The 69,896-nt window shown below is 49.8% G+C and overlaps 5 protein-coding genes and 1 pseudogene across 26 annotated transcripts in view; 4 read left to right on the forward strand and 2 right to left on the reverse strand.

Annotated features, from left to right (window-relative positions):
* Positions 1–859: 859 nt before the first annotated feature.
* On the forward strand, positions 860–5,057 carry LOC112901530 (ankyrin repeat and SAM domain-containing protein 6-like). Its single transcript, XM_025970463.1, has 6 exons — positions 860–1,131; positions 2,435–2,499; positions 2,582–2,853; positions 4,122–4,196; positions 4,283–4,345; positions 4,720–5,057. The coding sequence occupies exons 1-6, from the start codon at positions 1,016–1,018 to the stop codon at positions 4,762–4,764; spliced, it is 636 nt and encodes a 211-aa protein (XP_025826248.1). The 5' UTR covers positions 860–1,015; the 3' UTR covers positions 4,765–5,057.
* A 938-nt stretch (positions 5,058–5,995) lies between these two features.
* Positions 5,996–7,420, forward strand: LOC112900641 (UDP-glycosyltransferase 92A1-like). The gene has a single exon (XM_025969478.1). It carries the CDS (start codon positions 5,996–5,998, stop codon positions 7,418–7,420), a length of 1,425 nt encoding a protein of 474 aa, XP_025825263.1.
* Positions 7,421–9,483: 2,063 nt separating this feature from the next.
* Positions 9,484–12,274, reverse strand: LOC112900983. 14 transcript variants are annotated; one of them, XR_003230224.1, is made up of 3 exons: positions 11,724–12,274; positions 10,379–10,500; positions 9,484–10,267 (listed from the first exon to the last, which is right to left on the reverse strand). XR_003230224.1 is itself a non-coding variant. In XM_025969782.1 (3 exons), the coding sequence occupies exons 1-3, from the start codon at positions 11,968–11,970 to the stop codon at positions 9,604–9,606; spliced, it is 423 nt and encodes a 140-aa protein (XP_025825567.1). In that variant the 5' UTR covers positions 11,971–12,274; the 3' UTR covers positions 9,484–9,603. The 14 variants fall into 14 exon arrangements, 2 of the variants coding, with proteins under 2 accessions (XP_025825567.1, XP_025825568.1); XR_003230220.1 differs by having other exon boundaries at positions 9,484–9,679; positions 10,401–10,500; positions 10,655–12,274; XR_003230218.1 differs by adding an exon at positions 10,655–10,724 and having other exon boundaries at positions 9,484–10,500; positions 11,724–12,273.
* A 2,129-nt stretch (positions 12,275–14,403) lies between these two features.
* LOC112900269 (disease resistance protein RGA2-like) lies at positions 14,404–19,751 on the forward strand. Of its 9 annotated transcripts, none has more exons than XM_025969066.1 (4): positions 14,404–18,484; positions 18,751–18,938; positions 19,025–19,156; positions 19,340–19,751. In XM_025969066.1, exon 1 carries the CDS (start codon positions 14,481–14,483, stop codon positions 18,471–18,473), a length of 3,993 nt encoding a protein of 1,330 aa, XP_025824851.1. In that variant the 5' UTR covers positions 14,404–14,480; the 3' UTR covers positions 18,474–18,484; positions 18,751–18,938; positions 19,025–19,156; positions 19,340–19,751. The 9 variants fall into 9 exon arrangements, with proteins under 9 accessions (XP_025824851.1, XP_025824849.1, XP_025824852.1 ...); XM_025969064.1 differs by having other exon boundaries at positions 19,045–19,156; XM_025969067.1 differs by having other exon boundaries at positions 19,049–19,156.
* A 14,401-nt stretch (positions 19,752–34,152) lies between these two features.
* LOC112900642 lies at positions 34,153–35,318 on the reverse strand (annotated as a pseudogene).
* A 29,363-nt stretch (positions 35,319–64,681) lies between these two features.
* The window catches only part of LOC112899790 (methyltransferase-like protein 13), an 11,323-nt gene continuing 6,108 nt past the window's right edge, over positions 64,682–69,896 (forward strand). Inside the window, exons 1-7 of the mRNA XM_025968397.1 lie at positions 64,682–65,154; positions 66,917–67,018; positions 67,147–67,213; positions 67,597–67,778; positions 67,891–68,151; positions 69,701–69,784; positions 69,884–69,896. The exon at positions 69,884–69,896 is cut by the window's right edge and continues 35 nt beyond it. Of these exons, the coding sequence (XP_025824182.1) occupies positions 64,762–65,154; positions 66,917–67,018; positions 67,147–67,213; positions 67,597–67,778; positions 67,891–68,151; positions 69,701–69,784; positions 69,884–69,896 (1,102 nt within the window). The 5' untranslated portion in view covers positions 64,682–64,761. The remainder of the gene's footprint in view (positions 65,155–66,916; positions 67,019–67,146; positions 67,214–67,596; positions 67,779–67,890; positions 68,152–69,700; positions 69,785–69,883) is intronic.

Below are 69,896 nucleotides of genomic sequence, written 5' to 3' on the forward strand. Positions count from 1 at the left end.
AGAACGTTCCAGGCAAGTTAAAGGGCTGCATTGTGGATGTTAAGGTGGATCACTACTGCCAGCTGGGTTTCAAAAAAATATTAAATAATAATTTTACTGGTCTTTGTTTGCCCTAAGAGTGCAAGAGTAATCCATCCAAAAAAAAGTTTGCTTTTTTGGGAAAAATTATCAACGCGGATGCTCCTGAAAATAACATCTCAAATAAATATTTGTGTATATGTTGTCTTGTGTAGGATGACTGACCATTGACCAACGAACAAGCTAAAGTTGTTTATTTATGTTATGTATAGTTTAGTTTTCACATGCAGAGCACAGGCTCTTGTTAAGTACTGGATTTGAAAAATAAATAAAGCACTAAAGAAAGTATGAATGGAGGGTAATTAAAAGTAGCTGGTTTCTTTCTTTCACATCATATATAGTTCATCCATATCCAAAAGCATCATATATTTTTTTAAGTTTACCATAAGTCAAACTAGCCTAAATTACAAACAAACACTGTTATATACATTATGAATATATTTTCAGATTTTACATCTTCGATGACTAATTTTGCATGTTCTATGATTCTATGATACATACAATTCTCTATTATATATACAATTCTAGTAACTTATTCTTATCTAATAACGCACGGACATACTGCCAGTACAATACAAATATCGCATTTAATTACTATATTTTTTGATGACTCTCTTTTTCCTTACGGTATCTTTACACTATTGGAGTTTGAATACGACCTATACACATTATTGTAAAATAATATTTTTATATACTAACATACCCGCGAAAAAACCACCGAAAATTCGTGCGGTAGTATTACAATTTGCTCCAGACAGGTGGGCCCACGACAAACACATCTCCTCCCTTCCCCACTTCGCCCTTCTGCCTTCTGCCTTCTCCCGTCTCCCGTCTCCACTGCTCCACCCCCGTGCGGCCGTGCCGGCACGAAACCCTAGTTCTTAGACCTGTGCCACTGTCCACCTCCCCTCCTAGAGAGAGAGAGAGAGAGAGAGAGATGTACTCGGACCAGATCTCCACCGGCCGCAAGCGTTCTATCCACGAGCGCCTCGACGGCGACCTCCCCGCCGGCGCGGGCTCCGGCGGCCGTGCCCGCCACATGGCATCCAAGAGGTCAGTACAAGGCGCAGCGCCGTTCCTAATCCTTGCTCCGCTCCTGTCACGCTACGGTCCCCACTTCCCTGATCGCGTTGGTAGCGGGCGTCTCCAGATTGGGAATCTGCCCTATCCCGGGCTTCTCCGTGTGCTTGAGAATTGCAGAGATTAGGTTAGGGCGCGGGTTTTGGCTATTCTGTTCTGAAGAAGGTGACGCCTTTAGCTTGGATGCTTTGTTCGAATCTTCCATGTGTGCTCGTGCTACGTCCATAGGTTATGTTCGGATTAAGTTGGTGGTGTGGATTTGAGTGGTTCATAATTTGTGCTGTTAGCTAAGTTGAACAAAGGGAACTCTTTATTGTTGCAGTGACACCTTGATGATGATATGTTCGCGCCGCAGCTGTCATGTTTAGCTAGTTCATTGCTGATGTTCAAAATGAGAATTAGCGATTTTCCTTTCGAAGCTACTTTGAGCATGGGCTTCCATGTACCTGAGGATTTGTGGATCCCTAACGATACCATGGATTCATGATGGTACGGAGCCACATTGGTTCCTGTTTGTTAGTTATCAGTGGCTGACAGAACTGCCTTTTTTTTTTCGGTTCAGTCATTTACTTTTACATTATGGCACGTCTGTGAACATTGTCATTTAGTGTGTATTTTCGGAGCTGCAGACCTAAACAATTATTCCATGCTGACTAGTGAAAATTTTGGGAAGGAAGTGTTTCATACATGTAGCAGTGAATTATGGGGTTATGTAAACTGTTTAAGAATCAACCACTTATGCTTTTTATGCCTTCTGTTTTTGGTAGGATATGTTTTTCCTTCTCAAAAAGAATCCTTGAAATTTAATATGGCTGTACCATGAGCAATTTGTTGATTCATTTTTTTTCCTCACTTGCTGATCTGTTCATACTGCCATACTGGTACATCTGGCATTAGTTATGGACGTGTTTAAGGCTCATATAAATGGTCTCAGAATAAATATTGGACTATCAGCATTCTCACTTGCTGATGTCTGGGTGGGGAGCAGTTAACTGGGGATTACTAAGTTGTTTGCATCTAATCTTGATCAATCTTTATTTCCTCCATTTTTCATTCAAACTATCAACAAATTCCAGCATGGTTCTAATAGACCAAAATCAGTTCAGAATGGTTCTTTCACCTGAGCTAAGCTCCTTTTACACCAACAAGGGTTATGTCCAGGATTTTAAAACGTAATTGGGACACAATCTTATTTTGTGTTGTTCCTTTGTGCCCACTATATTTAATTGTCTATGTACTGACCTCTACGATCCCTATAAATTTGTTTGCTCTGTAGGCAGCGGCAGATAGACGAAAAATGGAAGCATGATCTGTATCGGGAAGATGATGAACCAGCTTCAAGTATCTTTTTTTGTCATTATATGGCAATCTATTTTATACATAGTTCCCATTTAACAAATCCCTATATGTGCTTTGTCTTAAGGATCAATTGGTCCAAGGGATTTACGATTGAAGCTTCAGATGAGAAGTTCTGAACTAGGCTTTACCAGTGCAAAGAGTTCTGGTGTGCGTGATCTACGCGAGAAGCTGTCTGGAACAATGCACCCGCAACCATCGAATGCTGACCCCCCAAAGCCAAAGCCAGTATCAGAAGTTGTCAAAATTTCAAGGCGTGAAGCAGCTGATGAAATGCCTGCGCGCCAAAGTAAGAAAGCATCAAAACAGCCTTCAGCGAAGAAGACATCTCAACCAAAGGTATGTATGCATACTAACAATATTTGCCATAGATCCATAGTATATAATTTCGATCTTTTCTGCTCTCCACACGCTCTGAATTTCATTTCTTGGCCAAAAGCTGGAAGATATGTATTGCTGTCATTATTCATTTACCAAAGTCCAGCACTAATGTTTGGACCCTTTGGACTATGCTGTAATGTGGTACTATTTTTTGGGTTGTGCTTGCTACATTCTACTACTACTACATATAAAAGAACAGTAACATCTGGTGCATTTACCCCTTATTTTTTTGGTTTCCCTCCAATCCTTTTGCAATGAACTTATGCGTCCCTCCTATCCTCTTGCAACGAATTATGAAATTCAAAGAGTCCACTAGTCATTGCCATTTTGAGCATATGTATCTTTTCTAGTTGGAAACATGAACTTTGGTACCAGAAGGAAAAGATTTGTTTTATGGAGAGCATTAAAATGTTGAACTTTTGTGTATATCATTTTATCTTTACCAATTTTAGAGATAGCTATTGTTTTACTGTTTTAGATGCTTTTAAGGAAGTGGTGAGCATTATTTACACCTTTTTGTTTTTCCTACAATCTTCATTTGTAAATATGAGATTCATAAATGCATCATCGATCAAAGGGTTGTGCTAGGTTTATAAATTGAGAATTTGTAACAAGGACAGTTCAAATGGTTTGTGTAATGCTTCTGTCCTATTAATTGATTATAACTAACTGAGTGTTGCTATCATGGTATTCTGATTAGTTGCTTTGGAGTACAGGTTATGTACCACTATGGACCGATTTGAAATTGTTCAACCTTTGCTTCCACATAGTGTAGAATTAATTAACTGTTCTTATAAACTTAGCGCTAAGGAATTAGCTATGGATAGGAGCGTTTGGAGATTAGCAATTAACGTACCTGAACCGTGACCTTTGTTACTTTGTTTAACCCCTAACTCTTCCTTTGGCTTGTGCCCTTTTTGTGTTTCTTATTCTTGTTTTCTGTGGGTTTCATCTCTAGCCTACCCCAACTTGCTTGGGGCAAAAGACTAAGTTGTTGTTGTTGTTGTTGTTGTATAAACTTAGCGCGCTATGTCTTGGATAGTTGGATTTCGGTTTGGAGTTTCCTTGATGTGGAGCAGTTGAGACTGTACATGATACTACACAGTAGCTGAATTTCAGTATTTGGAGAATGTGCTGCATTCTGCAGGATAACTGTGCACTATTTTTTCAGTGTTGTGCTTTACATTCAGCTCCGACATCTTTTTTTTTTTGGGACTTCATTGCAGGCTGAAAGTCCACTCGACAGTTTCCTGAGTTCACTTGGACTTGAGAAGTATTCAATTACCTTCCAGGCAGAGGAGGTATGACTAAATTTCTGAACTGCCAAAACTTTTCACATTCTCTTTGATGTTTTCTTCTTGGGTTAATATTTGTTCTATCATACAAGGTTGACATGGCAGCCCTTAGGCATATGACTGACAGTGATCTGAAGGCTTTGGGCATTCCAATGGTAAGCACTTTACATTGATCTGTGCTTTCTGTATATGAGTTTGCTTGCTTTATCGGTGAATTATTGGCTCCTCATTTTCCAAATTTAAAGAGTAATGCCAGTCTTTCATCCTAAATAAGAGTAGCTAGGATATGTGAGTGGGGACCATTTTTGCTGATTAATCATATCACCTCGCACATACGCATAAGCTTTGCTGTTTTATTTGGGGAAATGTGTGTTGGCCTATACTGAAGTTATTGGAACCTGCTGTCCATTTTGCATTTATCTGATAACTAATTAACAAAAAACCCCACCGTTAGCAAACCATCAGTTAGTTCTGTTCCATACATCGCCGCAATAATTTTGAGCTGAAGAATTTGAACTCATGTGTTCAGGGTCCTCGGAAGAAGATTATCCTCGCCTTGGAATCCAGAGCATAGGACTCTGGCAAAGGAGCAAATGTAGAAAGGTGGTGGAGATTTGCTAGGCATGCTCGTGTGCAAGTTTGACAAACCTTTGTATGGGTCTTGGAAAGGGTACAACGCATGTCCTGTCCTGTTGAGCATGCTCAGCCAAGTTAGGATGTTAGAAGGAAGGCCATGTCGCCAATGATGTAGCTTATTGGTCACCTGTTAATTAAACGGCGCCATATACATGCAACGAGGCTGTTCGGTTGGTCTTGGAGTGCTGTATTATATGACTGCGTTATGAATTCTTCCATGGGGGTATATCTGAAATTAGGTTGGTTTGGGCCTTTGGGGCTATGCTTTTACAATGCTGCTATGATTTGGTAGAATTCCGCAGCTTTGGTTTGATCCAGAGTAGTTAGAATTAAAAGTCTGTTGGGGGAGAATAAGATGATCAAGACGTGTGCGGCTGGGGCCACACGTCTGTGACCTAACTGCACTCTGCAGATGATCCTTTTCCGATGTTGCCAAGCGATGAAAGAATGTAGGCAAATCAAAATTCACATACGGATGTTTTTTTCTCTCCCCTTTTGGAACGGACTCTGCAGAGGTGCTCATTAGCGCCCACTTTTTTTGTTTCCCGGTGTACCAGAGCTGTCGACCTTTGGCGTTAGGGCTCAAAATTGACGCTCAGGCATGATCAAACTGAGCTGAACAAAATACCCATTCCCGTAACGAGCAGGGAGGGAAGTGGTCTTTTCGTTGGCTGCGGGTCCCGCTCTACACATTCTAAAGAATCATGCTAAAGCGAAACCGATGTTTACGGACTCCGTTCGAGACTAAAGTAGGGTTGTCTTGTGCATCGCGTTCGCACAAGCCACTACAATGCAGGAATGCTGCCAGTCTTGTTCTGCTGGCATTAATGCTCTCTCTACTTTATTGATGCAAGGCATATTTAATAGTTTGTTGGTAATTCCGGCAGTGCCCTACTCTCTGGAATTACCAATTTCCATGCATCCTGCATAAGCTGCAGACTGATCAATTGCAAAACACGTTTAACTCGAGAATTGGTTTTCCGACTCTTTCTCTTTCAGTCCCTAAAATGAAGAGGTAAAACGTGCACGTGAATTGTTTTTGTTTTCCACTCGGAGTCGGATGCTAAACACGTCGACGTGCACAAAAGCAAACGAGCTCGGCCCTTGGTTGATATAGAGAAGAAGAGCTAAACAAAGCCGGCTAGGCGATCACAAGCCCTCGCCTCGCCATGGCGGCCGCCGCGCGCCGCGCGCACGTCGTCCTGTTCCCGTTCATGGCGGAGGGCCACCTCGCGCCGTTCCGCTGCCTGGCGGAGCTGGCCCGCCGCGCGCGCCCCGGCGCCCGCGTCACCGTGGTCGTCACCCCCGGGACGGCCGGGCCCCTCCGCGCCAGCCTCGCCGCGGACGGCCTCGGCGGCGACGTCGGGGTCCACGCGCTGCCGTTCGACCCGGCCGGCCACGGCCTCCCCGCCGGCGCCGGCATCGCCTCCCACCAGCTCATCACCCTCTTCGCCGCCTCCGAGTCCCTCCGCCCGGCGTTCCGGAACCTCGTCGCGGGGCTCAGGGCCGCCGACCCCGGCGCCGACGTCCACGTCATGGCGGACATGTTCCTGGGCTGGACGCTGGACGTCGCCCGCGAGGCCGGCGCGTCGCACTCCGCCGTGCTCACCACCGGCGGCTACGGCGCCGCGGTCTACTTCTCGCTCTGGAACAGCGTGCCGCTCCCGGCGGACGACGCGTTCCCGCTGCCGCCGTTCCCGGACGTCACCGTCTGCCGCTCCCAGCTCACCGACCACCTCGCCGCGGCCGACGGGAAGGACGCCTGGTCCACCTTCGTGAGCAAGCAGATCGCCGCCTTCGCCCACACGGACGCGCTGCTCGTCAACACGACGGAGAACCTCGACCCCAAGGGGCTAGCGATGCTCCGGCAACTCTTCGACGTCCCGATATACCCAGTTGGCCCGCTGCTCCGCGTCACGCCGCCGGCGCCGGCGCTGGGAGCGAAGAACCGCGGCGCCATCTTGGGCTGGCTCGACAAGCAGCCTCCGTGCTCCGTGCTGTACGTATCGTTCGGGTCGCAGTACACGATCAGCGCGTCACAGATGATGGAGCTGGCAGTGGGGCTCGAGCGGAGCGCGCACCGGTTCGTGTGGGTGGTCCGGCCGCCGGCGGGGTCCGACGTCGACGGCGAGTTCCGGCCGGAGTGGCTGCCGGAGGGCTTCAGGGAGAGGGCGGAGGCGGGCGGGCGGGGGCTGGTGGCGCGGTGCTGGGCGCCGCAGGTGGAGATCCTGGCGCACGCGGCGGCGGGCGCGTTCCTGACGCACTGCGGGTGGAACTCGGTGCAGGAGAGCCTCGGCAGCGGCGTGCCGCTGCTCGGGTGGCCGCTCTCGGCGGAGCAGTTCTACAACGCCAAGGTGCTGGCGGAGGAGATGGGGGTGTGCGTGGAGGTGGCGCGCGGGACGCGCGCCGCGCTGAGCGGGGAGAAGCTGGCTGCCGCGGTGGAGGCGGTGCTCGGCGACACCGCGGAGCGCGCCGGGATGAGGCGGAGGGCGGCGGAGATGAGGGAGGTGATCGCGGCGGCGAGGGAGAGCGGAGGCGAAGGGTCGTCACTGAAAGTGATGGAGAGGTTCTTCGCCGACGTCGTGCATTGCTGATGCGATGAAGACTTCCGTCGCAGTTTCTTTTCGTTAGAAAACTCGTTCACAACGTATGGAGTTAATGTAAATTTCTAGTTGCTAATATACTACAAAGTCTTTTGTAATATATAGCATATTTGATTTTTTTTTCCTTTTCAACTTTTGAATTATGTTGAATTTTGTATCGAAATTTGATAGACGATATCATGTCAACAATCCCCATCTTTAATACAACCTATAATTTATAATATAAAATACTGTCAAACCTATTAGTTCAAGGACTAATAAGAATGGAACCTAGAACACTGTAGTATCAAGTAGCAACGAAGGGTGTTTTCCTTTGGTGGAAATGGTAATGAATGTGTTGAAATAAAGCATATTTTCTCCTCTATTTATTTCTTTGGACGAAAGTATATCGTCAAAGTCTTGGACTGGAACTCCAGTGCTCCACGCCTGAGCCCAATTGGACATCAGGACATGGTACCCCCTTGATTACCACTTTTTATTCGCGAGTTTCCTTGACTACCATCTTTGTATTTTTCTTACGAAACACAGTACAGACACAGACGTTTACGTACACGTATGCATAATCACCCCGATAAATACGCATGTGAACTCACCTCTGTGAAAGTATTCGGCAGGGAAGAGTTTTGCCATCTTTCTAAATCCCTATATTTGAGGTTTGGGGCTATGATCAGAAACTCTGTTTTATTTTGAACTTCCTTTTAGCCCTATAGATTGTTGGCCCAACAACGGGCCTAATCTTAGCCTTTGGGCCCAGACGGGATCCCCAGGAAGGTTCACGAGAGCAACAAACAAAACCCTAGCCACCCCACGTCTTCATATAAGCCCACCAGCGCCGCAACTCGCCTGCCCTCCTCTCCGTTTGCCAACCCCAGCAGTCGCAGGTGGTCGGCGGAGAGCCCCCCCGCCGCCGCCGCCGCCGCCGGTCTGGAGCCGTTGTTCTGTTTCGTGCACCTCTTGGATTTCGTCCCCTTTTCTTTTGCTTCTGTGTTTTTTCGTTCTCCCTGCTGCGTTGAGCTTGAGCCGCTGGTGGTTGGCGTTTTTGCTGGGTCAGCGGCGCGGAGCCTGAGCTTGCGAGCATGGCCGAGCGCCTCCTGAGGCCAGCCACACGGATCTCCGGAGTCGATCATCTGACCGAGCGTCTCCTTGCCTTCCACGGATTCGCTCTTGTCAAGATCTGATACATTCCCCAATTCACTTTCGCCGCCGCGGAAATTCCCAGCGAAGAAGCTCGTTTTTCTCTTGGCTTTTCTTTCTGGTTGGTGCGGTCTGAGCTGGTGATGTGGCGCCGGGGACGGCTCCGGTTCCCCGGCCGCCTCCCATACCCAGCGACACCGACGGAGCTCGCCGCTTCCGGGCAGCCATCGTCCACAGCCACGGGCGGTCTCGGCCCCCCGATTCGGGCCCGCCCATGCCCCGGCTGCTACATGCCCAATCGATCGACGAGCTCGTTCACGTGATCAGATTGGTTGCCCTAGCACGCCTTGAGCTGTTGTCCTCTCTCGATTCGAAGGGAAATCTGGGTTATTCTTTTGGGGATTTGGGGGAGATTGATTTCCTGCTTGCGGAATCGAACCCAACCCAGGTGTAAGTCAGGTGGCGGCGCGACACCCTACCCCTCCCGGGGAGGATGAGCCGCCACAGTTACACGCCTGGGAGACGGACCCCCCACCGTGGGGGTGCCCTTTCGTTACGCGCGCCGCGGCAGATCCCAATCGCGGCACGCGTACATCAGGGCTCCACATCTGGCGTAATTCCGCCTCGTCTTTCGAGTGGATTTGGTAACTCAACACGAATCGAAGTTTGCCCTGGAAATCGGAGACCCCGGATTGCTCGTCTCTGATCGAATCCAGCACCGCGAGTGCCGTCCTTCCTCGTAAGGATGTGGCTAACTTACGGCCGGCAGGCCGTAATCTATGCCTACCGTACGGCTACTCCTTTATTGGAAAGGAAAACCCTCCTGCGGGTCATCTTTCCTTTTCTGACAAAAAGCCAGCCGGCACCTGCTGTTTTACTTGCTTCCGGACATTCTATCTGGTAATTTAATTCAACAAATATAATAAAAAGCAACTTTTGGGGACATCGCAAGCAAAGCTTTGAAAAGCTGTAAGCAAATATGAATATATACAAAAGTATTTTTTGCCATCTAAATTCTAAACATTCACAAAAATAAGTCTTCAGTCATCATCCTCCATCACCAAATTTAAAAAGTGGTATCCCTCCATCAAGATTTGTGTGAGCTTGCTATAACACCTAAGCACCAAAGCACCAAACAAAAGAATTGAATCAGTACAAAAATGCTCAACTAGAATACAAAATGCTAGATTAAAAATGAATTTTTGCTTCTGAAATTGTTTAGTTGAGCAAAAATAGCAAAAAACTCACCAAAATATGAAAAAATGCTAACACATAACACATAATTATGAGAAAATGAACATGCAACAATATCAGTTTAAGAATAATCTGAAAAAAATCAAGTTGATGTGGAATTGCAAACCACCTAACAATATTTGCTTTCTCTTTTTTTTTTCAAATAGCTTCCAAGAAATAGATGATAAAGAACAGCACAGTAAGCACCAGCGATAGTAAATAACCAGCCAAAAAAAATAAATAGCTTGTATTCAACTCTCTGACAACTAATCCAATTAAAATGCTTAGAAGTTTATGCCAAAAATTGCCTACCTCTCTGACACAAAAAGCATTCGTGTATTCAACTCAAATAATTCTTCACCCCCACTTTTTACATGCAGGGTTGTCCTTGTACACACCATTTGCATCAATATCAATATCAATTGTCAACTCTACTTCCTCAAGCTACTGGTCTAGCTATCCAACTCTATACTGCAAAAATGCAAATCACAACGAGCAAGAAAAACATTGCTCTGGACTAGGCACATGAAACATTTCAGAGAATCATGCTTATGCCTAATTCAAAATGGTATATTGTTACACCTAGAGAAGACAAATCACCAACATGGGCATGCACTTCTTGCGGTCTTGGGAGCCCTCCAAATTCACCTCCAGTGAGAGCATTATAAACTGCCTGAATAAAGCATGGTGTCTCATGGTGGGCACTGTCAATGAAAATTCTTAAATCAGAACACAAACATTATAAACTAAAATGAATAGTTTGCTAGTTGATTTAGCTTATGTTGACTACAAGATAAAATATCTGGGCTCATCATGGCAAAAAATAGAACAAGAGGAACATAGCATGGAGGTGGGGACCTTAGCTAAAGTGAAGTTCTGATACAAGTAAATCCTCTGGATGGAGCCACATGATTAGTCCCTCTAAACACTAATTGCACAAAAATTAATACGAAGCGAATCAATTTGCCAGTGGATCAAAATCATATCCATAAAAAACAAAGCTTATCTTAGCCTAAACAACACAGGAAGCAACTGCTGCTATATCCAGGAATAATACTTTGCCTACTAAAATAAACTGAAGCACAATATACTTTGCCTAGCTAATAGCAGTACTTTGCCAGACTAAAAACACTACTTTGCCCATCTAAGAATAGAACATTGCTAACTGACAATAGTACTTTGCCTAACTGAGAATAGTACTTTGCTAACAAAGAATAACATTGTTCCTAAATGAGAATATTACTTCTAATTATCACATTTGCTCATGCATAGATCAGACATGAACAAAAAAAGGCCACTCTGAAACATTGTGTAAATGGGTGAAAACCAAATAATCCGAGGGGGCAAGTAGCTTACAGTTTACACTAATGACATGCCAAAAACATAGGTTGGAACCATATAGGATGATGCACATGCAAGATGTCATGCACTCTAATAAGAGTGAATGTCCAAAATATGAAGGAAAGTACACTGATTGCAATTTCTCCATCTTCGTATTGAGTATTGACGGAGCTTTCCACAGAATATACTTTTATAAGCATAGAAAGGTGATGTGCTTAGGTCCCCATAAACAACACCAAAGCTATAAGTAATGAATTCATGAAGTACTGCTTCCGCTGAAAACATGGCAGAACAGCTACCGTTACATACTATTTTTGCAGCAGAGCAGAAACAATGGTGCATACAATTGCAGTGCTCTAAAGTATCAAAAGTCATTCATTAATCATCATGAAACCCAAATATGCATCAGTGATCACTGATTCAAATCGTGAAAGCTGTTATGTTCCTGCTCCACTATCGTCATTGCAACAGAACCAAAATGCCCAATCCAAATATGTAGCGTAGGAAATTTAACAAGAGTCGAAACTAGCCTCTAGATTCAAACCCCGAGGAAGAATGAATAAGAGGAAAAAGGAGAGTGACTGACAGAGGGAGATCTTCCGTAGGCGGCGTGTAATCCCTGATGCCGGCGAGGATCGCGCATCAAATTCCCTAAATCTCACCCCGAAGGCAATCCCAATCGCAAAATCCACACACTGGTTGGGCTCCGTCTGATTCAGGCCCACCCCGACCAGCACCAACAACTGGCAAACGATAGCAGGAAGAACGGATTGAGAGGCGTCTCTTACCGGCAGGCGGAGGACGACGACGACGACGCGGGTCTTGACATCCATCGATTCGAGCGGCGGCGTGAGGCATGCGGCCAGTGGAGGCGCAACTAGCCTCCCCACCTCCGATCTATGGTTCCCACCGCGCGAAATCGCCGGATCCAGGAGCAATTAGGACGAATCGATTGCCGAAGGAACGGGAGGGGAGACTCCATTGGATCTGAGATCTGTGCTAGGAGAGAAGCTAACCCTAGAGAGTGCAGAAGGAGAAACGCGAAATGAACTGGCGCCGACCTCCACAGGAATGCCGACGACTAGTGGGTCCGGGAGGCCGATTCACCCCCACAGTGTGGTGAAGTGGGTGGCAGATGGAGCGGCCGTGCAGACGCACGGTTCTACGGCCGGCTTGTACAAAATCTTTACCAAATTTTAAACTTTATTTTTTGATTTTCTTAAAATCCGCGAATAAAAAATAATGTTTTACTCAAGCTGCTCCTGCCATTTTTTATAAGGACTCAGATTTATATTTCCCAAAGCACAAACAACGACGACTGGTATGAAGAACTAAAAGTGTTGCTATATATTTTCTCACTCCATTATCAATAATATTTTTTTATTTTAAGTAATCAATGCTATAATAGATTATTCAATAGATAGGAGATAGGGTGGTGGGAGGAATCCCAACACTTGAATAGGAGGAAGATGTGTTTTGACGATCATTAAAAATATTTTAGTATTGACGATAAAATTGGTAATATACTCGACCACCTTCTGCTACCAAAAAGATAATATACTTTCTGCTACCAAAAGATAATATTTTACTATTAGGGATTAGGGAGAGTAACGAGTAATCTGCTGGAGATGCTTACCCAGCTCCTAACAAATGCTCTAATATCATCGTATTAGAATTAGTTTTTCACATTCGCTTTTTAAGCAGACGCATCCTCGTATTTGCAACCGCGCTGAAAGCCTGAAATACGGTATCGGTTGCCTACCTAAGACCTGAACCAAGCAGCACCTTGAAAGTGATTTCCCTCGGTGTTCTGCATCCTTGCTATTCTTATGTTTCTCCTCTCCTGTGCTAACTAGCTTTTTCCAGTTTCAATCGCTTGGACTGGGCCCTTTTTGAAAACCGGCGACGAGAGGATCAGCGCGGCCCACTCTCCAGCGCTGGGACTGGCCCGCTACAGCAGGCCAACGTGTTCCCGTGGACAGGCGCAGGCCGGCCCGTAATTTCACGCTTACCAGCTGCCGGCCCACTCTCCACCGCTCTCCAGTCCCAGCGTGTTCGCTCTCGGTGTTCGCCGCCGCCGCCGCCGGCCTTCGCGCGGCCGCGCCCACCACTCACCTCGCCGCGCTCAGTTCTGCCGATGGCCAGTTGGCCACCGACGGTGGAGGAGCCTGTCGCAGCAGGCACAACTCTACCCGTGGATGTACCCAACCGGACAAACGAAGGCGCGGGGACCTGCAAAAATCCCTTTTCGTTTTTTCTTTTCTGAACGATCCGAAGTCAGGAAAGTAGGAGGACGGTGGAGTGCGTGGGCCAATCGTATCATGAGGGGATGAGGAAGCCAGCTGGATTCTGGGATCCACCATTTGCGACTCGCCGACCTCGGCGCTGGCACTGGCATTCCGGTAAGCTATATAAAGCCTTTATACTCTCTGGTCGCCCCTTTAATTTCTACTATATGATGATTGCTCAGAACTCTCTGTAATCTCACTCATAGCAAAGAAATTTATATCATTAGCCAATCCGAAACTGCTCGGTGCCAAGGATAACTGCTTTGGGCTCCTTGATTTGTTGCTAGTACTTTGCGCAGGTCCTTTTCGCTTTGGTTGGAATAAAATGAAGAAAGAAGTTGCTTTGGGACGAAATTGAAAGCAAACATGTATATGAAATTGCATCGCAGAATGGGCAATAGGTGGCTATGCTAATAATTTATTCGAAAATAATAAAATGTGAATTTAGAAAACCGTGTTGTCTTTGGCCATACAAAGGACAGTCATTTTTCTACGGTTTCACACTCTTTCATACCTGTGCGGCTGTGCGCTAGCAGTAAAGAGGCGAAGGACACATTTTTTCTATGGTCTTAGACTGAGAACAGCAGAGGCCATTGAAGTCAATTGATCTTGACAGCAACTGCTACTGTTTTCGGTGGACAATGTATGAACAGGAAAGGAAGAACGGTCAAAGTAAAGAGTAAATATGTTCACATAAGCACCGGAGTGTTGGTTTATTTCTATTAATCCCTTTAAGTAATTAATTATAGTGCTTGCATGAATTTGCTTTCGACAATGGTCGATGAGCATTTAAAATAGCTGGAGCCCAGTCCATGAAAGATATATTTTTGGAATATGCAGCCAGAATTTGGTTACTTTCCACAATTATACAGCATAAGGGACCACATTTCTTTTTCGGGTCGCTTTTGCTGGTCAGCCTGATGACTCCTGAACACAAGTGGTCATTAGTTCAAAACTCCACTTGCGTTACACCTTCCTAGATTTTGGAGTCTTTCCATTGCAAGGCAGCTCTTATAACCCCCAATTCTGTCAGCCTCCTCACCTTCTCTCTAACAATGGCTTTGGCTTTTGCTGGCAAAGCTGTGGCTGCCTCAGCCATCTCTGCAATAGTCCGCAAGTCTTTCGACTATCTGGATAGGTGTATGAAGATGGAGGGGATGAGATCGGTGAAGGAGAGGCTGGAAAGAACTCTCCCACAAGTTCAATTAATCTTTGATGCTATTGATATGGAGCGGATCAGGGACCAGAGCGAGGCGCTTGATGCGTGGCTTTGGCAGCTCAGGGATGCTGTCGAGGAGGCTGAGGATGTGCTTGATGAAGTGGAGTACTACAAACTTGAGAAGAAGGTGAAATCTCGAGGCAACAAGGTGTGCAGCTCTCTGTACAACTGTAAGAGTCTGTTTATCCAACAGTTCAATACTACTTTCAATGGTGGTACTTTTAAAAGGATGGCTGATGCCATGAAGAAACTTGATGAGGTTGCTGCTGGTGTGGAGCGTTTCATCCTACTTGTGGATCACCTTGATTCTAGTAGTTTGAGGAACATATGCCATCAGAAGGATGTTGTTAATCCTCGTGAGACTAGCTCCTTTATGATTGAGGAAACTATAATTGGCCGTGATACCGAGAGGGATCAGATAGTTGAGTGGTTAATCGAGCAAGGGGGTGATAATCAAAATCAAGAGTTTTGCAATGTCACTCTTTTTGCTTTAGTGGGTATAGGTGGCATGGGCAAGACCACTCTTGCGCAAGCAGCCTACAATGACCAAAGAGTGAAGCAGTGCTTTGATTCTGCTATGTGGGTTTGTGTGTCCAATGACTTTGATGTTCCAGCTCTGACAAGAAAGATAATACAAGAAATTACTGGACGAGGTACTGATGTCATTTGTCTAAATACTCTTCAAGAGATCCTTAGAGGGAAGCTGAGCTCAAAGAAATTTTTGCTTGTACTTGACGATGTATGGAACGATGAGAGGAGACCTGACTGGGAGAAATTAGTAGCTCCATTAAAGTCAGGTCAGAAGGGAAGCAAAATCTTATTGACAACTCGTATGCAATCAGTGGTAGACATCGCTGAGAGAGTATTAGGAGGGATGACCAAGTCTATGAGATTGCAGGGGCTGCAGGAGAATGATCTTTTGGCACTTTTCAACAAGCATGCCTTTTTTGGGGTAAATCCTAGCAATCATTTTAACTTGCAAGAAGTTAGCAAACAAATTATTAAGAAGTTGAGTGGGAGCCCATTGGCAGCAAAAGTCATGGGTGGGTTGCTGAACAATTCTATGGATTGCACATATTGGAATAGAATATTGAGAGAAAATATCTCTAGTATTGAGCATGGCAATGAAGGTGTTATGAAGGTTTTAAGATTGAGTTATCATCATCTGTCTCCAAAGCTACAAGCATGCTTCCGGTATTGCAGCATGTTCAGAGAAGATTATAGATTCACAAAGAAAGAGCTCGTTGAGTTATGGATGGGTTCAGGGCTGATTCAGCTATCTGTCGATGAAAGCCAGACTCCAGAAGATGTAGGAGACTATTACTTGGGTATACTATCAAAAAAGTCTTTCATTGAACTGAGATCAGATGTGTCGACACATCAGTATGACGGTGGCAGTGAGATTGGTGTGTCCTGTTATGAATACTATGTGCTACATGATCTATTGCATGAGCTAGCACGTGCATTCTCCATGAAAGAATGCATTAGAATTTCTAGCGATGCTTATGGAATTATTCCAGAAACAGTTCGGCATGCAATAATTATAATTAAAAATTATGCTGTGATCACAGATTTTTCTATGTTAAAGAAACTCCGAACTCTCCTCATATCCTTCGATGGAACAATAAATCAAAGAGATCAATGGATTGTGCTTCAAAACGTGATGAATGCAGCGACTAAATTACGGGTGTTTTATGTACACAGATGCTCAGTTCTGAAGCTTCCTGATGCTTTTGGTAACCTTTTGCACCTGCGGTACTTGTCTCATCCGAGTCCATGGATGGAAGGTGGAAAAAAATGCATTTGGTTCCCTTGTTCTATATACAAGCTATATCATCTCCAAATATTACGAAGTACATGTTCATTGGTATCATGGCGGCTGGGAAATTTGGTTAGTCTGAGACATCTAGACAATTCCGTTTCTGTATTTGGATTACCCCCTTACTTAGGACGTTTGACTTCTCTTCAAGAATTAAATCTTCATTATGTTCAATATCGGCATGGTTTGTTCGCAAGTGAGATTAAGAATCTAAAAGATCTCCGTTATTTGGAAGCTTGTGGTCTTGAAAACGTCAATGCAGAAGAAGCTACTTTGATAAAGCTGGGTGAAAAGGAAAGCCTTAATATGTTGTCACTCAGTTGGCATATGGGCCAAAGAGATGCAGGTATAGATGAAAGAGTGCTAGATCACCTTCAGCCTCACACGAGTCTTGCTAAGCTGAAGATTAGTGGATATAGTGGTTCCAGATCACCATGTTGGATGGAAAACCCAATTCTCAACAATGTGACATATATTTCTCTCTCTGATTGTCATCAATTGCAATATCTTCCGCCCGTTGGCAGACTAGCTTCACTCAAGTATCTCTATTTAAGGAATATGAATACAGTGAAAACAATAAATAGTTCCGTTTACGGATGTCAGAACCCTTTTGGCTTCCCATCTCTTAAGTTACTTCATATTGAAGGCCTTCCAGCACTAGATGAGTGGGTTGAACCTGAGACCAGGAATCTGTTTCCCCAGCTTGAGGTACTAATAATCCAACGCTGCAAAGCATTGAGAAATGTACCTGCACTACCATCTACTCTTGCTTATTTTAAACTATCTGATGTTGGTTTAACTACTATTCCTGCAACATATTGTTGTACTGAAACAACTCAACCGCCAAAGTCATCACACTTCAAGTTGATAATCTCTCACTGTCCAAACCTAGTAATGCTGGAGCCAAACTATTGTTTTGAGGGTCTGGAGGAATTACATGTTGAAGATTGTAAAAATTTGATGCATTTGCCAATGGTTCAGTTGCAGAAACTCCCATCTGTCAAAACTTTCTTGCTGGTGAAATGCCCAAATCTGATAGCTCCACAGGCAGAGATCAGTCTACCAACATCTATCAGACATCTTTATATTGGTTCTTGTGGTGGATATGAGACCTCTTTGCTCAAGTCCATTTGCAGTCTAACTTCCCTTACTGCACTGAAGCTAGATAATTGTGTGTTAGTAACTCCACAGAGAGACATCAGTTTGCCATCGTCCATTCAAAATCTTTATATGGGTTCATGTGGTATTGGTGATACTTCTCTGCTCAACTCCTTTTGCAGTCACACTTCCCTTATTTCAATGCAGTTATATGATTGTTTGATGACAGCACTTCCCTCAGCAGAAGTGTTTAAGAATCTTGCAACAATGCAGCATTTGGAAATTGTTAACTGCAGCAAGCTTGCCACTTTAGATGGGATAGAAGAACTGACAAACCTCAGAGAGTTGAACGTCAATGGATGTGACATGCTTGACAAGCAACATACTGAAGGCTCTGATCTTCGCCAAGCTGCTGCTGTCTGTCCTTCACAGCTTACAAAACTAGAGAAACTGAGAATCAGCAGTCCTTCTCTCTTGCAGCATGGGCCGTTGAGAGGAGTCAAGTCAGTTACTCATTTGACTATTGACAAGAGCCATAGATGTTTGCCTGAGGGATGGTTGATGCAAAACCGCAACCATCTTAACTGCCTTGCAGTGCGTAATGCTACTCACTTGGTGTTTCTGCCTTCAATAATGGCAAGTCTTACTTCCCTCAAAACCTTGGAAATTCTCAACGCAGTCCTGCTCCAGTCACTTCCAGATCTGCCTGCCTCCTTAGAGCGTCTATTAATCATTGAATGCCACCCTGTGCTGGGGAGAAGATGCCAAAAAAGAATAGGCTGTGACTGGCACAGGATTGCACGCATCCGGGATGTGAAGATTGACCATAGACCATCAGGATACGGGTCAAGTTCCTACATGGGTTACTACTGGCGTTCTCCTTTATTCCATTGGAACACCTTCAGATTTTAACTCCAGAAGCGGTAAGCAGACATGGTTACTTAATACACTACTGAACTTTTTTCGTGACGGTGCCTGAGCACGTTTTTCATTAAGAAGAAGAAAAGGTAACCAATACAACTCGAGTTTAAGAACAGGGGTCTTAAACTCGCGGGTTCTAAAAGATTTATTACATACACTACTGAACTGAAAAATCATAATCCTATGAAGTTTATGAACTGAGTAAATGCATCCATGTTGATGACATTTATGTTTTCACTAAAATTTCTTTCTTGCTGTCCATTCTCAGAATACCATCATATAAGAGTAGCGTTCTTCGTAACCAGAAATCTAGAATACCTTGAAGTTCGACGTCCACTGGATTTTTTATATCAGTATCTCTCCATAAATGCATTCAATCATCTGATTACATGATTCCCTTATCATGTATGTACATCAATGACGATTAATGAAAGCTAGAAAGCTGAACTTCTCGAGGTAAGACCATATTTCTACATATTTTTTTATGCTCTCATATTTAGTTCGAATTACTATGTTGATAATGTTCCCTCTAAGTATGGCAGGCCGTCCTTTTGCTTTTCAGTTAGGATGTGATTTGGCTGCAAGAAGATATGCCTCGGAGCCTTGCTGAGAGCCTTTCAGACTTCACGGCTGTTTACTACTCTGTACTCTCAACTGCAGAAACCATGTAGCAGGTGAATGATTCCTGCTCTTATCATGGGACTCTGCATACTGACCAAGCTATGCGTGCCTTGAGAGTTGAATATAGATATTTGCATGATTACATGACATCATGATGCTCCTTGTTTTGGTCTGCGCTGTTCTTTTGTTCCGTATTTCAGCTGATTAGCTATCTACCTGTTTTGTCCTCACTGCAGGAATGCATGATCTCACACGCCTGCATAGAACAGATGAAACTACAGAAGTGCCAAATAGCATGCTAATGAAACTATGGAAGTTAGTGGTTCAAGCCCAATAAAGAAAAAAAAGGGGGGAAAGTTTGGGAGGATTGGAAGAGCTGGGTGAGAGATTTACAATGCTGTAACGTGCTCCTTTTGGCTGGTCTGCTTTCTTTCTATTTTCCAGCTGATCGGTCATCCTTTTTTTTTACTGAATTATATGTTTCTAAGATAGCCACATACTCAGCAAGAAGGCAGTGAAATGTTGTTTGAAACTACCCCTTCAATGCGTAATTTCACTGTTGTTTCGTAGACTCCACGTAACATTTAATTTCATAACTCATCAAGAGTTAGTATTCATCGGTTATAGATAAAAAAAAACTGGTTCATTCTCTCTCTTATGAAATCTGATGCCATGTCATCAGAAAATCTGGTAGTACTTTATGGAGTGCAGATTTCATTGGTATGGTCAACTTTGTACATCTGCGTGCTGTTGGCACAAAAAGGAAAACCATGTTTTCTTCGCATTCCAATTCCAAAGGTTCTTGTTCTTGGCCATGGATCCCGAGGCGGCATCCTTGCTCCTGTTCGAAGAAGAGTAGCGAGCAAGATCGACCAGTACGTCACTGTGCACAAAACCTGGGAGGATAATAAAGATATAAATATGTTTAGCTGAGTCTGAGTGGAATTCTGCCCGTGCTGCAAGTTTAGTATCACTGTGAGTTTGTTTACGCAGCATTTCAATCACAAATCTTACAATATACATTCCAGTTCATCAAGGCTTGAATAATACCAGGAAGCAGTGGAAAAGAAAAAACTACACCCCATGTTCCTGTTCAAACCCTATCCGTTGCTATCGCTCGAGAGCAATTCAGGCGATACGAGAAACAGCATGTATGGCTGATGGCTCAGTCTCATAGTAGCTGATAAGAATGTGAAAAGTGTACTGCTGCTACTACAGGTCCAGTCCAGCAGCATTTGAATTTATTTTCCTCAAGTCCTCGTCCTTCTAATTAATGGTCTATATATGGCACCCTGGCCCTGCTGCAATCATATGTAGCAGCGTCACAACAGCCAGTTGGGTTATGCATTATTGACCGCCGATTCCAGAGCCGAACTCCATCGTCGCCTTCCCCACCAGTTGGTTCGGTGCTTTCAGTCTTCTTTGTGACCGAATGAGTCGGTCTCTCCGGTACTTTTAGCCCAGCTGCCCTCTAGTCGCCGATTGATTCGGTGATTCCTTCGAAATGCGTTTGTATTCCTAAGCAACTTTGTTCCCCGCAAATCATCGTGCCACCGATTGATCCGGTGCTTCTTCTGCCCTCACCAAATGGATCGGTCAAATATACACGTTGATGAGGTTCTACGCTACTTGGTTTCTTCGCGGCCCTTTTCTTTCTCGATCCTTACCATCATTTGGATGGCTTAGAATATTCCTAAGCCAGGGAATATAGAAATAAGTCTATGTACTTGGTCTTTGTGGCCAGGATAGTTTTCTCAGCATCTTGGACTGCTTTTAGAGCAGCTAGGATAGCAGTATCTTGACTGTTTTTAGGACAGCAGTTAGCATCTAGCATCTAGCATATTCTTGACTGGCTAACAGCCTATAAGTATGTGTCTTTAACCCCTTGGAGGGTATGGCATTATGGTAGAATTTGAGAAATAAACCCAGAAAATTCCCAACTCCTAGTGTCATCTTCACTCTTAATGAGAGTGAAAATTCTACTACTAACAACTGATATCAGAGCCGTACTATCCTGTAGCCTAAGCATCTCCTGCTCATCCCCTTCCATAGCCTCGCAGCAGCCCCTGCCGGCAGCAGAAGCAGTTCCGGCTGCTCCTGCTCAACTCCCTTCCTCTGTACAGACAAGCAGCAGCTTGTCTGATGGAGGATCCACTCCACGCAGCAGCAGCCGCCCCCCAGCAGGCGTCATGTCCGTAGGACACTCTCGGCACTCGGTCGCCTCGAACGTGCAGCGCCAGCAGGAGGCCGAACTCATTGCAGCGGAGGAGCGCAAGTGGGCAGCGGCAAGGACGTCGAGGCTGGCAGCAGCGGAGCTGGCTGCAGCCAGAGCGGAGGTGGAGGCGGAAGCGGCGGCGGCTGCAGCACGTGCGGCGGCAGCAGAGGCCGATGCTCTGCGCAGCAACGCCAGCAGCTCCGTCTGTGCTGACGACAGCGCCGACGCAGACCTCGAGCTGCTGGCCATGGATGCATCTCGAGAGCGTGCGGCGCGGTGGGCAGCCGAGCACGCCTATAGCGGCGCTCCTGGAGGAGGCCAGCACGGCGGCGGCGCTCCTGGAGGAGGCCAGCGTGCCGGCGGCGCTCCTGGAGGAGGCTTGCATGGCGACGGTGCTCCCGGAGGCGCGCACGGCGGTGGCGCTCCAGGCAGAGGCGCGCACGGCGGCGGCGCTCCTGCCGGAGGCGCGCATGGCGGCGGCGCTCTGGGCGGAGGCACACCTGATGGCCGCACGTTGGAGGCCCAGCGGTTGCGGGAGAGGGTTGCTCAGCTGGAGGCTGAGATGGCCCGTGACCGACGACACGGCAGGCTCGGCGGAGAGCGCGTCCTTCACAGGCGGCGCGACACCCTCTCCCCAGACCGGCTCCAAGGCCATTACAGGGTCCAGGCCGTTGTCAGGGACGGTGGGTGGCCTACCCTCACCAAGACCAACTACGTCGAGTGGGCCGCGATCATGAGGATCAGAATCCAGGTGCAGCACTTGTGGGAGGTGGTCTATTACGGCGATGTCGACTTCGACAAGGATCGACGGGCGATGGACGCCCTCATTGCTGCAGTCCCGCCCGAGATGCAGTTCTCGCTCACACAAAAGGAGACTGCCAAGGAGGCCTGGGACGCCATCGCTGCGGCACGCATCGGCAGCGATCGCGCCCGCAAGTCTACACTGCAGACACTTCGCAAGAAGTGGGAGAACCTAGCATTCAAGCTGGGTGAGGACCTTGATGACTTCGCCCTCCGCCTCAACACCCTGATGCAGAAGCTGGTGCAGTTCGGCGATGCCTCCTACGACGAGGAAAGAGCTATCGAGAAGCTCTTTCGTTGCGCTCCCCCAAAGTACAAGCAGATGGTTCGCTCGGTCGAGTCTCTAGTGGACCTCTCCACGATGTCGATCGAGGAGGCGATTGGTCGCCTCAAGGTCGTCGACGCTGATGAGCCACAGCTTTCCTCGAACCCTGTCACCATTGGCGGCAAGCTCCACTTCGCTGGGAAGCAGTGGGAGGTCTGCCGAGGTGACGGGAAGAAGGGGGAGTCTTCCTCCACGACAGACGGCCGCAAGTGCGGCAAGCCGCGCAAGGCGCAGGGAGGCGCCCAGGCTGGGGCACGAGGATGTGCCGAGGATGGCGCGCGCGGAGGCGCCCAGGGTGGTGCCGTCGGCGAGCGCGAGCCGGCACAGGACGATGTTTGCCGCAACTGTGGCAAGTCTGGCCACTAGGCCAAGGATTGTCGACAGCCACGACGCGGCTAGGCTCACGTTGCACAGGCGGAGGAGGAGGAGCTTGCTCTGCTTCTGGCACACACAAGCATCAAGCTACCTCCAGCAGCACCGGCCGCAGCGGCTCTCCTCCACCTTGATGAGCCGAAGGCACACGCCCTTCTCGGCGATGGCTCCGGTGATGACAAGACCGATGGGTGGTGCCTCGACACCGGTGCCACCCACCACATGACTGGCCGACGAGAGTTCTTCACCGAGCTTGACTCCAGCGTCCGAGGCTCCGTCAGGTTTGGAGATGCCTCCGGCGTGGAGATCAAGGGCGTCGGCTCCGTGGTCTTCACCGCCAAGTCTGGTGAGCACAGGCTGCTTACCGGAGTCTACTACATTCCCGTGTTGAGGAACTCCATCATCAGCGTGGGACAGCTAGATAAGAATGGCTCGCGCGTGATGGTCGAGGATGGAGTCACGAGGATTTGGGATCGCCAGCATCGCCTTATTGCCAAGGTAACCAGGGGCGCAAATCGTCTCTATGTTCTCCATGTGCAGGTGGCACAACCCCTTTGCCTCACTGCTCATCGGCATGACGAGGCGTGGCAGTGGCACGAGCGCTTCGGGCACCTCAACTTCGAGGACCTGAAGCGGCTCAGTGCCAAGGAGATGGTACGAGGCCTGCGGTGCCTCGACCATGTGGAGCAGTTCTGCGACGTCTGCGTGTTGACGAAGCAGTGACAGTTCCCATTTTCCCACCAAGCGAGCTTCCGAGCCAAGGAGCGGCTCGAGCTCATTACGGGGACTTGTGTGGCCCGGTGACTCCGGCCACACCGGGAGGAAGATGCTACTTCCTGCTGCTCGTCGACGACCACTCCCGCTACATGTGGGTGATGGTCCTCGGCAGCAAGGGAGAGGCTGCGGACGCCATCAAGCGCACGCAGGCTACGGCGGAGGTGGAGTGCGCCCGCAAGCTGCGCGTGTTGTGCACCGACAACAGCGGCGAATTCACGGCGGCTGAATTCACGTCGTACTACGCTGAAGAGGGCATTCAGCGCCACTACTCCGCGCCGTACAACTCGCAGCAGAACGGCGTCGTCGAGTGGTGCAACCAGACGGTTGTGGGGATGGCCCGAGCCCTCCTCAAGCAGAGGGGGATGCCGGCTGTCTTCTGGGGAGAGGCCGTGGTGACGGCTGTCTACATCCTCAACCGCTCGCCTACTAAGGCACTCGACGGTAGGACGCCATATGAGGCTTGGCATGGGCGCAAGCCGGCGGTCTCCCACCCGCAAGTCTTTGGCTGCCTCGCGTTCGCCAAGGAGCTTGGCCACGTCAGCAAGCTCGACGACAGGAGCACTCCGGGAGTGTTCATCAGCTACGCGGAGGGCTCGAAGGCCTACCGCATCCTTGACGCGAAGACAATGTGTGCGCACCGCGCGCGACGTTGTGTGCAACGAAGGCCAAGCATGGGCATGGGACAAGGCGGTGGACGACGGCTCGACTCCGACGTACGACGACTTCACTGTCGAGTACTTCCACTTCGAGGGAGCTGGGGGAGTAGGCAGCTCCTCTTCGATGAGCGTGCCTACCCTAGTCCCCGAGCCTTCACCGTCCCCGGTGCCTTCTACCCCAGCAGCACCACGCTCTTTAGCCAGGACTCGGGCTGCGACGAGGTCGTCTTCGCCGACTCCACCACAGCCGGTGACACCACGCTCTCCAGCCACGACTCCAGCTACGACTAGTTCCTCGTCGGCTCCACCTCAGTCGGTGACGCCATGCACTCCAGCACCGACAGCCACTTCTCCGGGCATGTCTACTCCAGCACTAGTTCACGTCAAGCCTAGCCCGGTGGAGTTCGCTACCCCGCTCTCTCACGATGAGGAGCGCATCAACGCATGCTACGACAGCAAGCCGTTGCGGCACCGTACGATGGAGGACCTTCTCGGCGACCAGCCAGTGCCGGGACTAGTGCCTCACGACCTGGAGGGGCAGTTGCATCTTGCGTGCGACGACAGCGAGCCTCGATCTTTCACAGAGGCCGAGAAAGACGCGGCATGGCGTGCCGCGATGAAGGCGGAGATGGATGCGGTTGAGAAGAACCGCACCTGGGAGCTTGCTGATCTCCCTTGTGGTCACCGCGCAATCACCCTTAAGTGGGTGTTCAAGCTGAAGAGGGATGAAGTTGGCGCCATCATCAAGCACAAGGCTCGCTTGGTGGCACGAGGTTTCTTGCAGCGGGAGGGGATCGACTTCGACGATGCCTTCGCTCCCGTGGCACGGATGGAGTCCGTGTGACTCCTCCTTGCGCTGGCTGCCCAGGAGGGCTGGCGTCTCCACCACATGGATGTCAAGTCGGTGTTCCTTAACAGCGACTTGAAGGAGGAGGACTACGTGCACCAGCCACCGGGAGTCGCTATCCCCGGCAAGGAGGGCAAGGTGCTGCGCCTACGCAAGGCCCTCTATGGCTTGCGGAAGGCACCAAGGGCCTTCCAAGTTGGATTCCATGCTCAGGAGGATGGGCTTCGAGCAAAGCCCGCACGAGGCGGCCGTCTACCGGTGGGGCAATGGAGGAAATGTCCTGCTGGTGGGCGTCTACCTCGACAACTTGGTGATCACCGGCACCAAGGATGCGGAGGTGGCGACGTTCAAGGAAGAGATGAAGGCCACCTTCCAGATGAGTGACCTGGGGCCTCTCTCCTTCTACCTGGGCATCAAGGTGCACCAGGACGACTCCAGGATCACACTTCGGCAGACCGCCTATGCCAAGCGCGTCGTTGAGCTAGCTGGGCTCACCGACTGCAACCCAGCTCTCACTCTGATGGAGGAGAGGCTAAAGCTGAGCTGTGATAGCAAGGCAGAGGAGGTGGACGCTGTCAGACCTGGGGCCACGGGACTGTGTACATAACGTAGTTTAGATAGGCTTAAGAGATAAAGCTCGTCTTATCTCTTATTTATCTCATTTATCTCTTATTTATCTCGTATGAATAGGAGATAAAAGCTAGTCGGTATAGAAGAAATCTACTCGAGTTGTATTCGGTTACGATTCCTTATCTAGTATTGAACTAGGATTCTTGTAACCCTGACCTCCTGGATATATAAGGGGGCGGAACCCCCTCAAAACATCTCATTCTACACCCAAAGCAATACAAATCACACAGGACGTAGGGTATTACGCACCTCGCGGCCCGAACCTATCTAAGTTTTGTGTTCCTTGCACCTTCGAGTTCCTGATCTCGGCGTCTCCTCACCTAAACTTACCACCTTGGGCATACCCCTCGGTGAGAGTAAAACACCGACAGCTGGCGCGCCAGATACGGGTGCGCGTCGAAGATCCACCGGCGAACTCGATGGCTTCGTTTAAGTTCATCAGTGTCGTGCTCTCTGAGGGCACGACGCTCATTTTCGGCTCATGGGACTGCATCGCAGCTGGCGCCCACCGTGGGGCCGATCGTCACGATCGTTGGGTGAATTTGAAGGATCTCTTTATCAACATCAATCCACTCAAGGTGGCGGATTGCTACTTCGTACATATGCATCGGCAGATCGATTCATCATCGGATCCTTCAACGAACGGCTACATCGACCTCAACTACTCGGCTCGACTTCACCTCGTGCTGCAACGTCGATGTACCGCGACCGCCGACCTCGACGACCCGGTTCAACTTCGGCTCGTGCCGCAATGTCCGCGTGCAGCAGCAACGAGTTCGACTACTTCAATTTTGCGAGGACGATCGATGGCCCGCCGACGACTACATCAACTACTCGTCTCGACTTGAAAACTAGTCGGAATTGACTCCGACTAGTCGAGCTTCATCAACGAATCATCGCAGCTCCATCAACGAGCTCCACCGTTTCGTCGACATTCGTCCACGAATCAAGCTAAGTGACTTATACCTTTTTTGACTTGTTCTTCACAAGATCGGCTATCTTTTTTGGTACACCTCTCGACGGGCATGAAACCCTCAGGGGCTACGCCATGATCGGCTACCTTTTTGGGTACGCCTCTCGACGGGCATGAAACCCTTGGGGGCTACTCCATGATCGGCTACCTATCTGTGTACGTCTCTCGACGGGCATGAAACCCTCCAGAGCTACACTTCGCCGACTACTTATCCATGTACGACTCTCGATGGGCATTGAAACCCTCCAGAGCTACACTTTGTCAACTACTTTTGCACACTGCGCATCCTCTTTGTCGCATGATGACTACTTTCTGCTCGTTGTCTCCTCTTAACGGTCGCTAATCTACCGGGTAGCACATGCCTTAATCCGTGAAACCTCGGCTCTTCTGTCATGCCTAATACCTTTACACGTACACGAGACAAAGATCTCATACACGCTATGAGCAATGGCTAAAACGGGACCAGGTGCTTAAACGTAACAGGCATACCACTCGGGAGATTTAAATGGCCTAAAAAAGAGCTCGACACTGCAATTTTTACACCGAATAAATTTTTCCGTCTTCATATTATTACTGAGTACTACTCGGTATCTTCGTATTATGCTACATAATGTATGCATTATCTTTTTTCAGGTCAAACTTCGGCAACAACCCTTCAGGCAGCACGGCGTGCCATCATAGTTCCGCTAGTTCCCAGGCTCGGGAGCTGGGCGATACACACTACTCGACATGGCTCCTTCGGCTCTCCTGGCTCGTAAGCTCGGGGGCTGGATGCCGCAAAAATACTCGAAGACGACTCATATGAAGACTGAGAGTGCAGAAGAAACTCTAAGTCACCACGCGGTTAAATAAACTAGCGGGAGGCTCAATTTCACTGTGCAGAAGGCGAAGAGTTTTTCTCGGAATTTCAGAGTAACACCAATGCCACGATTTTTGGATCCTTATTTCCAAACCTGAGAGATTTGGATTCAAGGCTCGGGGGCTGCGGGATACGTGGCATCGACTACTTATTTTCAAATTTAGGGTGCGTTCATTTATTAGGGTCTAAAGTTTAGATGTGTCACATCAAAGAGAATCTTGTCTTTTAGAAGTATTAAATAAAGTCTAATTACAAAACTAATTGCAGAACCCCAGGCTAATTCGCGAGATGAATCTAATAAGATATATTAGTCCATGATTAGCGGATGATTACTGTAGCATCACTGTGGCAAATTATGGATTAATTAGGCTCATTAAAATTGTCTCGCGAATTAGCACCCATCTGTGCAAAAAGTTTTATAAACAGATTTTATTTAATACTTATAAATAGCAAGATTCTCTTTGATGTGACGGGTCTAAACTTTAGAGGTGAGGAAACGAACACACCCTTATTTGAGAAGTAATAAAGACTCAAGACTAATGCGACTTTCAGCCTAATTCTCCGATTCAACCTAAGGCTCGGGGGCTACTCTATATGGAGTGCGATTTTTCAATCGCACACCATATCAAAGAAATGATTCGGGGTATGAGCACCTCATAGTTTCGATGCAGCCAAGTAAGTACTCGAAGGAGAACTTCAAGATGGAGCTTCAAAAGAAGCCGAAGACTACTTCAAAAGTACTCGAGAAGCCTGCAGTACTCAGCTACGATGAGCTCGGGGGCTTGTCAGACCCGGGGCCACGGGACTATATACATAACGTAGTTTAGATAGGCTTAAGAGATAAAGCTCATCTTATCTCTTATTTATCTCATTTATCTCTTATTTATCTCGCATGAATAGGAGATAAAAAGCTAGTCGGTACAGAAGGAATCTACTCGAGTTGTATTCGGTTACGATTTCTTATCTAGTATTGAACTAGAATTCTTGTAACCCTGATCTCCCGGATATATAAGGGGGGCAGAGATCCCCTCAAAACATCTCATTCTACACCCAAGACAATACAAATCACACAAGACGTAGGGCATTACGCACCTCGCGGCCCGAACTTGTCTAAGTTTTGTGTTCCTTGCACCTTCGAATTCCTGATCTCGGCGTTTCCTCACCTAAACTTACCACCTTGGGTATACCTCTCGGTGGGCAGCCGGTAAAACACCGACAGACACTACCCAGTACCGGCGTCTTGTGGGGAGCCTTCACTACCTCGCTCACACACGGCCGGACTTGGCATTCTCCATCGGCTACGTTAGTCGGTTCATGCAGCGACCGATGATGGAGCACCAGCAGGCTGTGAAGAGAATCATCCGCTATGTTGCGGGGAATCTCGACCACGGCCTCTACTACCCGAGGTGCCCCGGAGTGGCACACTTCGTCGGGTACAGTGACAGCGACCACGCCGGCGACATCGACACCAGCAAGAGCACCAGTGGGATCCTCTTTCTTCCTTGGCAAGTGCCTCGTCAGCTGGCAGTCGGTCAAGTAGCAGGTGGTAGCTCTGTCCAGCTGCAAGGCCGAGTAGATCGCGGCCTCCACCGCTTTGACTCAGGCGATCTGGCTCGCTCGACTACTCGGTGATCTCCTCGGTAGAGGCGCTAGAGCGGTGGATCTCCGAGTGGACAGCAAGTCCGCTCTGGCCCTGGCAAAGAACCCTATTTTCCATGAACGGAGCAAGCACATCCGGGTGAGGTACCACTTCATTCGAGGCTGTTTGGAGGAAGGGAGCATCAAGACAGGCTACATCAACACCAAGGATCAGCTTGCAGACCTGCTCACCAAGCCTCTTGGGAGGATCAGGTTCCTGGAGCTCTGCTCCAAGACCAGGATGGTCCAGATTTTCCACAAGACGACGCACAAGACTTAGGGGAGAACGATGGGAATAAGTCTCTGTACTTGGTCTTTATGGACAGGGTGGTTTTCTCAGCATCTTGAACTGCTTTTAGAGCAGCTAGGACAGCAGCATCTTGACTGTTTTTAGGACAGCAGTTAGCATCTAGGACAACATCTAATTTAGCATCTTAGACTAGCATCTAGCATATTCTTGGCTGGCTAGCAGTCTATAAGTATGTATCTCCAACCCCTTGGAGGGCATGATATTATGGTAGAGTTTGAGAAATAAACACAGAAAATTCCCAACTCCTAGTGTCATCTTCACTCTCAATGAGAGTGAAAATTCTAATGCTAACACTATCATCTGAATACTTTAAAATCGAACCTTATAAATATATATCCTGACAAACACATAAATCCCAATATAATTATATTGTCATTCAATCTCTCAAATCACAAAAAGTAGCTTAGTAATTAAAACGTTTGAAAACACTATCCGAAAACAAACCTAGGCCACGTCTGGAACCAAAACAGTGCAAATGAAACTTCTGCGGGAATCTAACAGGACGCAGTTCGAAATTCGTCACAGGAATCAAGAGCATGCCCAGAATGTGCCTGCCTTGATTTTGACATGCATGGATGCACTATGCAACTTCAGGGTGTGTTCGTTTTCTGGGTTCTAAATTTTAGAGAGGTCACGTCAAAAAGAATTTTATCATTTAAGTATTAAATAAAGTCTAATTACAAAACTAATTGCAGAATCCCAGGCTAATTCGCGAGACGAATCTAATGAGGTATATTAGCCCATGATTAGCGGATGATTACTGTAGCATCACTGTGGCAGATTATGGATTAATTAGGCTCATTAAATTTGTCTCGCGAATTAGCACCCATATGTGCAAAAAGTTTTATAAATAAATTTTATTTAATATTTCTAAATGACAAGATTTTTTTTTATTGGAGGGGAGGAAACGAAGGGTGTCCTCGCCGGATTCGCCTCGCCGGACGTGATTGGCTAGCTATCGAGACGCGGATCGATAAGCTAACCATATATAGGATATCATCATATCTCCATTCGTCTTTTTTTCCGACCTGCCCAAGCACAGCATCCGTCGTTTTCTTGTAACAAACTCCGTCGCTTCCCTTCCACCCGACGCACTAAAATATATCTACATCTAACTTTGTTCGAAGTTAATTCCTTTTAATTTTAACTATGAATACTTAAAATATTATAAAGAATGTCAACATAAAAATGATGTTAGCAGATTTATTGTAAAACGAACTATCATAACTTATAGATGATTATATTTGAAACGTATTAATTTAGAGATATTATTAGTCGAATATAAAAATATTTGATTTAGAATAAACCTAAACGTAGCTATATTCTGCAGATATACATGTGGATTCCATACAATTATTGTATCTAAACTAAAATAAGATCTTGCTTTAGCATGTTTGTCCCAAGACCTATCATGCATAGGCTAATTGTGCTCCATTAGATATCGTCTTCAATATAGGAATATCCACGTCTAGGTGCATATCCAGAATTGCATTCTTTATTGGAACAGAGTAGTATGCGCATTAGATTAACTAGGCAAATATACATGTACATTGCTGTAGATAAAGACTGTATAAGTATCGGATACGTATAGTTTTCTATGCGTTAATTCGTAGGGGTCTACGTGACTGAATCCTGGACGGAGTGCTGGCCCGACTCGCATACAGGATGGATCAAGGCCTAACATCTTTCTCACCCTCCTAAAAGCACACATCAATTTTGCTTTCCGTTGATGTCGCCGCCGCCTTCTTGTTCTCCAATTTTTGTGCTGGCAGCGGCGGCGGCGGAATTGCCGAAGCAATTTTTAGTGAGGGTTCACGGGGGCCATGGAGAAAGGGTTTCGTGGGGGGCCCACAGGTTCTGGCGCGCTCCCACCCCTGGTTGGCGCCAAAAAGAGCCGGGGTTCACGGGAAAACGGGGGGTCACCGAAATAGAAAACTGACAGATATAGTCTATTTTCCAAAAAAGGATAGGCCGTGTGGGGGTTATATTACGGCTGATCGTAAGTTAGCCAGGTCCATTTTTATTTCATGAAATATTTAATAGAGGCACTTCTCAATTTCTGAATCTGTGAGCCCGTTAAATGATGTGGGAACCATGTAAGAGAACAGAAACTGCAGTTGAAACATACGGACCGAGTTAGAAACATGCATGGGGATCCAAGCAGGATTTCCTGCATATTTGTGACAACTTTCTTGATTGATTCTTGCAAAAGTACAAGTATATATATAGGACTTTTTCCTAGTGTTTTCCAGCGGGACACCTAGGAGTAAGACCGACTCGGTACAAGCTAGCACCACTTGGACTCATCATATATACCTCAACACCGACACACACAGATCGAGACACAGTTGATGAATGCTGCCTTGATGGGACCACGGAGAATATATAGGACCATGCTGCATGTAAACCTTACTTTTATTTAACATAAAACAAGGACGACCTCCAACGCACACGACCCAACAAAACAGAATAAATGGGTTGCCCTCCTATCCCATGTAGCTAGCATTGGATGATGATACAGTGAAGAGGTAAAGAAACATACCCAGGTTGCCTCCTGGAAGCGCTCTATTTAAAGTCTAAGATCTTGACTATGCTCCATTTCTTCAGTGCAAGTTATAATAATTGATGGACAATTCGAAGAGAAAAAGGAGAATGTGGCCTAAAGGATGAAGGAAATCCATCTCGTCAGGCACTCCGTGCGCTCCACAAGAAAAGCTGTTAGAAATTATTCGTGTGTGATCATTTAGTTTAAGCACATAATTAACATATGGCTTAGTCAGTTAATCCCGCCATTAGTAGTTGCTAATGAGGAGACGCGTCGTTCACAAAGGCCCGTTCGGAAGGGGATGTCCTTCCGAACAGGCGTGTCGATGCCCCTTAAGCACCTTTATATGTATGTAATCACTATCCATTCAAGATTAACAAGAGAATCATTCATCCATTATAGTTTTCATTTCATTGATTCTAAACACGTTATCAGCACTTTTGACTCGCAAGAAACTCTCACCGGTTTGGATCTTGCCGAGAAAGAAGAACAGGGGGAGGCCCTCTCGCCTCCACCACTCAAAGTTTGGACGGGAGTCAATTTAATGGAGGAAGAAATATACCTAGTGAATAGTTGCACTACGAATACTATACTTAAGGAAACAAAATATTTCCATACTCTTACCAAACGAAAAGGAAATATTTTAACAATAGCTGGACGTGATGCGACGATAGAAGGCGCTGGTTGTGCTACTATCACACTCCCTATGGGTACACATATTACAATCAAGGAAGCTTTATTATATCCTGATTCATCTCGTACCCTACTAAGTTACAGAGATATCCGGAAAAACAGGTTTCATGTTGAAACACACGAAGAGAATAAAGAAGAATATCTTCTTTTTACTAAAGACACTGGATATGACAAACAAATTGTTGAAAACATTCCTTCTTTTCCATGTGGACTGTACTATACATAGATCAAACCTGTAAAGCATGTTGCATGTAAGGTAATTTTTCAAAATGTTAACTCATTTCAAATATGGCATGACTGCCTTGGTCATCCTAGTGCAGGGATGATGCAAAAAATTATTAGTAATTCAATTGGTTATAATTTACAAAAGGCTAAATTCCCTCAAGCATCAGACTTTGTGTGTATTGCATGTGCAGAAGGGAAGTTAATTTTAAGACCATCATATCTTAAAGTTAAAAATGAACCACTTAAATTTCTTGAACGCATTTAAGGTCCCATGTGTGTCTTTTATCGATACGAAACCATGCATTTGCTAAGATAATTGCTCAAATTATCAAATTACAAGCAAATTATCCTGTACATCATATTCAATCTATTCGCATGGATAACGCTGCTGAATTTATCTTAAGAGCCTTTAATGATTATTGCATGGCATTACGTATTCAGGTTCAACACTCAGTTCCATATGTCCATACTCAAAATGGTTTAGCAGAATCACTTATAAGAAGGATATAAGAAGGATAAAGCTTATTGCAGGACCAATGTTAATGTGTAAGTTACCAACCACGTGTTGGGGTAGTCTTACACGCTGCTAATCTTATTCAATTGCGTCCAACTGCTTATCATACTAATTCCCCCTTAGAATTAGTGCGTGAAAATCCACCAAGCCTTTCCTATCTGCGTAAGTCCGGTTCCAAGCCTTTCCTATCTGCGTAAGTCCGGTTCCGCTATGTACGTACCGATATCACCACCGCAGCGTACATCCATGGGCCCTCACAGGAAACTAGGGATCTATGTGGGATATCAATCTTCATTGATCATAAAATATCTCAAGGCCCTAACATGAGATTTATTCACGGCTCGGTACGCTGATTGTATTTTTTACGAGGTCCATTTCCCGGCATTACGGGGAGAAACAAAGTAACAAAATGTGTGCCAGAAAATCGATTGGAATGTGCAAGACATTATTCTGGCCTCTGATCCACGTACTCAAGAAACTAAATTTCAAGTTCAGAAAATTATAGATTTGCAACATATTGCAAATAATCTGCCTAATGCAGTTACTGATTATAAAGGTGTTACTAAATCTTATATTCCTGCTCGCAATGTACCAGAAAAAGTGAAAATACCTCAGAAGTCCACTCAACCTCCAAAACATAATAATAGGGGGAAGGAGTATAGCTACAGTTCAGCCAAAGTCTGGCCGGAGTTTCCACTTTGAGAAATCCCTCTCAGCTACCACCGCGACCACAAAAGATTGCACCACGCTGAACACGCATTGGGTCACCGTCACGAGCATCTTGTTTGGAAACTCCTTGAGCACACCGGCCTACGTACATATATGTTGGATTAGACAGAATGTTAAGGATAACAGAATGATGATCTTGATTCTTGAGTGGTCGAAGAGACCTGCAGGACGATCCACAGTGACCATTCCAGGACGGCCATGAACGTCCCTTTGATCCATGCGGGGTTCCTAGCAGTGTTGGCAGCTGCGGATGCGTTGGTGGCGGCACTGAAGGCACGGTGGTGGTTCACGGGGCTCAGCAACGGCCCAGTGTAGAAAGCGATGACCAAAACCCCGGCGCAGCAGAGCGCCACGCCGGCGAGCTTGGCTATGCCGGAGCGGCTCCTCAGCTTCACCTCCTCCATTCTGCGAGCACCTCCTAGCATGTGATTAACAATAACCAAGCATCTAGACCTACATTAACTCATCACGCTCATATAATTTGACGCTCAGTAGAGGCAGACTATACCTTGATAGCAACGCTAAGCAGAAGGTAAGCACGGGCAGGGAGTTGGTGCATGCAGATGCCACGGTTGCTGATGTCAACTTCAGGCTCACGTTGTACAGATTCAAGTTCATTGTAATCCTGGAACCAAACGAATGAATTCAGCTTCAGGCCAATGAAGCTGAAGATGTACTACTACACAACACCATCGTCGAAAAACATATACCCGACTAAGGCGCAAAGGAAGAGCTTCAACAGCAGCACCAGTGACATGGATCGCGCATTTCTCCTGCGAATGAAAGGTCGATCACTAATTCGTGTTAGTAGGATCATAGGATAGCTAGAAATCCTTTTCAGGTGTTGGTGACGTGATTGGTTTTCCTAGTACCCCTCCTAGTTTTTAATTAGCGATCTGTGAGCTATATTATAGTTGATTACTGTACCTCTCAACAAGGACCGCAATAGGTAGAAGGAAGAGAGACGCGGCTGCCTGGCGGTAGAAGAGGAAGACGAAGTTGATCAGGCCGTGATCCAAGGCCGCCTTGCTGATGACGACATTGCCGGTGTAGATCACCTATATGATGATGGCGATTATGTAAGGCTTCTTCTCATCCATCGCCATGTAATTAAGATGTGTTTATGATCTGATTGCTGCTGCTATATATCTATCTTTTGCAATAGAGGAAAAGAAGGTATGCTAGTGGAAAGGGGAACTGCCTCCCGTTGTATATACTATTGCGGAGTCTGAAATCTGAATCGCCCTCCAGTACATGTTCAAGTCTGAAATCTGAACGGCCCTCCAGTCTTTAAGTAATTGCCCAGCATAAGCATTCCAATCAACAAATAAGTTAATCATTTAGTCATATAAATTCAGTAACTATTAGGCGTACTGATTTTCTTGACTATTGTTGTACGCATACAGCCAGTTTGTAACAATAACAGTAGTAGTTTAAAGGCCCATGTGATAGGTGCCACCGTATGTATAATAATGTTGAAGCCGCAGTATATAATTATTATTTTTAGATTAAGGCAAATCCGATCTCGACGGAAAAGAATGGTCCACAGCCAGCAGTATATATAATTAATGATGAGTCGATCTTCACAGGTGTCTTTTTTTTTCATATTTCAATCTCCATAAATGATCTGTACTAATCAAGTAGGAACTAGGAACACGTTTGCAAAGAAAAAAAATGAAGCAGCATGGAGGATATTTAATTTGGTCAAGCAGTCAATTAACTAGTAGTACCACGTTCCTGTGAAATAAAGGTGTTTGTAAATAGGATGTAATTGGATCTCCACAAGTGTGAGTTTATTTTTTTTGTAAGATTGGGTACAATATGTGGGATGTATTGCTTGAGCTCCTTAAGCTGATTATATAAGAGTACGTGGCTTCAAGGGCAAGTAGCCTCTCACTACACCACGGTTGGCTTATGGTAACTTGCGATCAGTTGGTAAAAGCGCTTAGGAAGATTATTTCGGGATTACAATCCTAAACTAATCATATCCGGAGTTGCCTAATATACTCTAACATCCTCCTGCAGTCACAACGGAAGTGCGCAGACGATGAGACTAGAGAATAAGCCGAACAGATGACATCCTTCCGCAGTCGCAACCGTCGATGCGCCGCAGATGTTGTGGCTGGAATGGGAGCCGAAGAGGGTCGTTAAGCAGATGGTAGCCCCTTAGTGCTGAATTAGCCGAGGTCGAGGTGGACGGGGTAGAAGCTGTGGAGGAGGGCGCGGGTCCGAAGCGTCAACGAAGGCGTACGAGTGCACAAAACCAGCAGCATGGGTGGCGCCACCGCCTAAAGAAGGTGGCAACACCAGCGGTGGTGGCTTGATCATGAGCGTCGGCGCTGTAGCCTGGGAAGGCGCAGCGACAACCTCATCTGTGTCGACGATGATGCGATGATGAACGGCAGGGCGACGCAATCAGATCTCTTATCGAAAAAACACAGCAAGAGGCTCGCGGGTACAATCTCGGGTGCACCTAGTGATGCCCGCCACCTTATCCCCATCTAAAAGGGAGAGAGAGGCATAGCAGAGGGGCCGAGGTGCGTCCCGAGCAGCGTCTCCGCTCCAGCTGTGTGGCGGGCTGGCCGCCCCCCTCAGCTGCGTCCTCGCGCTCCATAGCAGCAGCGGAAGCGGCGATAAGGCCCAGCGGCGTGGAGGAGAGAGCTGGCGATAAAGGGCGGGAGGGGTAGAGCCCCATGGCGTTGCGGCCCAGTGGCGACGTCGTCCGGCGTTGGTAGCCTAGCAGCCCCAACGGCGTGATGGACTGGCGACCCCACCTCCGCAGCCGCGCACTCACGCTCAGAGCAGCGGTGTGGTGGCGCTGGTAGGAGGGGCGCCAAGCCTGTGGCGCGGAAGGGGCGGCGGATCCAGATCGGAGCCAGGGGGACGACGACGCGGAGGCAAGGCAGGCCCGGAGGCGGCCCCATGGCGACGTGGTGCCCGACAAGGACGCGCAGTGCAGCCATGGATCGGCCACAGGTCGAGGTAGGCCCTTCTGGTGTGTCTTGACCACAACGCCGTGACGGATCATATGGGTCGGCCACGCATCCTACGAGGGCGTTGCCCCGGCGGAGATTGATCTCCCTGTGGGCGGCGCGAGGGTAGCGGAAGCGGAGGCCTAGGGTTAGAAACTAGTCTTGTGATACCATGTATGATTAGGTATATAATGCGTGGGATGTATTGCTCGAGCCTCTTGGGCTGATTATACAAGAGTATATGGTTTTGAGGGCAAGTAGTCTCTCCTATAGATTATAGATAAGGAAGGTTAACCTGGGATTACAATCTAAACTAACTATATCAGGAGTTTTCTAAATACTCTAACATTTTTTATTTCAATCTCCATCAAGTGATACTCCTACATATTAATCAAGTAACACGTTTGCAAAGTTTGAGCATGGAGTCGATTTATTTAGGGCAATTTTGCTCCTGGACATTCTACAATGTCGTTTTTTGCCACAGGACACTACTCAATCTTGCCTTTGCTGCTGGACACTTTTTAAGTGTGCATCTTTGCTAATGGACACTGCAGTGATTATAATATTCATTTTGAGAAAAATGAGGGGAGAAAATTTTCTAAATACCGAAACTACCCTTTGTTCATGGCCCTGTTCAAACCCGTGTGCCCCCCCCCCGGCGCGCGCTGGTCGGCCCCGCCCGGCCCGGCGCCCTCCAACGCCCCCCTCCCGCCGCGCGCTCCAACCCCCCCCCCCGGCGCTCGGCGAGGCCCCCCCCCTCCGGGCGCTCGGCGCAGCTCCGCACCCCACCCCCCCCCCCGCCGCGCGCTCGGCCCTGCCCACCCCGGCGCGCTCCGCCGCCCCCCCCCCTCGCCGGCGCTCGGCGTAGCCCGCCCCCCCCCCCCCCCCGGCGCGCTCGGCAAAGGCTTTCCCCCCGGCGCGCCACCCCCCCGGTCGCGCGCTCGGCGAGGGTCGGCCTCGCCCAGCCCGGCGCGCTCCACCCCCCTCCCCCCCGCCGCGCGCTCACCGAAGCTCCCCCCCCCCCCCCCCGCGCTCGGCGAGGCCCCCCCCCTCCGGGCGCTCGGCGCAGCTCCGCCCCTCCCCCCCCCCCGCCGCGCGCTCGGCCCCGCCCACACCGGCGCGCTCTGCCGCCCCCCCCTCCCCCCCCCCGCGCTCAGCGAAGCTCGGCCGGCCCCCCCCCCCCCCGGCGCGCTCCCCCCCCCCCCCCCCCCCCGAGGCTGCTGCTGGCCGCGCGCCGCGGGGGGGGGGGGGCGCTGTCCGCTAGTCGGGCTGCTGCCGGCCGCCGCGGGGGCGGCTGCTGCCGCGCGGGGGGGGGGGGGGGGGCAGCTGCTGGCCGCGCGCCGGGGGAGGGGGTGGCACACGGGTTTCGCTACGAAGAAGGGGTAATTTGGGTATTTAGAGACTTTTCTCCCTCCATTTTTCTTAAAATGAATATTATAATCACTGCGGTGTCCATTGGCAAAGATGCACACCTAAAAGATGTTCAGCAGCAAAGGCAAAATTGAGTGATATCTTGTGGCAAAAAATGACATTGTAAAGTGTCCAGAAGAAAAATCCCCATTTATTTAGTGTAGCAGCCAATTAAGTAGTAGTGCCATGTGTTCGTAAATGAGTACCGGCAACCTGTCACGTATTCCTCATAGATCGAATTGCTTATGTGCCACTATCTATGATACACAAATAACAATATCGACCGTGTATCCCTTTGAATTTTCCTGAATTTAATTACTGCAAGTGATTAAATTGTTTTCTACAAAATTCTGTGAAGCTCGGTTTCAAACAAGTAATGATCCAAGTACATGAAGCAGCCAAAATACTTATAGGTAGCAAATATATAGGTACTCAAGTTCATGAGTTTGTTACACAATGCACACGAACACAACTAGCAACACACACGTCGTATATCTCGGCGCACGCGGCCCGGGAATCTATTCATAGCACGCGTTACTGCACGCATTGCTATCGCAGAAAGGCCTCCGGCTCCGTTCATCTTCTTCCCCAAGCTAGGGGAGGGGGAGTGGCCGCCGGCGAGCTAGGGGAGGAGGGAGGGATGGAGCGGCCACCCGCGAGGGGTGGGAGGTGGGGGGAGCGGCCGCCGGCGAGGTCGCCGGTGGCCGAGTGGTGGTCGAGGCGGTGAAGCTTAGGGTTCGGGGTTTCGGGGCTCCTATGGCCACCGGCCCTAGAGGAGGATGTCGACGCCGGCGGCAGCCCGGCAGTGGTGGCGGTTCAGCCGGCGACGGAGGTGAAGTGGCGCTCCGCACCGCCGGCCAGCCGGGGCCGGACATCTGATGGGCGGTGGCCGCCGGCGGTGGTGGTCGGGCAACGCGGTAGTGAGAGTGGTTTAGCGGCGGCGGCGGTGGAGGGCGGCTGAGGAGATGCCAGACATCTGGTGGGCGGTGGTGGGGACAAGGAGAAGACGGCGGTGGTGGTCGGACAGTGCGGCGGTGGACGGCGGCGGCGGAGGCGCCGGAGGTGACGTCGGAGCCGGGGTGGGGGAAGGCAGGGGCGCTCCTCCAATCGCAGAGAGCGAGCGACTGTCCAGCTCCATCACTAGCTAGTCGCCCCACAGGAGCGGCTCCTGAAGGCCGAGCACGTCGTCGGCGTCGGCAGCCGGCGGCAGGGCCGCAGCCCAGAAATCCGACGGCTAGAGACCGTCCTTGAGGTCCAGGAGGAGGTCCGGCAAGTGCTCGGGAGGACCTGAAGCGCACTGTCCTCGCTGCAGCCAGATGTCATCCCAGCACTGCTGGCGCCAGCTGCCGACGAGGGCGCAGCAGGCTGCCGGCGCGGTTGCTCCGCGGCGGTCTTGGCGACCTCCGCGGCGGCGGCCCGGATGTCGGCGGGGGAGGCGAGGCCGGGCGCGGGAGCTCGTGCGCGAGGTGCGGGAAGTTGAGGCGCGCGGCCATCTTCGCGGTGGCGAACGTGCCGAGCCAGATGCGCGACTTCTTGCGCGGCTCGCGGATCTCCGACACCCACACGCCCCAGCCCCGCCGCCGCACGCCGCGGTACGACGGGTGCCTCCCGGCGCCGCTCCTCCGGCCCGCGGCGTGCCCTTCCTGGTCGCCGGCTTCTCCCGGCGCTAGCTGATGGCTACTATTCAGTCCAGACCAGGACGAGCAGGCGGGGACGTGGCTCTATTGCGCTTCGAGATCCCGGCCTTGGAGTTCTCCGACACCACCTGCGTGCCATGGGCGCATGGATAGCGTCATCAGCTTCCCTGGCTTGCAGTGCAGCTGCCTAGTAGTAGCAACGAGCAGTGCGACTGCGAGGCAGTGAACAGTATTTCTTCCTATAAATAGGGGTGGTGGGTTTCCAACTTGCCATATATAGGTAATGCTGCCGAGACCGTCACATGCGGTTGCGCAGATCTAGCGAAGAAGTCATCTCGTTCCTGAAGGAACAAAACGTGCGTGAAATTCACTAGTAGGCCTTGAAACTTGAAAGCTCCAAGATTTGATATGGCCAAGTTGGTGTCACCGGTCAGCTGATACTTAGCTTTCCACGCTGATCACAAATTAACTTGTCAGTGTTCCAAACTTTAAATTAGCCAATTGACCCCACGATTTTACCAACGCATGCATGCTCATTAGTGCTTTCAGCAGTAACTTTTTTTTTTGTAAGCATGTGATAGGATGTGTTGTGTGCCATTGCGTGTGCACCGTCATAATCGACAAAATGGAAAAGGTGTATAGATCCTTAGCATTGACTTTGTTTCATGAGCCGGTTGGTGGAATCTTGTTACCAAACACTCAGTTTCTTATTTCCATTGACAATCTAGCCAATGCCATGTATAGATTCGAATTCGTGCAAATTGATACGAGGGAGCTTTATTTGGTCAAGAAGTGGCACTATAGTGGAGGGCAGGTAAGTCATCGCCGTTTAGTTCATATCTCTACGCTATACATGCCCCAATTAAGTGCTAATGGTGTTTTTAAAACGAGCCATTTAGCCACATGTCAATTTTTTAAAGGAAAATCTGTAACATGTCCGAAGCAACTTGGAAATGTAATAATTTCCCATGTTTTCTAATAACTTGCTGGTGGAAAAAAATAGAAAAAAATTCAGTTTACACCCTCAAACTACACTACACCATAACCCCATGACAATGATGGATGGCCCGTCACTACAAGCGGCTTTAGCAATTGAGAGCCGGTCGGTATAACTTTATACCACCGGATACATGCAGCCAGTGTAAGTCTCGTCGGTAAAAATTTTTACTGACTAACGGACAATCCGACACACCGTAAAAATATACCGACGGACCAACATATAACGATAGACAGTTCATAATAGCTTTTACCCACGGACGGTTTGAAGTTATATAAATAGTTTTTACCGACCGATGGTTAAACGGGATCATTTAAAATGGATAAAAAAATCAATTAGCTGCAGTAGTTTAGTAAGATTTTAGCACTACTACAGAAACTGTCGTACTGTCATAGCAAACCGGCGGTAACACGACGGTGATACACACAAACCCTCTTTTTTCTCTCTCCCTCTCATTGCTCTTCTATCTCCTCTCTCCCACGCCAGCCATCTTCCCTTCCTCGCCGCCAGCTCCCAGCCCGCCCTTCCCCTCCCGTGCCACCACCTCCCGCGTCACCCTTCTCCTGCCCCTCCTCCGCCGCGCGCGCACCTCCCCTGCAAGCCCTTCCTTCCCCCACCGCCCCTCCCAGCCTCGCAGAGCCGCGGCAGCGGCGCGAGGGCCGCGCGGCGCGGCGAGCGGGGCGAGGGGCCGCGTCCGCCCTCCTCCGCCTCTCCCTTCCCCGGCCGCGCGGAGCCGCCTCTCCCTCCCCGGCCTCGTGGAGCCACGACGGCGGCAGCGAGGGGCCACGGCCTCCCTCCTCCGCCTCTCCCTTCCCCGGCCGCATGGATCCGCGACGGATGGCGCGAGGGACGCGGCGCGGCGGCGGCAGCAGCAGCGAGCAGGCCGGCGGCGCGGCGAGCGGGTCGACGGCGCAGCGAGCAGGGCGGCCGGCCAGCGGGGCAGTCCTTTTTTTTCTCTTTTCTATTTTGGGAAAAGGTCATCACCGCCGATTCTAGGGTCGTGATAGATCTCCTTATCCCCATCGACGTATATCCAACGCCCCCCAAAACCGGCGGTGATGGCAATTTCGAACCGGCGGTGATAAGAGGGCGCTGGAGTAGTGTAGTGACCACATTAGCCATACAGACATTGATTCATCCAGAAGCAAGTCCAAACATTCAGCATGACAAAAAATCACTCTAGTCATACAAACATTGGTTCATCTCATAATGTCACTTAACATCATACTCTTTAACAGTATGCATCTATCCTACCTGAACATGGACCCTACTGCCCGTAGAAGACACTAAAGTACATATAAAAGCTCGCAATTCCGTTGACTTGATTTTCAGGATCTTCGAGGTTTACTCCTGTTGACATGTACCAAATGAGTCAAACCGTAGTAAATAGATGATAGGAAAAAAAACTTAATTAGTCATACCAATGCTTGTGCTACTGAAACCTGAAACCAATGCACTACTCATGCAGCGCAAGCTCATGCAAATTTGAGTGCAACAAGAAAGGAAGATCGTACTCCTGTTGTGCCTACACATGCAACAATTATTCATAACCAATTTTCTTGCCAATTTTAGAATGGAGTTATGCACCAGTTTCGCCACACAAGAAATTTGCACCATGGCAAAAAAAAAAAAGGAAATTGACATGCTATATTGACAACATGCACTCTAGCTTTCTATGAACTTATGCTTTCACAGTTGTGATCTTTCAGTAAATTGAGGTTATGCTATTTCTCAAAGCATAAGATTACAACATGTTTAATCAACCAAGCAAAGTTATCATTCTCCCAGAGCCAACATACGCTATATAGGTCGCAAACTTTAATAAGAGCAAGACATGCCTAGCACCGGCTCAATTTTCACATTTACATCATAAATTCACGCATTGAGACATTCATGTTCAGAACAATAGCAAGACACTGTAAGTAACTACCTCAAGCTATAAGTAGCAGAAATGATTCTGATTATAGGACTAACAATAAGCAAAACAAAAGCTTGAACCTTTTTTCAGATCCACTAATTTATAAATTCCAATTAACACTAGAATTACTCTAGCATGTAATCTGCTACTTCTACTTTTTGCTACTGCTAGTCTTCATAAATCCCACTCTTAATGCTACTGGTAAAGTGCAAGTTTGATATTGTGTTTGGCTATTTGCACAGTACGCAGGCAGACTGAACTCCAATAACGCACACAGCTAGAATAGTTGCCTTACATGCCCATTTCAAGTATATAAGCCCCAATTTCAGTGAACTATCATCAACAGACCCCAAGAATCACCGACTGCGTGCAAGTCGGGAAGCTTTACTGACTAATTGTCCACCGGCAATGCTAGAGTTTTACCTTTGGTGTTGTGGTATAGTGCTATCACAGAATTCTGATTTTCAACCTTTAACTACAAAACCAGATAACGAGAGCTATCCAACTGTCAAAATCAAACAAGTTTGGCTATTTCAATAATTTTAAAGGTTGTTTTATATTTTTTTAAAAAATAAAAAAATTATATTTAGATCTAAAAACTCAAAACTAATTCATTTTAAAATAGAAAAATATGAAACTAGTATCAAATTTTTTCTAACAATGTAACCTATCTATTGTTTCTCTATTTTAATCTTATTTATTCAAAAGTAATAGGCGTAAGTACAACCAAATAAATACTAGGAATATGAAAAAATTGGATCTGAATAACTAACAAGTAGAGTATCAATAGATAAATTACAACAACAACAACAACTTAGCCTTTTGTCCCAAACAAGTTGGGGTAGGCTAGAAATGAAACCCACATAAAACAAGAATAAGAAACACAAAAAGGGCACAAGCCAAAGGAAGAGTTAGGGGTTAAATAAAAAGTAACAAAGGTCACGGTTCAGGTACGTTAATTGTTAATCTCCAAGCGCTCCTATCCATAGCTAATTCCTTAGCAATATTCCACCCCTTAAGATCTCTCTTAACCATCTCGTCCCAAGTTAGTCTAGGTCTACCTATCGCCCCGCTTTAAAACTCCACTACGCACCGGCGCCTCGGGAGGCCTCCGTTGTACATGTCCAAACCATCTCAACCGATGTTGAATCAACTTCTCCTCGATAGGTGCCACCCCGACCCTATCTCGAATCTCTTCGTTCCGGAATCTATCCCTTCTTGTATGCTCGCAGAACCAACGCAGCATACGCATCTCTGCTACACTCAGTTGCTGGATATGTCGCCTTTTTGTAGGCAAACATTCAGCACCGTATAGCATCGCCGGACGAATCGCCATCATATAGAACTTACCTTTTAGCCTTTGTGGCACCTTGTTGCCACAGAGGACGCCAGAAACCTGCCGCCACTTGACCACCACTTGACCTTCGAGGCTAACGTCCCCATCCTCATGCCTAGTCGAGCTAAAGTCGCACATCATATACTCGGTCTTGGTCCTACTCAGTCTGAACCCCCTCGACTCTAACGTGTGTCTCCACAGCTCTAACTTCGTATTAATCCCTGCCCTACTCTCGTCAACTAACACCACATCATCAGCAAAGAGCATACACTAAGGGATATCACCCTGTATGTCCCTTGTGACCTCATCCATCACCAAAGCAAATAGATAAAGGCTCAATGCTGACCCCTGGTGTAGTCCTACTTTAATTGGAAAGTCACTGGTATCGCCATCACATGTTCGAACACAAGTCATCACATTCTTGTACATATACTTAATGAGGGTAATATACTTAGTTGGGACTTTGTGTTTTTCCAAGGCCCACCACATGACGTCTCTTGGTACTTTGTCATACGCCTTCTCTAAGTCAATAAAGACCACGTGTAAGTCCTTCTCCTCTCTATATCTCCCCATCAACTGTCGTACTAAGAAAATCGCCTCCATGGTCGACCTCCCAGGCATGAACCCAAACTGGTTTTGGGTCACCCTTGTCAATCTTCTTAGGCGATGCTCGATAACCCTCTCCCAAAGCTTCATCGTATGGCTCATCAGCTTAATCCTCCGGTAGTTAGTACAACTTTGAACATCTCCCTTGTTCTTGAAGATCGGTACTAATATACTTCTCCTCCATTCCTCCGGCATCTTGTTTGACCGGAAAATTAGCTTAAAAAGCTTAGTTAACCATACTACCGCCCTCTCGCCTAGGCATCTCCACACCTCAATGGGGATGCTATCAGGACCCATCGCTTTATCTCCCTTCATCCTCTTCAAAGCCTCCCCGATCTCTGCCTCCTGAATCCTCCTCACAAAATATTTGTTGGTATCATCAAATGAGTAGTTCAACTCGAAGATAGGACCCTCATTTTCCCCATTAAATAACTTGTTGAAGTATTCTCGCCATTTGTCCTTGATCTCCTCATCCTTTACCAGAAGTCGATCTGTCCCATCCTTGATGCACTTGATTTGGTTTATGTCCCTTGTCTTTCTCTCGCGGGTCCTAACGATCCTATAAATGTCCTTCTCTCCTTCCTTCGTACCTAGCCGTTGATAAAGGTCATCAAAAGCCTGACCTTTCGCTACACTTACAGCTCGCTTTGCAGAACTCTTCGCTAATCTATAGCCCTCGATGTTGGTTGCGCTCTTGTCGAGGTGAAGGCGTTTGACACACTCCTTCTTCTCCTTAATAGCCCTTTGCACCTCGTCATTCCACCACCAAGTCTCTTTCACTTCCTGCTTGCCTCCCCTACTCACACCAAACACTTCTGAGGCCACCTTCCGAACACATATCGCCATCTTTAGCCACATATCATCTACATCTGCTCCTTCTTCCCAAGGCCCCTCACCTAGCATACTCTCCTTAAACGTTTGTGCCTCTTCCCCTCTAAGCTTCCACCACTTCGTTCTCACAATCTTGGCACGTTTGTCCCGGTGGGCACGTACCCGAAAATGAAAATCCGCCACCACAAGCTTGTGTTGGGGGACAACACACTCCCCAGGTATCACCTTACAATCTAAGCAGGCACGTCTATCCTCTCTCTCCTAGCAAGGATAAAGTCGATTTGGCTCAAGTATTGTCCATTATGGAAGGTCATTAGATGGGACTCCGAGGGTATTCGCTAACAGCAGGTCGTAGGCCAATGCAAAATTCAAAACATCCTCCCCCCCTCGTTCCTACTACCATACCCGAAACCCCCGTGTACTCGCTCATATCCTACGTTAGTCGCACCCACATGGCCATTGAGGTCTCCTCCTATGAAGAGCTTCTCACTGATAGGCGCGGTACTAACCATGCTATCAAGGTCTTCCCAAAACTGACTCTTGGAGCTCTCACTAAGACTTACCTGAGGGGCATAGACATTGATCACATTCATAACCAAATCTCCAATGACCAATCGCACTAGGATAATCCGGTCGCCTTGCCTCCTAACATCTACAACTCCATCCTTAAGGCTCTAATCGATCAAGATGTTTACACCATTTCTACTCGAAGTTGTCCCCGTGTACCAAAGCTTGAAGCCAGAACCCTCCACCTCCTTCGCCTTCTGGCCCTTCCATTTAGTCTCCTGCACGCATAGAATATTTACACGCCTCCTAATTGCTGCATCGACCAGTTCTCTTAACTTACCTGTTAGAGACCCTACGTTCCAACTATCTAGATGAATCCTAGTTGGCTCGGCTAGCTTCCTTACCCTTCGCACCCGTCGAGAGGAATGCGAAGACTCTTGCTCATTTTTCACTACACCCGGGCGCAAATGTAGCGCGCCACAGAGGCTGCGATGATCCGACCCTTGCTCACTTATCATCGTACCTGGATCATGATACGACGCGCCCTGAGGGGATGACGACCCGGCCCTTGCCCATTTAACATCACACCCGGGTTCCGATGTAGCGCGTCGCTAAGAGGGTTACGCCCCAACAAATTTTTTATGGATTTCATTTCTATTAGAGTGGCTGATTTTTTACGCTGGTTCGCCAAACCTAACAGAACCCTCCATATTTTCTCATCGCGGGCTTGGTACCGGCAAAGGCAGTGTTATCAATAGATAAATTATATTTTTAGAAAAAAACTGGCGATTGTTTCATATTTTTTATTTAAAATAAATTATTTATGAATTTTTAGTTTAAATTTGAATATTTTGAATTTTCACAAAATGAAAAGCCGCCTTTTGAAACCACCCAAAGGGCCGAATTTGTCTGGTTTTGACCGTTGGATGGCCTCCGTTATCCGGCTTTGTAGTTGAACGTTAAAAATCGGACTTTTATGACAGTTCAAGGTGTAAAATGAACTTTTCCTTAAAAAATAAATATCAAAATAAAGTGACGTTATGGCCTTCAAATGATCAAATTCTAAATTACATTTCCCACAAAGTAATTCTCTTGAAAATGCTCTTCTTTCATTTCCAATATAATTGTTCTAAAAATATATCAAAAATGAAATGCAGGTACTCTTTTTCATTGAAGTTCCATCTTTTCAACCTTCCACGATGTGCTTAATATATCGGCATTTCATTTAACCAAGCAGCTACACATCCTCATGAGTGTGCATATTGCTTTGATCTCCCCATCCCCATTTCTCATGTTGAATTGTAGAGAAATCATGATGCACCAGATGAGTAAATGGCCAAACACCCAACAAGATCGAAGACAAATGCAAATAAAGTCACTTAGAAATAGCCCATCACGCACGAGAGTAATAGCAAAATACACCTAATTTTGCCGAAACAGAGGCTCTCGCCCCCGCGTCATCCCGCTGGGGGTGACACGGGCGGCTCCCCATCCCCCTGCCTCGCCCCCACCTCCTCCCACACTCCCTACCCTCGCCGCCACCGGAAGCCCGGCGAGCAGCGAGGAGGGCGGCGGCGGGCCATCAGCTCGCCCCCCTCATTTTCCTCCTCTCCCAACCCCTTCCTTCCCCTCCTCTCTCCTTGTTGCAGCGCCGTGGGCACGGCCAGTGGCTAGATCCACGCCGGAGTTGGCCGGATCCACACAGATGGCGGTCGGATCTGCGCTCTACCGGTGTTTCCCGACCGTTCCTGGTGATGGGCGGTGATGGCTTCTTCGTTGGCGGCGAGGACATGGCGGCAGCGCTGGTGGGTGCCCGCTACGCTCCCTGTCATTGCGCTGGCGAGGTCCTGGCGGCTCGACGCCGGTCCTGGCCGCAGCTCGTCGGCTGTCGGTCGGCTCCCTCTGCTGCAGGAGGGGTCATAGGCGCCCCAGGCGAGCGGCTTTTCCTCCGTCGTGTCTTGCGGCGTGAGGGTGCTCCAGGCTCAGCTCTGATGGCTGCCGGCTGCAAGGTGCGAGTGGCTTGCAATGTCTTTGCGGAGGTGCTTCAGCGGCGTCGGCCACGGGGCGCATGTCAACGACACTGTGGTGGTGTGGCTGACTGCGGCGAAGCGGAGGTGCATTAGTTGCGCCAATCGGATTCCGCGATTGTGGTGGCGGATGCTAGAGGTGAGTGGTTGTCAGGTTGTGCAGGTTTTCGGGCAAAAGTCTTGTTTGGTCTTTGACCGCTGCCGGTAATGATTGTGCCATGGTGCATCTTTCTCCCTCTTGAGGGCATTGCTGTGAGGACCTCAACCTCCAAGGATTGCTCCAGATGAAAATTGAAGAACTGGTTCGGGTGACGGCGACATCTTGATGTGTTGCTATCCTGCTGGGGCGTTGCTATGGAGTCCTTGGGAGGATGATCATGGTCAGTGTGGAGGGATGAAGATGTGAGAGGAATGGAGTTCATGGTAGGGATCGATTTAGTGCGGTGTCTACGCGACAAGACATATTCATGAAGTGTTTGGTAGTCAAGCAGGAAGAACGATCTTCACATCAAAAGTTTCTAGGAAGACAATAGATGCGAAGAGTTTTTGTTGCTGATAATAATCAAGACAAGGTTGAAGCAAGGACTCTTTCTAGCTTTCTTTCTTAGTCTCTGTCGGAGGAATTCTCCAGCCGGGTGGCGGAAAGCACCCGCCTAATCCTAGTTAAGGATGGGTTTGGAGGAGACTTAGGGGCGCTCGATCGGTGGACAGATGAGCGCAGGAAGGATACAAAGGTTTAGAGTGGTTCGGGCCGCCGAAGCGTAATACCCTACGTCCACTTTGGTGTTGTATTGATTGTGTAAGCTTGCCTGGAACTTAGCCTGGACTTGTGCTTGTGTATGTGAACATGTCTTCTAACGAGTACACTCTCCCTTTTATAGTACAAGGGGAGCGCTTACACTGTGCGGGGCCCCGACAGGTGGGCCCAGCCAACAGGAGCCTGTTCTATGAGAGATGTGGAGATCTTCATCTCCAGCTTCTCTCCGTAGTCTTCTCTATCGGGAAGTTGATGTGCGTATCTGCAACCTGGATACGGTTGTATGCAGCCCTGCAGGCACAGTGACCGCCGTCAGCGTCGCCCAACAGCGAAGCCGTGCTGTCACTGTTGGGATGTAACCTCCAGTCAGGCGGTGAAACAGCGTTGACCCGCTGCGTGCGCACTGTTGCAGCGCACGCCCTGGCTCGCCTATTACAGGCCATCATCACGCACGCAGCGCCATGACGGGACTGTACACAGTCCGCGCACTGTGCACGGTGATACGACGCGCCGCCTTGGAAACAGGCAGTCTTATACCGTGGTGTCAGCCTACCTGCCCCGTGTGTCAGTGGCAGGCCGCTCTTTTTGACTTGGGTGCACCCGGCCCAGCTACCGCATTAAACGCTAGTAGGTGGGCTGGGGACCCGCGAGGGGCCTCGAGCCGCAGGCACGCGGCAGGGCCAGCCCCGCTCCCTTCACAGGACGGCACGTGGCGGCACCGGACCCCCCCCCCCGGGGGAGGGGGGTCCGGGCCCCCGAGGCCAGTTGGAGCGGGCTAACCTGTGATGAACCGGTCATTACACGTGGCGGCCCCGGACCCCCTGGGGGACCGGGTCCGCGGGGGTTCCCCGAGAGCTCCTCAGGCTTCCTGGGGACGTGAAGGCCCCGGTCCTGGAATAGCACGGGGAGGGTCCGGAGACCACGGTGCCAGCTGTCAGACCCGGGCCGTACGGCACGTCCCTCCGAAGGCAAGAGGGGAGATTTACGAATTGCGAGACGCCGAGGGCCTGGACACCCTAGTAGGAGGTACCCCTGTCTGTATGTACCGACAGAGAGGCCCCCGGGCCCACCTCGGGAGAGGGACGAGCCCGCAGGTGGGGCCAGATCCCTGCACCGCACCGGGTGGACAGCTTGTTCCCGCGGGAAAAGGGCACAGATGTCTTTTTGCCCAAAGCGGGATCCCCGAGGGGCCCGTCCCCCGCCCGCGCCGGGCGCGCTAGGCGGTTCAGATTCTTGTCTTATTCGAGCCCGTCCCGCGGCCTAGGCGGTTCGGATTCCGCCTTTCCCCCTTTCCCCCAGCAGCCACGCCATTGACTGGCGGGCCCGAGCCCACCAGTCATTGGGTGTAGGAGGAGGGGGCCTCGTGTAGACAACCGTTCGACTTCTCCTCGGTCACCGTGGGCGCGAGAAGGCAGCAGCCTTTTGCATAAAAGGTATGCGCCGAAGGGAACGGCTACCTTTCCGCTCTTGCCAACAACAGACGCCGCAGCGCCCCTTCGTCTCCGCATCCCTTCTGCGATCAGCCCCTTTGCGCTCGGCTTCCTTCTCTTCTCTATTCCATTGCAATCCATCCCCAGCATTCACCATGTCTTCGCTTCCTTTCCCACGCTGCTTCCAGAGCCAGGTTCAGTTGGACGCGGTGCGGCGCCTTCTGGGATGGACCGCGCCGGCGCAAGCCGGGAAGGTTAGGGCCGGCAGAATCCCCCTCGACGACCTTGCCGCCGGGGAGTTCGTCCTTTTCAACTCGTACATTATGTGCGGGTTGGTTCCTCCGATCTCCTCCTTCTTCCTCCTGCTCCTGGAGGAGTTCGGCCTCCAACTTCATCATCTCACCCCCCACTCCGTCCTCCTTGTGGCGGTCTTCGTCCACTTTATGGAGATGTTTGTGGGGGTGCGCCCCTGCACCACCATCTTCAAACACTTCTACTCCCTAGTCGGGACCGGGAAGTCTAAGCGCGGCGAGATCGGTGCCTATTACTTCCAGCTCCGGCACGGGATGGCCAGCTCCTACATCCCCGCCTTCTTCAGCTCCAAGTGGGAGGACTGGCGTGAAGGCTGGGTCATTGCGGCAACCGACCCCCACGACCGCCTGGAATTGCCGGCAGAGGGTCCCCAGAGTGACCGGAGCACATGGAAGGCCAGGCCAACGATACCAGCGGAGCTCGACCCGGTGCTGTACCGGATCAAGAAGCTGGCAAGGAGCGGCATGACTTCTATGATGGTGCTGGGCGACTTCCTGAAGCGGCGAATCGCCCCCCTGCAGCAGCGGTCCCGAATGGCCTACGTGTACACGGGGCTAAACGACTGCTGCAGGATCGCGCGCGGGCCCGGCGGCGACTTCACCAGGACAGAGCTGGAGGCGGCGGTCCGGGCGATGACCGGCGAGACGTTCATTCCAGAGTCCCTGGTCCTCCCGAGCGGGGTGAAGGCCCTGTGCGAGGGCCAGGCGTTGCGGTCATCAGTCCTGACGTCAATGCTGACCTTGGATGAGGGCGGCCTGGCGGTCCGGCAGCTGGGGGGCGACCCCAACCGCGGGCTCCAGATCCCTGGCGCCTCACCGGTCCGCCAGCAATGCACCAACGAGGGTCCCGGGGAGCCGGAGCCCAGAGGTCCGGCCCCCAGCGTTAAAGGGAAGGAGAAGGTGCCGGTGCCAGAGCACCGGCAGAAGGATAATGCGGGTGCTGCCCCGGCCCGAGGGAGCGACAAGGCTCAGAGGGCAGTACCCGCACGAAGCAGCCAAGCCGAAGGGAGCAAATCCCGGAGGCTCCAGCGAGGCGATGGCTCCTTGGTCGGGGAGCCGGCGCCCAAACGCCAGAAAACGGCGGGGGCGGAGGAGCAGAGCGGGGCTCCACCACCTCCGCCACAACACAGGCAGACGGAGAGGGGACCAGAGGAAGCACAACGGCCTCCTCCGAGATAACAGACTCCTCCGCCACCACCACCCGAACGGCGCCCGGTAACACCACCACCGCCGCCCGAGGGCAGGCCACAGTCCCCACCGCCACCACCAGAAGCACCGGTGGCCGAGGACTCCCAGCAGAGGTCCGGGGGCTCCTCGGCAGGGAGGAAACTCCCTCGTGCCGCCCGAGCCAGATGGGAGTGGTACGACTATACGTAAGCAGTCTTCTAAGAGCTTTCCTTTATCTCTCTTGGTCTCCGGTCCTTAACCATATTGGTGATACGGCAGGCCCCAACCTTCAGATGATCCGTCAGGGGGACCCGGCCCCCAGCCGGCACCGGGACCCGCCGCGCCGACCCCAGGAGGACCCCCGCTCGAAGCTGCTCCAGATGCTACCGGGCCCATGGGTCCGGAGCCGGAGGCCTCCACTCCGCCACGACCCGAAGCCGCCCCCCAGGAGGAGGCCGCCAAAGCCGCTGCAGCAATGGAGACAGCGGCAGCAGCTTCAGACGACGAGGCCGGGCCCTCACCAGCTGAGCCAACAGCTGAAGGGGCCTCTGCCATGGCGGAGGCTGCAGCGCCAGAGGCAGCAGAGGTGGCGGAGATCACAGCTCCGGAGGCCGCAGAGGTGGCTCCACCGGAGGCAGCGGAAGCGGCGGAGGCGACAGCACCAGGGGTCGCCGAGGTTGCCAGTAGTTCCGCACCTCCGGCGGAGGAGGAGGAGGAGGAGACAGAGGTGGTGCTGGGGAGGCGCCTCCTCCCAAGCACGGCGGAGATCCCTCTTCCCCGGCTCATAGCCAAATGCCACCAAGCTCAGCAGGAGCTGGAGGCTGGCATGCGCCGGGAGTGGGAGAAGCTGGAGGCCGAGCGCCTCCGACTCTCCGACTGGGAGGTCCGCCTGGGCGACCGCATCAACTCCGTCTCCGCCCGCTATGCCGAGGAGCGCGCCAGGCTCGTGCAGGGGCGCGAGCTTCTGCAGGAAGAGCTGGAGCAAGCTCGCATTCGGGAGGCGGCGGCGCTCCAACGAGAGAAGGAGGCCGCGCGGCGGGAAGCGGAAGCCCTTAAGGGGCTGATCGCCGTGGAGGAGAGGATGGAGGCGGTAGCGGATAGGGAGCGGACCGCCCGAGAGTTGGCGGCTGAAGTCAGGAGGGTGTCGGCAATCATCGAGGCGGAAAAGTCCACCCTCACAGATTTGGCGGCGGCGGTGGCAAAGAGAGAGGAAGGGCTGGCGGCCCGCGAGGCCGAGGAGGTGGCCCAGCTCCAGGAGCTCCAGAAGCGGGAAGAGGCCGTGGAGGACGAGCTGGCAGCCGGGACCCAAAGACTCCAGGAGCGCGAGGCGGCCCTCCGAGAGAGGGAGGCCAAGGTGGAGGAGCTCCTGGCGAAGCGGGGCGCCAGCACCGATCGGATTACGAGATGGGTTGGCGCGGTGAACCCTCTGCTCGAATCGCTCAGGGCCAACCCCATCTGGGTGACAGGGGCTCCTTCACCCCTCGGCGCCGCACTCCAGGTCCTGGACACCACTGCCGAACGGCTTCGGGACGTGGAGGCCAACATCCAGGACCTCCTGGAGACGGAAGGGCGCGAAGTTGCTCGGGGGGTGGCGGAGTACATTCTCACTAGCTTCCGGAGCCACGACCCCGCCATCCAGCTGACACATGTTCTGGTCGGACCCCTCCGGGCGACGGCGGCCGCCGCGCGGGAAGGAGTCCTGGAAGCGGCGGGCATGGTCGCAGCTCGCCTCCGGCGCCGCCCCGAACCTGCAGAAGGTGGGAGTGCCTCCGGACCGCTAGGGCAGTAGTGCCAGTATCTTTTTAGTTATTTTTGTAACATAACTTCGTAATATTGTACATATTATCAGTAATGCATTAAGTGTTTTAAGTATTTTGTGCAAAAAACTTAGCTGTTTTGCCGGTTATCGATCTGTCAAGTGCTCTTGAGTAAACCGAGGTCCGAGGTGCCGTGGCCCCCTGGGAGGTAGTCGCGATAAATCGGGACTGGCTGCCATAAGAGCGAGGTCCTGCACATAACTCAGATCAACACTTAGTACACGTCCCCACGAGGTCCCGGTCCGGCCAGCGAAGGCCTACTAAGTTGCGTAACGGGTCAGAGCACCGGAGCCACAGTTCGGGAATCTAAGGGGTCGCGGCCCCCGGGTCCATTGTTCGAGGTACAACGGTACTCGTCCTAAGGAGGCAGGGCGTATAGGCTTAGGGTACGGAACCAGGCTAAGCGGCTACACAGCCCTGGACCTCAGCAAAGAACGAGAACGTCTCCCTGAAGCCAGTTCCCGGGTGGTCGGTTCCTTTTCTTCCGCGAGACAGGGGTCCCGGGCGGAGACGCAGTGTAGCAGCTTTGGTAGAGCCTTCGAGTAACAGACACGAAAAAACCTCGTGGGGGGTTAGTGTGAGGGAAAACAGGGATAACCAGAATTGCGTAGATATCAAGGACACATCGATAAACAAATTTTCCCTTAATGAATTGGTACAGAAAAGTTATGCGATGTACGCCAGGGGCCGGGTTTACGAGGGCGGACCTCCACCACCCTGGTCCGCACGCTGGGGCTACCAATTACAAAGGAAAATTTTTCCTCTCAACTAGGTCCTAGGGGTAGAACTTACGGAGGTGTTCAATGTTCCATGGATTGGGTAGTTGCATACCATCCTCCGCAGCCAGACGAACAGACCCGGGTCGGCACACCTTTGTTATCTTAAAGGGCCCCTCCCAACTGGGGGAGAGCTTGTGCATGCCCTCTCGGTTCAGGATTCGCCTTAGGACTAGGTCCCCGACCCGGAGCTCTCTACTACGCACGAACCGTTGGTGGTAGCGCCGGAGCGCTTGGTTGTAACATGCGTTTCGGACTGCTGCTCGCCATCTGCGCTCGTCGACGAGGTCCACGTCTTGGCGACGCTGTTGTTCCTGCAAATCCTCGTCAAAAGACTGGACTCGTAGTGAGCCCATGGTGATCTCCGGGGGAAGGCACATTTCGGCCCCGTAGACTAGGAAGAAAGGGGTTTCCCCTGTTGTCCGGCCAGGTGTGGTCCGGTTTCCCCACAGCACCCTTGGAAGCTCATCGATCCACCTTGCGCCATATTTTTCAAGATCACAGTAGGTCCGGATCTTGAGTCCTTTGAGGATCTCAGCGTTGGCCCTCTCTACTTGGCCATTGCTCCTGGGATGCGCCACTGAGGCGAAACAGAGCTGGATGCCGATGTCTTTACAGTACTCCTGGAAGTATTGGCTTGTGAACTGAGTCCCATTGTCGGTGATGACCCGGTTCGGGACTCCGAACCGGCACACAATTGACCTAAGAAAAACAGTTGCTGACGCCTTGGTGATATTGACCACTGGGGTTGCCTCCGGCCACTTGGTGAACTTGTCAATGGCGACATAGAGGTACCGGTACCCGCCGACGGCCCTAGGGAAAGGTCCCAAGATATCCAACCCCCATACGGCAAAGAGCCAAGAGGGAGGAATCATCTGCAGTGCCTGAGCTGGAGTGTGTATCTGCTTTGCATGGAATTGACACGCTTTGCAGGTTCTTACCAACTCAGCTGCATCCTGGAGCGCTGTCGGCCAGTAAAAGCCATGCCGAAAGGCTTTACCAACCAGCGTGTGGGATGAAGAGTGACTTCCGCACTCGTCTCCATGGATCTCCGCGAGCAAGTCGCGGCCCTCTTCCTGGGTGATGCACCGCATGAGGATGCCGTTGGCGCCACGTCGGTAGAGATCCCCTTCTACCATCGTGTATCGCTTAGCCATCCGGACAATGCGCTCCGCAGATGCTTGGTCTTCAGGAAGGTAATTATCCTTCAGGTAGTCCCGGACCATAGAGATCCATGCATCGGGACCTTCCTGAGTAACTGGGTGCGGCTCCCTGAGACCTTCGGGACCCTCAAGGGAGCACACAACCTTTGGCGGGCTCCACGGATGGAGCATCGCCGGGACCGCTAGCTTCGAGGTGCTAGTCCGACCCCCGTCGCCCAGGTCGGCAGGCTGGGCGGAAGGCTTCAGCAGACGTCTCTGGAAGACGCCCTCAGGCACAGGTGCCTGAGTCGATTCGCTCGCGGAGAGAGCATCAGCTGCTGAATTGCCCTCGCGTGGAACATGTTGCAGTTCCAGCATATCGAAGTCCTTTTCCAGCCTTTTTACATGAATGAGGTAGGCTGCGAGTTGAGGGTTGTTGCAGCAACACTCCCCCCGGACTTGCCTGATGATGAGCTGGGAGTCCCCTTTGACCAGGAGCTCCCGGACCCCCAGGGACAGAGCCGCTATGAGCCCAAAGATTAAGGCCTCGTACTCCGCCATGTTGTTGGTGGCCTCAAAATCGAGGTGCACCATGTACTTCAATTGCTCGCCATGTGGGTCGATGAGGACCACGCCAGCCCCTGCCCTCTTGCTGCGGGCGAACCCGTCAAAGAAGAGGGTCCAGTGAGGTCCGGTGAACTCCGGCGCCCTGACTTCCGGACGCGGGGGGTCCGTCTCTTGGGACGGACCCCCAGAGGCACTTGGTGCTGGTGTCCATTCCGCCACGAAGTCAGCTAGGACCTGACTTTTGACGGCATGGCGCGGCTGGAAATCGAGCTGGAAACCAGCGAGCTCAGCTGCCCACTCGGCGATATTGCCTGTGGCGTTGGAGTTGTGAAGGATGGCCCTCAAAGGATAGGAGGTCACCACCGCAATCTTGTGGGCCTGAAAGTAATGGCGGAGTTTCCTGGACGCAACGAGTATGGCATAAAGAAGCTTATGTGTTTCAGGATACCTGGCCTTTGCCTCGTGAAGGATCTCACTGACGTAGTAAACCGGTTTCTGGACAGTCCTGTGCCTGCCAGGCGGACGGGATCCTTCAGCTTGAGCTGGGGTCTCTCCGGACCCCTGGTCGCTTTGTAGCTCCCCGGGTCGGGACCCGGCCGGACCCTCCGAAGTAGGGTCGATTGTTGGAATGGTGGAGGCCGGACCTCCCTCTCCTGCAGGAGGGTCCGCGGAGGCCTCCTGCGGGAGAAGTTCAGACCTCTCGGTGACCAGCATCATGCTGATCACCTCGGCCGTCGCTGCAAGATAAAGAAACAGTGTCTCACCTGGGTCCGGTGCAACCAGGACCGGCAAGGAGGTGAGGTACAGTTTCATCTCCTGGAAGGCACGTTCTGCCTCTTCAGTCCATGTGAATGGACCGGACCCCCTCATTAGCTTGAAGAAGGGGAGTGCCCTCTCCGCCAGCCTTTAGATGAAACGGCTGAGGGCAGCGAGGGACCCCGTCAACCTCTGTACGTCCTTGAGGCGCGCAGGGGGCCTCATTGCCTCGATCGCCCGGACCTTATCCGGATTGGCCTCGATCCCCCTGTGGGAGACGAGGAAACCAAGGAGCTTCCCCGCCGATACGCCGAAGACGCATTTCTCGGGGTTAAGCTTGGTGGAAGTTGCTCGCAACTTGTCGAAGACCTGAGCTAAATTTTCTAATAGGGATTGTGACTCTCTGGTCTTGACAACGATGTCATCTACATACACCTCAACTATATCTCTAACCAAATCACCTAAAGTGATGTTCATTGCACGAGCAAAGGTGGGCAGATCATTAAGCAATCCATAAGGCATCACTATATAACAATAGAGACTATCCACTGTTATAAAAGCTGTATGCTTCCTATCATCACTAGCCATTTTGATTTGGTGAAAACCAAAATAGCCATCCATGAAGGACAGCAAGTCACACCCAGAGGTGGAGTCTACAATTTGATCTATACGTGGGAGTGGATAGGGGTCTTTTGGACATGCCTTATTAAGATTGGTGTAGTCGATGCACATCCGAAGCTTTCCGTTTGCCTTCGGGACCACGACAGGGTTGGCCAACCACACTGGGTGGTAGACCTCCTCGATGAAGCCAACCTGTAGCAGTTTGCGGACCTCTTCACGGATGAAGTTTTGCCGCTCGATGGACTGCTTGCGTGGCTTCTGCCGGACCGGCCTGGCGTCAGGGTGGATCTTCAGATGGTGCTCGATCACCTCCCTAGGGATCCCGGGCATCTGTGACGGTTCCCAGGCGAACACGTTAACATTTGCCTGGAGGAAGGCGATGAGCGCGCTTTCCTATTTCTCTCCCAGATTGCCACCAATGCGGGTGGTCTGGGACGCCTCCGCTCCGACCTGGACGGTCTTCACGGGAACATCATCCGTGTCGGACGGTCGGACCTTCGGCACCTTGGGCAGAGCCTTGGCACGTGAGGTCGAGGGGTCGGACCCCTGGGGGCCAGCTGCAGGGGCGAGTCCTGCTGCCAGCGCGTGGAGCTTTTCGATTGCCACCACGGCAGCGGCCCGGTCGCTCTGGACGGTGAGGACGCCTGCTGGAGAAGGCATCTTCAGGACCAAATACCCGTAATGGCCAATGGCCATGAACCGGTACAGGGCCGGTCTGCCAATGATGGCGTTGAAGGGAAGGTTAACCTCCGCAACCTCGAACTGCACGTTCTCGGTGCGGAAGTTGTCCTCCGTTCCAAATGTAACCGGCAGGGTGATGGTCCCCACCGGGTACACCGGGTCAGGGCCCACCCCGGAGAATGGGCGCGAAGGAGTCAGCTTGGACTCCGGGATTTGCAGGTGTTTGAACGCTGCATAGCTGATGACGCTGAGGCCTGCACCCCCGTCGATCAGCACGTGGTGGAGGCGGACATTGGCGATGGTGGGCGTCGTGACAAGTGGCAGCACACCCGCACCCGCCATGTTCTCCAGGCAATCCGCCGGCCCGAAGGAGATGGTGATGTTCTTCCACCGCTGGTGCGGCGCCGCCTTCGGCGTTGCCGGCTTCACCGAGAGGACCTCTCGGCGAAGGGTCTTGACGTCACGCCGGGAGATAAGTTCCGAGCTGCCGCCGTACATGACGTACAGCTTCTTGCGGCGCTCGTCACCCCCGGACTCGGAGTCGGACTGATGGTAAAGACCCTTAAGGTCTTTGTTGGGGGTTTCATACCCCAGTTCCCTCTCCGTCGCGGCTGCGTCGGCGTCGGAGACCTTCTCCTTGCCAGACCGCTGCGGAGGGGAGGAGCCTTCCCTGGAGGCTTGGTCACGCCTCTTGCTGAGGCGCTCCGCGAGCTTCTGGATCTCGCGGCACTCAGTGGCGCTGTGGCGAGCCCCAGGATGGACAGGGCACGACCCAGGGTCAGTGCGCTGTTGTCGTGGGCGCTTGCCGCGGGGGTTCTGGCCCCCGGTCGTTGCTGCTGCAACAGCCGGGCCCCCGATCCGTGACTTGTCAAAGCCACGGGTCTTCTTGTTCTTTTTCTTGCCGCTGCCAAGAGCGGCGACGCTGGGCCCACTCGTCTGGGCGGGCCCTGCTTGGGTTGCAAAGTGCCATGCACGGCCCTCTGCAGCCCTAGCACATTTGTCCGCCAAAGCGAACAAGGTGGTGACGGATTCCACCTGGTGGGTCGCCAGCTTCTCCAGCATCTTCTCGTCTCGAACCCCCTGTCGGAAGGCCGTGATGATAGATGCATCGGAGATACGTGGGATTGTTCCACGTACCTTGGTGAAGCGAGAAATGAAAGCCCGGAGGGTTTCTCCAGGTTGCTGCCTCACGGCGTGGAGGTGTGCCTCCACTCCGTGCTGCTAGTACGCACTGGCAAAGTTTGCCGTGAACTGTGCGCACAGCTCACCCCAGGATCGGATAGATCCCGGGGTAAGGTTCATGAGTCAGGTCCGGGCTGGCCCGGTCAAGGCTACATGGAAGTAACTTGCCATGACGGCGTCGTTACCCCCAGCCGCCGTGATGGCGGTGATGTAGACCTACAGGAATTCTGACGGGTTGGAGGACCCGTCGTACTTCTCCGGCAGGTGTGGCCGAAACTTGGACGGCCAGGTGACCGCACGAAGGTGGTCTGCTAGCGCGGCGTAGCCCACCCCGAACACCGGTGCCTGGGCAGGTCCCTGCGGGGTCGGAACCGCCGCAGCGAATTCGGCATCAAGGTCGCGTCCCTCGATACTGAGCCGGCGGCCACGCGCCCGCTCGATGGAGACACGGGCGTCCTCCCCCGCACGTCTGCGGTTGAGCTCCGCCCGGAGATCTTCGGTCCGTGCACTCCTCACTGAGGGTGAGTGCACGGAGCCGGATGCGCCGCCCTGATGACGGCGTTGTCTGGGGGGCAGACCCCCCCGCGGAAGACGGGGAAGCCTGTGCCAGGTTGAGGATGCGGTCGACGTCGTCACGCCACTGCCTCTGGGCATCGGGCGAGGCCGCCTCACCGGGGGGATTGCGGAGCAACTCCCTGGCCGCCATGAGTGGCCCATTTGGTGCGGGCACCGATTGGTCCACTGAGGCCCGCGTCGCAGCGCGTTGCGGAGCTGCTCGCGCCACCCTGGATGTTGGACGACGTGAAACATGTGGGGTCGTGGACGCCACCTCCTCGCCTAACAGGAGATCGTTGTGACCACCTTCCTGCGCCATTGTGGTCTTGAAGGTTGACTGAGCGCAAACCAAACCTAAACCCCCTACCTGGCGCGCCAAATGTCGGAGGAATTCTCCAGCCGGGTGGCGGAAAGCACCCGCCTAATCCTAGTTAAGGATGGGTTTGGAGGAGACTTAGGGGCGCTCGATCGGTGGACAGATGAGCGCAGGAAGGACACAAAGGTTTAGAGTGGTTCGGGCCGCCGAAGCGTAATACCCTACGTCCACTTTGGTGTTGTATTGATTGTGTAAGCTTGCCTGGAACTTAGCCTGGACTTGTGCTTGTGTATGTGAACTTGTCTTCTAACGAGTACACTCTCCCTCTTATAGTACAAGGGGAGCGCTTACACTGTGCGGGGCCCCGACAGGTGGGCCCAGCCAACAGGAGCCTGTTTTATGAGAGATGTGGAGATCTTCATCTCCAGCTCCTCTCCGTAGTCTTCTCTATCGGGAAGTTGATGTGCGTATCTGCAACCTGGATACGGTCATGTGCAGCCCTGCAGGCACAGTGACCGCCGTCAGCGTCGCCCAACAGCGAAGCCGTGCTGTCACTGTTGGGATGTAACCTCCAGTCAGGCGGTGAAACAGCGCTGACCCGCTGCGTGCGCACTGTTGCAGCGCACGCCCTGGCTCGCCTATTACAGGCCATCATCACGCACGCAGCGCCGTGACGGGACTGTACACAGTCCGCGCACTGTGCACGGTGATACGACGCGCCGCCTTGGAAACAGGCGGTCTTATACCGTGGTGTCAGCCTACCTGCCCCGTGTGTCAGTGACAGGCCGCTCTTTTTGACTTGGGTGCACCCGGCCCAGCTACCGCATTAAACGCTGGTAGGTGGGCTGGGGACCCGCGAGGGGCCTCGAGCCGCAGGCACGCGGCAGGGCCAGCCCAGCTCCCTTCGCAGGACGGCACGTGGTGGCACAGGACCCCCCCCCGGGGGAGGGGGGTCCGGCCCCCGAGGCCAGTTGGAGCGGGCTAACCTGTGATGAACCGGTCATTACACGTGGCGGCCCCGGACCCCCTGGGGGGACCGGGTCCGCGGGGGTTCCTCGAGAGCTCCTCAGGCTTCCTGGGGACGTGAAGGCCCCGGTCCTGGAATAGCATGGGGAGGGTCCGGAGACCACAGTCCCAGCTGTCAGACCCGGGCCGTACGGCACGTCCCTCCGAAGGCAAGAGGGGAGATTTACGAATTGCGAGACGCCGAGGGCCTAGACACCCTAGTAGGAGGTACCCCTGTCTGTATGTACCGACAGTCTCTTTCTCTCTTGTTGTATTAATTTCTTAGTTTCGAGGTTTAGAGTCTAAGAACTCTGTAACGATTGGGTGTAGACATTCACTTATGAATGTTAAAGGCTGGGATTTTCGTTTATCTAAAAAAAGCAATAGCCCATCACAGCCTTCTGTAAGGCTCATATCCTTTTCGGTCTAAGGACCATCTTCCATAATTGGATGTCCATATTTCCTATCCATCTTCTCCAAGAAGTTAAGATCCATGTTACCAGATGAGGGTCAAGGAGCAAGCCAACCATACATACATAGCTCATACCCCAAGCAAACCATGTGTAAATACCTGATCTCCGTGAAATGTTAAAGTAGTCTATCCGAAATGTTGAGTCAAAATTCGGTAATTGTTGCACCATTTGTACAAAGAAAAATATTGAAACATCAGATTAGGGGCAATCTGAGCAAGGTGGGGAGCAATATGCATATACATACCTGATTTGTATGAAATGTTGAATTAGTCCATCTGAAATATTGACATAGAGTTCGTAGATTGTTGAATCAAGTGTAAGAAAATGTTAAAATAAGTCTGCAGTGGAAGTTTGGTGGACTGCAATAATTAAATTAGTTGGACCTAATGGACTGGAAGTTATATGGTTTAACCATATTGTGGAAGAAGTATAGGAAGCCTCCAGCTAAGACCCAAGACATTTGCCACCAAGGGTCCTAGTATGGTGGATGCTCGCTATTTCTTCAAAACGAACTATGTAGAAGAGCTACTAATTATATTAAAAAAAAGAATAATCCATCGATCAAAACTAGACAGGTAGTAAGCACGTCCTTCTGGATATCAATTGCTAAAGATGGAGCACCTCTCAAACCATTCTGCCGGTCGCTAAAAGGACCGCTGCCTGGGGGCTAATAGTCACCCTCATCGAAAGGTCATGTAAATGTAGTCGTCAAGGACTTTAAGTGGAGCTTTGCATCATCAGAATTTGAGAGAAGTAGATAATTGTGCCAAAAAAAGTCACGCCGTGCAGACCCCTAGCCCACTACAACACTACGCTCCCCACGCGACCGAAGCTTTATGAAGAATCCGAACCCCTCCAAGGTTGCCTCTCAAGTGCAACGGAAACAAAAGGCGGTGGGATAGATTGCTACACCCACCTTCTATCTCCACGCCTCATTCTGGTTGCCTTGAGAAAAACAACGCATGAGGGTCTCACCACACACTTGCTACTCCGTATACCATGCTACAAACTCATTTCTTTTTGAGGCAATTTCCTACAAGCCACTATGAAAATTCCAAGCCCCTCATCTGCCGCTAGAAAAGTTGCGATCCCGCCGGAGCCACTACTTCAATTTTTTTTACCCTCAGGTGCCACTACCGTCAATTATGCTGTGGAACCACTGTTATATGGTGCTAGAAAAGACCATTTTACCCTCCACAGCTGATCTCTCACAGCCTCCGCATGCACTGATCGTGGGGCCTGGCCCACTTTTAAATTGAACCACCAAATCCCTCCACCCAAAACCTTTCTAATCCAATTTAGGGGGATGCTGCCGCTTTCTCAATCCACTCAACGCCGTCCAAATCTTTCTAATCCATTCTAGTGGAGCCCGTCGCATGGTGGCAGCTAGCGCAGCAGCTCGGGTCCCACCTGCGGCCGCAACTAGCTTGCATCAACGTGATGATGCGGGGAGGTGGCGCCTGGCCGGCGCAATGTCGAGCGCAAGGACGTGGTGCAGGGCCGGCGACGATGCTCACGGGTGTCCGCTGGGTTGCGCCGTTGCGGCCCCTGCTGCAGTTTATCGCGGAAGGAGTCCGTTGCGGCGAGGCTCGAGCATGAGGCGCTTAGGGTTGAGGAGGACTGGAGGCGAACGAGGCGCCGAGGCTGAGCAGAATCGCGAGGGCGAGGGTGAGCCGATGAGGGTGAGTTCGAGGAGGAAGACTGGAAGAGCGGGCAGTAGGTGGAGAGGCCATGGCCTTCCGTGCGGGCTCTTCTCTTGCTGGAAGACAAGCAAGGGCAGAGGAGACGAGATGCATGCAACTCACGGAGAAAAAAAAAGAGAGGAGCAAGGTGGGAAGATAAGGGCAAAATGGGTATTTTGATGTCCGGTTAGCTGCCGTTTCAGCAAAATTAGACGGTAGTGGCATAGAAGGACACAACAAAATAAAACAATAGCATGTGAGGCACAACAAGTTTTTCATTGGTACATGAAGAATTTCGAGAATTGTCTTTTTCTTTTTTATTATTATCTGATGGACATGTAGCATCAACCGACAATTCTAGATCTTTTCCTTCTAATAAATCACCACTTAAATCTCAGCTGCGCCATAATCACACGCACCTTAGAAATCTCCTGAAACACTAGTCCAATCTTCTTAGTGAACTCCACGTCACGAAGTTCCTCCACCTCAAGACTATCAAATAAAAGGAGAATTTCTGCTCTCCTAATATGTTAGATGTATTAGGATAAAATTATTGGATAACTGTAAAAATATCTCTCTCAATAACCTATGAAAGTGGTATTGGAACATTCCAATACTATTTTATTAGAAGATATTTATTGAGAAATTACTGGAGACGCTCCTAGCCATATTGAGCAACACTCGGCAAGTTGTGCTGCCTGTTGTCCCCCCGCCGGCCACCGTCAAGCAGGGTGAAGTGGTATGCTCCACAATGTGCAACAATATGTATCCATATAAATTGTTATAGAAAATAGTTTTACTCCTTTTATGGTACAATAAATTAGAGTCCGTACTCTTTAATGACATAGAAAAAAAGTTCACGTTTTCCAAGGGGAACTTTTTGTCCTGTGAATCTTGCTATGATCTACAGCGTTCATAACAGATCGGACGGCCACAGAAGCAGCGATACCCTCTCTCTCCACACTCACCCGTTTCATCTCTCTAGTGACACCAGTCGCCAATCCGTCAATCCTCTTTCACCTCCGAGGCTCCGACCATTCCTAAACCCCTAAGCTAGGGTTTCCGCACCCATGGCGACCACGCCGCCGCCGCCGGCGGAGATTCTCGGCACGCTCGGCGACTTCACGTCGCGGGAGAACTGGGACAAGTTCTTCGCGCTCCGCGGCACGGGCGACAACTTCGAGTGGTACGCGGAGTGGCCGAACCTCCGGTCCCCGCTCCTCGCCCTCCTCGGGGACCGCGGCGCCGCGGGGGAGGCGGATGCGGGGGCGGGGGCAGCGGCCCCGGAGATCCTGGTGCCCGCGTGCGGGAGCTCGGCGCTCTCGGAGCGGCTCTACGACGCGGGGTTCCGCCGCATCACCAACGTCGACTTCTCCCGCGTCGTCGTCGCCGACATGCTCCGCCGCCACGCGCGCGCGCGGCCCGAGATGCGCTGGCGCGTCATGGACATGACGGACATGCAGGTACGGCCCGTGTGCTACATCGAGTAAGGTGTATGGGTTGGTGTGGCTAGTATAAAGCTCGGGTTTTGGGTTTACTGGCGAGGCTGTTGCCTGTTGCGGGGATAATTGGGGACATTGATGGTTCCGTAGTTGTAAGTTTGGTAGTTGAAACTTCAAAATGGTTACATCCATAGCACTATATAGTTAAGAGTCGTGAATTTTGAGCCTGCTGATGATTTTTGAGCTACTATTAAGCTTTCTGCTTTGCATATTCTCCTGATTGGACATGATGGTGTTATCTAGATGCTATCAATCGCTGGTTGTAGCGCCAATTTAGTGTGGCAAATTCTCCTGATTGGACATGATGGTGTTATCTAGATGCTATCAATCGCTGGTTGTAGTGTCAATGTAGTGTGGCAAATTCTCCTGATTGGACATGATGGTGTTATCTGGATGCTATCAATCTCTGGTTGTAGTGTCAATGTAGTGTTTATCTGAGTTCATTGTGAATTACCTGGCATGGCAACTCTTGACTGTTGAGCTCAATGTTATTGGCAATTTGAGCAGGCATTGCACATAGTTCAATTATGTTCGGTCAACTTGGGATTTATGAATTGAGTTCTAGCATGTATTAAATGGTTGCGACCCAAGGCAGCTGTTGTGGTAGATATATTGGTTGTTCTTGTCGCCACCTGAGGACTCCGTCTTGTGCTTGTCAGACTGGAGGCGATGGACGGTGACGGTCAGGCGGCCCTGGCCCCCCTTGATCGTTGTGATCTCGTCCCGGACAGAGGAGATTTCAGCGAAGAGGTTGTCCATGTTGGACTTGAAGTCGGCAGCGGAGATGGTGTCTCCCATCGTTGAGATGGCGACGGAAGCCTGAGAGAATGTGGCGGTGGCGGCAGGAAGGCAGGATCGGAAGTATACTGATGCCAGATGTTGTGGTAGATATATTGGCAAGATAGAGACCCAATGAACTCACCCTCCCTAGGAGGCTCTGAGTAGTTTAGATCTTGTTTATTGCCTAGTATCCCAAAGAGTTCAGCCATGCTCCTTTTGTAGCAGCGGCACTAACAAATTCCCTAACAAACTCAAACCAATCTGCTAACAATAACTCAAACCAATCTGCTAACAATACTAAAACAAACTAACAAACTCTAGCCACTAGATGATGGACCTGCCGGCTTCTCCTTCTTCATGCACCTGTACTTGATCCCCAAGAAAGCGTCCACAACAGCAGCTTACAAGAAACATACTATGGTTGTATATTCGTGGTTTCTGCAGCATGATAAATGAAATCAATCCAAAGGAAGATGCATTTTCATTGATTGAGATTCTGAATGGCTCCGTACTATACCTGCTGGGCATTATTTTGTGATACCTGTTGAAATGTTTGTTTAAACTTTCTGCACTGCCTAGTTTTCTAAATTTTCATGTCCTACATATTTGTAGTTTGTCTTTGACCCTTTCCATTGATAATTGCTTGGTGCTCCTAAACTTAGTTCGATGCACTTTAACTCTCATCAAGCAATATATTTCTAGCAAAAATTACGTGACATTAAATTTCTTCTTTGCAAGTCATCAATGCCATACTTGGCAGTTTTTTATGCTGTATCTCCGTCATTTATTAATACACATGTTTTGTCAAAAGTAATTGACATCTAAATGCCTCTTTGCACATGGGTCATCTGGCTTCATTCCTGGAAGTTTTTCATTCTTGGTAAATTTAGCAACTCTTAATACATATTTCCTATCAAAACTATCTGACATATCAAATTACCAGTTTGCAGATGGGTCATTTGATGTCATTCTTGATAAGGGAGGATTGGATGCTCTTATGGAGCCAGGGGCTGGGACAAAACTTGGGACAAAATATCTTAATGAGGTATATCGGTGGATTTATGTTGAATTTTAAATGCTCTTGTTTAGTTGTTGTAATGGATATACCCCTTGGTTCTGAGGGAAATGCTATTTTCTTGATGATATGCATAACTGAGCAGGCATCTTTTGCAGGCCAAGAGAGTTTTGAAATCAGGAGGGAAGTTTGTGTGCCTTACCCTTGCAGAATCTCATGTTTTAGGTTATTTTCTGTCAATTCTCACCTTCTCTTTGCCTTTTCATATTTAATTTTTATTGACTTGTTATGCACCTTCCGGATTTTTGAGGTTTGAATCAGGTTGTTCGTAACTTTCAACCATGCTTCTTTCACTTTGTTTTTCTTTATGTGGTTGTACTGAGTTTTTCCCCTAATTATAGAGAGAAACTCTGACCGTCTATATTTCTAACTACATGTTAGTATAATTTCGAAAGTTGTAAGATCATGATGTTGACATGCAGCCAATTGAGTTTCTTTCAAAAATATTGGTGGTCAGGAAGTTTTAGAAGTTCGATTTCATGGATTCTTAAAGAACAATATTAATTGAATGGTGGGACTAACGCTGTTTTCCCTTTCCCTTCTTGCAGGGCTTCTTTTGTCTGAGTTCAGATTTGGATGGGATATGAGTATTCAAGCTATAGCTAGTGAATCCTCTAAAAAATCTGCCTTCCAGACATTCATGGTGGTCATGGTAAAAGGGAAAATGGGTGTAGTTCAAACAATAAAATCATCGTTGGATCAATCTGCTGAATACTGTAACATGAAACAGGTACTGTTAATTCTTCTGATAGCTGTATGAATGATCAATGATTTAGTTCAGCTCAGGATATTTGTTCGTTTCGTCATTTGTATGTTTTATCTTCTGTCTGTTGGTGCTGCAGGAAAATGCGGTGATTCGAGCTCTTGGAAACGAGAATATCATCCGGGAGTCATATTCTTCTGGTGTTGATGTGCTCCTCTCATTGCGAGATCTTCAGCTAGGAGCTATAGGAGATCTGAAAGTGATTGTCCCAGGACGAAGGAGGCAGTTCATTCTTGGTGAACCCGAAACTTCGCTCTATTGCTACAAGGCTGTTTTATTGGACGCCAAGAAGCAAACAGAAACATTTGTATATCACTGTGGAGTTTTTATTGTGCCTAAGGTCTGTTTTATGTTGTCAATTTTCATTGTTGCATTCTCAGTATTTACTGTTAGTTGTTGAAAAATGTCCGTTTTACTACCTTCACCAATCCACATTGTCCACCTAACCCCCTGAACAAAATTTAGGCTCGATTTACTCCCTCGAACTATTTCGGTTGGTCCAATCTACCCCCTAGTGGCATTTGCATTTTTTTTGTTTCTCAGTGTACAGGTTGAGTTTTAAGTTCAAACTTTGTGAACAGATAGAGAAAATGATGCTTTATTTTAGAAAAATACATTAGGGATTTTTCATGGTTATTTTCATAGGTTAGGAACATTTAATACGAAATTTGATCCTAAAGATACAAAACTGCATGAAAAGTAATCGTGGAAAATTTTTAAAGTATTTTTCTAACATCGAGTATCATGTGACAAGTTACCTCACAATATTTGATCTTAAAACTCAACTTATATGTGGAGAAAAAAGAAGAAGAGAAATTTTATTAGGGGTAGATTGGACCAACTGAGATAGTTCAAGGGAGTAAATCGAGCCTAAATTTTGTTCGGGGGTTTATGTGGCCAATGTGAATTGGTGAAGGTAGTAAAAAAGACCTTTTCCAAACATATCAAATTACTCGAATTATCATGATGAAACGAGTTTGAGAATCTGGACACACCACAGGAAAAAAGTAAACTATGTCTTTTTTCATTATTTTGGGGTTGTTTTCGAGTGGGGCGGGATTCATTTCCATTTTTTTCATCCACATTTTTTTATGGAAGCCTTCGACCTATGCTCTTTACACCAATTTTAAGTGTGAATGCGACCTTAATTAATATTATAGTTCTGCATACACATGCTTATTGCCTGATGTTATTAAATGGTGATACTTGACAAGAAAATGCAAACATCCAGTTATTTGAAACTATGTATAGTATGTACAGAGCATGGAACTGTCCAAGCTATACCATCCTGTTTTCAATCGTCATTTCTTTTTTTTATGGTTTTGCTAAAGCACCTTCAATGAAAGTAATTAAGTAAGCAGAGAGTAAATGTCATGCAAACGTGTCAAGTCGACCAAGTCTGGAGATGCTCGTTTCGCTATTGGAGGGCTTTCAGGAAAAGGAAAACAGAGAGGCGCTCTAGAAAAAAAATGAATTTGGACGTGTAGCTAGTGCTTGCTTGTGAATTTTGACAGAAGTTTTGATCCTGGAGGGGTAAGAACAGTGTGAAACAATAAGCATCAAGGACAAAGAGTGATAAACAAGCTGCCTCACAAAGTCGCCGTCCTTTGAAGTTTGTAGAAGAAAGGATACCTTGCCTAAGGATAAATTCTCTCTTGGCTGGGGAGGAAAATGCAGCGCAACCAATAGTGGCATATCCGATAGGCTGAATTAGATTAAAACTGTGTTTCGCTTAACAAACTAATTTCAAAATATGCTTGATTAAATGCAAATGAACTGTTGGCTACAAAAGGGTTATAGTAACACTTGCAGCTGTAGCTAGAAGTTAGGAAAAAAAATTCATAGTTCCTTGGGCTTGAAAGTCGCTAAGGAACACAATTTGATTTCAGGCTCGAGCTCAGGAATGGCTATTTGCTTCAGAAGAAGGACAGTGGCATGTTGTTGAAAGTGCAAAGGCTGCCCGTCTAGTTATGGTACAATTATTATGAGTGCGAACCAGCGTTATTGTTACATTTTATTTATGATTATGTGGCTGGATTTCATTTCAACTTCTCATATTTGTATTATACTAGGTTTTCTTGGACA

Source organism: Panicum hallii, chromosome 7 (genome assembly GCF_002211085.1).
Source record: "Panicum hallii strain FIL2 chromosome 7, PHallii_v3.1, whole genome shotgun sequence".
Classification (NCBI taxonomy): domain Eukaryota; kingdom Viridiplantae; phylum Streptophyta; class Magnoliopsida; order Poales; family Poaceae; genus Panicum; species Panicum hallii.

What these genes read in the sequence shown, in the direction of transcription:
- LOC112901530 (XM_025970463.1), top strand. Translation starts at nt 1,016, where the DNA reads ATGTACTCGGACCAGATCTCCACCGGCCGCAAGCGTTCTATCCACGAG. An exon ending in CGCCACATGGCATCCAAGAG is followed by an intron (nt 1,132 to 2,434) that starts GTCAGTACAAGG and finishes TTTGCTCTGTAG; the next exon opens with GCAGCGGCAGATAGACGAAA. An exon ending in AGAAGACATCTCAACCAAAG is followed by an intron (nt 2,854 to 4,121) that starts GTATGTATGCAT and finishes ACTTCATTGCAG; the next exon opens with GCTGAAAGTCCACTCGACAG.
- LOC112900983 (XM_025969782.1), bottom strand. Translation starts at nt 11,970, where the DNA reads ATGGATGTCAAGACCCGCGTCGTCGTCGTCGTCCTCCGCCTGCCGGTA. An exon ending in CCTACGGAAGATCTCCCTCT is followed by an intron (nt 10,501 to 11,723) that starts GTCAGTCACTCT and finishes TTTCATTGACAG; the next exon opens with TGCCCACCATGAGACACCAT. An exon ending in CGCAAGAAGTGCATGCCCAT is followed by an intron (nt 9,680 to 10,400) that starts GTTGGTGATTTG and finishes TTTGGTGCTTAG; the next exon opens with GTGTTATAGCAAGCTCACAC.
- LOC112900641 (XM_025969478.1), top strand. Translation starts at nt 5,996, where the DNA reads ATGGCGGCCGCCGCGCGCCGCGCGCACGTCGTCCTGTTCCCGTTCATG.
- LOC112900269 (XM_025969066.1), top strand. Translation starts at nt 14,481, where the DNA reads ATGGCTTTGGCTTTTGCTGGCAAAGCTGTGGCTGCCTCAGCCATCTCT.